Source organism: Puma concolor, unplaced genomic scaffold, assembly GCF_028749965.1.
Source record: "Puma concolor isolate L17-30 unplaced genomic scaffold, mPumCon1.1.hap2 unalloc_scaffold_101, whole genome shotgun sequence".
Classification (NCBI taxonomy): domain Eukaryota; kingdom Metazoa; phylum Chordata; class Mammalia; order Carnivora; family Felidae; genus Puma; species Puma concolor.
In genome coordinates, this window is record NW_028240127.1 from 9,079 (window position 1) to 64,956 (window position 55,878).

General features: G+C 38.0%; 2 protein-coding genes and 1 pseudogene across 2 annotated transcripts in view; 2 read left to right on the forward strand and 1 right to left on the reverse strand.

Annotated features, from left to right (window-relative positions):
* The window catches only part of LOC147571732 (EF-hand calcium-binding domain-containing protein 13-like), a 10,068-nt gene extending 8,348 nt beyond the window's left edge, over window positions 1-1,720 (forward strand). The window contains exon 3 of the mRNA XM_086696115.1: window positions 1,194-1,720. Coding sequence (XP_086552241.1) covers window positions 1,194-1,327 — 134 coding nt within the window. The 3' untranslated portion in view covers window positions 1,328-1,720. The remainder of the gene's footprint in view (window positions 1-1,193) is intronic.
* A 1,721-nt stretch (window positions 1,721-3,441) lies between these two features.
* Window positions 3,442-3,568, reverse strand: LOC147571733 (U4 spliceosomal RNA; annotated as a pseudogene).
* A 20,608-nt stretch (window positions 3,569-24,176) lies between these two features.
* Window positions 24,177-50,753, forward strand: LOC147571734 (uncharacterized). The gene is made up of 11 exons (XM_086696112.1): window positions 24,177-24,243; window positions 25,152-25,295; window positions 27,089-27,160; window positions 30,636-30,779; window positions 34,676-34,747; window positions 40,956-41,099; window positions 41,433-41,501; window positions 44,947-45,087; window positions 49,066-49,137; window positions 50,027-50,170; window positions 50,620-50,753. The coding sequence occupies exons 1-11, from the start codon at window positions 24,177-24,179 to the stop codon at window positions 50,745-50,747; spliced, it is 1,197 nt and encodes a 398-aa protein (XP_086552238.1). The 3' UTR covers window positions 50,748-50,753.
* The last annotated feature ends 5,125 nt before the right edge of the window (window positions 50,754-55,878 follow it).

Below are 55,878 nucleotides of genomic sequence, written 5' to 3' on the forward strand. Positions count from 1 at the left end.
GGAAGGGGGAAAAACGTTACGGAGAGGGAGTGAGGCAAACCATAAGGGACTCTTAAATACTGAGAACAAACTGAGGGTTGATGGGGGTGGGGGAGAGGGGAAAGTGGCTGATGGGCATTGAGGAGGGCACTTGTTGGGATGAGTACTGGGTGTTGTATGGAAACCAATTTGACAATAAACTATATTAAAAAAATAATAAAAATAAAAAGTAATTTTGTCCTTAAAACAATAATGTTCTTCAAATGGGAGGCGGGTTCAGTGGTTCAGCTAAAACATTTGTGTATCAAATAGACATTATCAAAAATAGGGAATCTATTGCTTTAGAAAGTTATATGTTCCTGTTAGTGGATGTAAATCTTCATTAACTCTAACATTCCCCTAGGATTTTTCAAAGTCTCATTTTTTTCAAGTCTTTAAATATTTGGTTAAGAATACAAAGTAATTTGGTGCTCCTTAAAGTAAACTTCTCAAAGATTCTTTATCTTGGAAATAGGCAATAGGCTGTGCCTTATCTTTTATAGATTAGAATTGGAATTTGATGTTTTTAGTGGGATAAACAAAGGAGTAGTGTTATCAAAAGCTCATCCTATTTATATAAAACCTGTATATGCGGCCTTAGAAAATTCTTAGACATCTTTATCCATTCTAATATTGGGATATTATATATAATCAAGGAAAGACATTTTCTAAGTATAGAATGACTATTAAAACGTTTAATAGTTTCAAAAGTATACTGGAATAAAGATAACAATGTGAATGGTAGCCTGAGGTGGGAGAAACCAGAGGTCAAGAAAACTCACTTCTAATCTCTGATCTCGTATTTCCTTTTGTGACCTGGGGAAAAAAAATCATGATATCATGTCTAAGTATTTTTTAAAATGTATAAAACAATACACTAATCCTTTACCGACATATCTTTGAGTTGTTGTCAGGCCAAGACAAGATAATGTAAGTTAAAATTACAAATGTTGTGCGCTTGTAACTAGAAGGATTTTGATTAACTTTCCTGGCATTTTTCAGTTTTACTTTCTCCTTGTGTGTTGAATTGCTTTTTCCTCTTAGAACCGTATATTTTGAGTGGTATTAGCTGATGGCTATAATCATGTTATCTCCCTATAATTTATTTTACATAATTCAATAGTTGTCATAATTAACATTTGAAGATATTGAAGAAAATATTCTTTTCTCCTTAGAAACGAAAAAAGTGAATTTTAAAGGTTTCATTGATACAATGATGACCAATACGGAACGCTTCTCTGAAAAATTATGTAAGAACATCACATTTTGTGCTTTCATTTACTTTTTCAAGTTTATTTATTTATTTTGAGAGACAGAGAAAGAGCAGGGGCAGGGCAGAGAGAGAGAAAGGGAGAGAGAGAGAATCCCAAGAAGACTCCACACTGTCAGTACAGAGCCCAGTGCACAGCTCGATCTCACAAACCATGAGATCGTGACCTGAGCGGAACTCAAGAGTTGGACACACTTACCCGACTGAGCCACCCACCCCAACATATGTTGTGCTTTTAGTGGACCAACTGGTGTGACAAACTTTAGAAGAGTGTAGTAGACTAAAAGAGGCAGTCATCCTGTAGGTCGTCAGCCAAACAGATGCCTGGCTTACTGCTGATGTTTGGTTTCAATCTTCTCTGTTCATGATTTCTAAATCTCGAGCACTTCCACGTGCAAATGAATTGAAAGTTTTTACGAGCTTACTGTTTATCCTCACACTTACTGTAAAGAGCTAGAACCGTGTATATAAAATTCCTTTTTGGAAGATGTAAAATGTCTTCCCAATTTGGGGAAGTGATGCCATCTAGTGACTAGCGCTGGGTACTCACATGCAAAATTTCCTCTTTCATTTGTTTATATATTTTTTTCCATCTTCCAATTTATTCAGTAATATTTACTGAGCCATTGTTATATATGCTTTCTGTTAAGCTGATGAGCTGTTAAGATGAGAAAGACAGTCTTGGCCACTCAGAAGCTCACTGTAAAGAAATATAAGGTCCTATATGTATATTTTAAATGGAGTGAAGTTAGTTTAGAAATTGAAGCTAAAAGTAGCATTTTGTTATTTTGTGCTTAGCTATTGGGTAATAGTGCATTTTAAGTAACAGTTATTTTACCTTACACTAGAAATCAATTTAATTTGCTTTCTATACAAGGTGGAACATAATAGATTAATTGGATGAAGAGATTATTTGCATGGTTAGTCACTTCATTTATCCTAGGAATTTTAGTTTCATGGAAATAAAAAGTTTTTGTTTTTGTTTTTAAACATTTTTATTATTTTTGAGAGACAGAGAGAGAGAGAGCACGAGCCGGGGAGGGGCAGAAAGAGACAGAAACACAGAATCTAAGCAGACTCTAGGCTCCGAGCTGTCAGCACAGAGCCCGACGTGGGGCTCGAACTCACAAACAGCGAGGTCATGACCCAAGCCGAAGTAGGATGCTTAACCAACTGATCCACCCAGGCACTCTGAGTTAAAAAGTTTTATTAGCACAGAGTTGTATAGTATATTATCTTACTCGTATCTAGAGTTAAATTTCCTTTCTTGTTGTTAAATATTGCACATTTATATTCACTGCTTTCCTTTTTTCTTCATCTGGCTGCTCATTTCTTCACCAGACAGCTTATTGGTTCTGTATACCTCATTGGGACCTTCCATCCATTTATCCCTCAACTTCGTCCTTACCCACCAGTCTCCCTGTTTTCACTTTTCTTCCTTATCCACTTGAAAATCTCTGGTCTGTGTACCTCGAATACCCTAAAGTCTTCAGTACCCTAAAGTGCCCTTTGGTTGCACCTGTCTGACAAAACTCCCAACCCTGGCTTCTCCTCGTGGCTGACATCATTTCTAGAGAAAATCATATAGCTCAGCAGATTGAACACTTTGAAATCTTGACCATCAGTGTCTGGTGGCCCTCAGCACTACCTAGGAATTATGTGATTCCCACCCTCTCCCAGTTAGTTTATTCTTTTACTCTCTGAAATAACTAATTAACAATCTCCATTCTCTCAAACTTCCATTCCTACTCCAACCTTAGCCCTTCTCACATTTAGCAGATAACTTAGCCTTTATAAGGAAAATAGAAGCCTGTCACTATTTTGAGGACGTTAAGGTATTTCCCAATATTTTCTCCTAAAAGTTCTTAAGTTTTTCTTTTTCATAGTTAAGTCTTTAATTCACCTGAAATTGATTTTTATGTTTAGAGTGAAATTGGGATCCAATTTAGTTTTTTTCCATAAAGATATTAGCTGGTGACCGTTTTATATTAATTCTTTGAGATTTACGTATTGTATAAATTGATTTGGAACCTGACACTCACACATGATGGCCTTGGGATTTAGGTTATCATTGGAGATTTTATTCCTTCTATCCATACCTCTGGCAGAGAACAGCCTTTCTTCTTGAATTCCTAAAAAGGTGACTAAAGTGTTTTTATTAATAATTTTCAGATGGAAAGATTTTCCGGGGCCCTGTCTTTTTTGGGAAAAGTTTTCAATTAGCAATAATCGCGCCTCGGATAAACCTCATTGGCTATGATACTGCCACTGTGCAAAGCTGGGCCCTGTCTTTTGTTTGTTTGTTTGTTTGTTTTGTATTAAGATTTTTTTTAATGTTTGTTTATTTTTGAGAGAGCAAGGGACAAAGTGCGAGCAGCGGATAGGCAGAGAGAGAGGGAGACACACAATCCGAAAGAGGCTCCAGGTTCTGAGCTGTCAGCACAGAGCCCAATGGGGGACTCGAACTCACAAACTGAGAGATCGTGACCTGAGTTGAAGTCGACGCTTAACTGACTGAGCCACCCAGGCCCTGGTTTTAAGTAGGCATCTCAATTATAATTCTAGACTTGTCTGTACCAAGTAATAACAATAATACTTATTATCTTACTCACATTTATTGAGGGTTTACTGTGTGCCAGTACTGTTTTAAATGTTTTATTTATTAACTCATTTAATTCTCACATCAACTCTATTATTTTTATTTTATGGATGGGAAAACCACGGCACAGAGGTTAAAGAAGTCACATAGCTAGTATGTGGTAGAATTAAGATTAGAACTCGGGTAGAGTGGTGCCTGGTTGGTTCAGTCAGTTGAGTGTCCGACTCTTGATTTTAGCTCAGGTCGTGACCGCAGCGTTGTGAGATGGAGCCCCACATCAGGCTCTGTGCTGGGCATGGATCCTGCTTAAGATTCTATCTTGAGAGGCCCTGTGTCAGCTTGGCAGAGTGGTGCCACCCCAGAACCGGGTGTGTGGAGTGGGATCCTTTAAGATGTTGGGGTTTGAATCCCAGCTGAGCGCCTGGGAGGTGCAGGAGACTGTGGAGCGGGACAAACTGACCAGCTCGTGCCTGTGCTGTGCTGTGAGGGCTGCCTGAACAGGGTGGTTTGGTCTAGGGAGGAGAAACTGCCATGATGCCATTTTCCTCCAATCACCAACATGGTGGGGCTTCAGGGAACAGGACAGCAGGCCCCCAGGGGAGGTTGGACTGCTTACACCAAACCCTGCCTCACCATGCCTGGCAGCTGCATATCTGCTGGAGGGAGAATTGCCACTTACCCAACCAGAGGGTCCCTCCTCCAGACCAGCACAACCGCTGGCTCCAGGGCACCTTCGGACAACGGTCCGGCAGTTTCTCATTTTCTGATTTGATTTTTGGTGATACCTATTTTCTTTTCTTGTCTTTTCTCCTCCTTCTTCTTCCTTCCCTTCTCTATTCTGGTTGTTAAGTTGTGTAAGCAGGCATTTTTAATCTATGCATTTTACACCTCTTCTGTATCTCTTCCTCTAGATTAAGCCGTATAGTTTCTCTGATTCTCTGTCCGCTCAATTTTTTTCCTCTTTCCCTGCCCCTGTCATTTCCCTCTTTCTATGGGATAAGGCTTCTTCCACCCCCTCCCCTTTTTAGTTTTTTCCAGGGTTACTTCAATGAACAAATCGAAGCACGCCTGGTGGAAGGTCCACACCACCAGTGCGAGTAGGGGTATAAAGCAACCAGAGTCACAACAACAGAGAGCATGCGACACACTCCAAAAACACCTCCTGAAGGGTCAGGCCCTGGATAGTATATGACCCCTTTTTAACACAGTAGTACTCACAGGGGCAGGACACATAACAAACTATTAAAACACGTAAAAGACAGAAAACTAGACAAAATGACTAGACAGAAGAATTCTCAAAAATTCTAGGAAGAAATGACAGCCAGAAAAATTGCTCAAAACAGATATAAACAATATATCTAAACAAGAATTTGGAATAATCGTCATAAGACTAGGAGCTGGGCTTGAAAAAAACTATAGAAGACAGCAGAGAATCTATTGCTGCAGAGATCAAGGACACAAGAGATAGTCATGATGAATTAAAAAATGCAGTAAATGAGATGCAAAATAAACTAGATGCAGAGACAGCAAGGATGAAGGAGCAGAGGGAAGAATAAGTGAAATAGAAGATAACATTATGGAAAATGATGAAGCTTAAAAAAGAGAGAGAGAGGAAAATATTAGACCATGAGGGGAGAATTAGAGACCTAAGTGATTCAATGAGATATAATAATATCTGTATCATAGGAGTTCCAGAAGGAGAAGAAAGAGAAAGGGGCAGAAGGTTTATTTCACCAAATTATAGTTGAGAGCTTCCCTAATCTGGGGAAGGAAGCAGACATCCAAGTCCAGGAGGCACAGAGAAATCCCTTCAGAATTAACAGAAACAGGTCAGCCCCAAGGCATATCATAGTGAAATTGGCAAAATACAAAGATAAAGAGAGAATTCTGAAAGCAGCTAGGGACAAATGGGCCTTAACCTACAAGGGCAGACACATAAGGGTAGTAGCAGACCTGTCCACTGAAACTTGGCAGGCCACAAGGGAGTAGCTGGAAATATTCAATGTGCTGAATAGGAAAAATATGCAGCCAGGAATCCTTTATCCATCAAGGCTGTCATTCAGAACGAAAGGAGAGATCAAGGCTTTTCCAGACAAACAAAAACTGAAGGAATTCATGACCACTAAACCAACCCTGCAGGCACTCTGTGAGTGGAATGCTGCAAAGACTACAAAGGCCCAGAGACATTGCCACAATCATGAAACCTACAGATAACACAATGACACTAAATCCATATCTTTCAGTCATAACTCTGAATGTAAATGGGCTAAATGCCTCACTCAAAAGGCATAGGGTATCAAAACGGATAAAAAACCAAGTTCCATCTATATGCTGTCTACAAGAGACTCATTTTAGACCTGAGGACACCTGAAAATTGGAAGTGAGGGGATGGAGAACCATATATCATGCTACTGGAAGTCAAAAGAGAGCTGGAATAGCCATACTTCTATCAGACAAACTAGATTTTAAAGTAAAGACGGTAGCAAATGATAAAGAAGGGCATTATTGTCATAATTAAGGGGTCTATCCATCAAGAAGAGATAACAATCGTAAATGTTTATGCCCCCAACTTGGTAGAACCCAAATTTATAAATTAATCACAAACATAAGCAATCTCACTGATAATAATACGGTAATTGTAGATGACTATTTTTTTTCAATATATGAAATTTATTGTCAACTTGGTTTCCATACAACACCCAGTGCTCATCCCAAAAGGTGCCCTCCTCAGTACCCATCACCCACCCTCCCCTCCCTCCCACCCCCCACCAACCCTCAGTTTGGTCTCAGTTTTTAAGAGTCTCTTAGGCTTTGGCTCTCTCCCACTCTAACCTCTTTTTTTTTTTTTTTTTTTTTTTTTTTCTCCTTCCCCTCCCCCATGGGTTTCTGTTAAGTTTCTTAGGATCCACGTAAGAGTGAAACCATATGGTATCTGTCTTTCTCTGTATGGCTTATTTCACTCAGCATCACACTCTCCAGTTCCATCCACGTTGCTACAAAAGGCCATATTTCATTTTTTCTCATTGTCACGTAGTATTCCATTGTGTATATAAACCACAATTTCTTTATCCATTCATCAGTTGATGGACATTTAGGCTCTTTCCATCATTTGGCTATTGTTGAGAGTGCTGCTATAAACATTGGGGTACAAGTGCCCCTATGCATCAGTACTCCTGTATCCCTTGGGTAAATTCCTAGCAGGTGCTATTGCTGGGTCATAGGGTAGGTCTATTTTTAATTTTTTGAGGAACATCCACACTGTTTTCCAGAGTGGCTGCACCAGTTTGCATTCCCACCAGCAGTGCAAGAGGGTTCCCGTTTCCCCACATCCTCTCCAGCATCTATAGTTTCCTGATTTGTTCATTTTGGCCACTCTGACTGGCGTGAGGTGATATCTGAGTGTGGTTTTGATTTGTATTTCCCTGATGAGGAGTGACGTTGAGCATCTTTGCATGTGCCTGTTGGCCACCCGGATGTCTTCTTTAGAGAAGTGTCTATTCATGTTTTCTGCCCATTTCTTCACTGGGTTATTTGTTTTTCGGGTGTGGAGTTTGGTGACCTCTTTATAGATTTTGGATACTAGCCCTTTGTCCAAATGATATGTCATTTGCAAATATATTTTCCCATTCCGTTGGTTGCCTTTTAGTTTTGTTGGTTGTTTCCTATGCTGTGCAGAAGCTTTTTGTCTTCATAAGGTCCCAGTAGTTCATTTTTGCTTTTAATTCCCTTGCCTTTGGGGATGTGTCGAGTAAGAGATTGCTACGACTGAGGTCAGAGAGGTCTTTTCCTGCTTTCTCCTCTAGGGTTTTGATGGTTTCCTGTCTCCCATTCAGGTCCTTTATCCATTTTGAGTTTATTTTTGTGAATGGTGTGAGAAAGTGGTCTAGTTTCATTCTTCTGCATGTTGCTGTCCAGTTCTCCCAGCACCATTTGTTAAAGAGACTGTCTTTTTTCCATTGGATGTTCTTTCCTGCTTTGTCAAAGATGAGTTGGCCATACGTTTGTGGGTCTAGTTCTGGGGTTTCTATTCTATTCCATTGGTCTATGTGTCTGTTTTTGTGCCAATACCATGCTGTCTTGATGATTATAGCTTTGTAGTAGAGGTTAAAGTCTGGGATTGTGATGCCTCCTGCTTTGGTCTTCTTCTTCAAAATTACTTTGGCTATTCGGGGCCTTTTGTGGTTCCATATGAATTTTAGGATTGCTTGTTCTAGTTTTGAGAAGAATGCTGGTGCAATTTTGATTGGGATTGCATTGAATGTGTAGATAGCTTTGGGTAGTATTGACATTTTGACAATATTTATTCTTCCAATCCATGAGCACGGGATGTTTTTCCATTTCTTTATATCTTCTTCAATTTCCTTCATAAGCTTTCTATAATTTTCAGCTTACAGATCTTTTACATCTTTAGTTAGATTTATCCCTAGGTATTTTATGCTTCTTGGTGCCATTGTGAATGGGATCAGTTTCTTTATTTGTCTTTCTGTTGCTTCATTATTAGTATATAAGAATGCAACTGATTTCTGTACATTGATTTTGTATCCTGCAACTTTGCTGAATTCATGTATCAGTTCTAGCAGACTTTTGGTGGAGTCTATCGGATTTTCCATGTATAATAACATGTCTTCTGCAAAAAGTAAAAGCTTAACTTCATCTTTGCCAATTTTGATGCCTTTGATTTCCTTTTGTTGTCTGATTGCTGATGCTAGAACTTCCAACACTGTGTTAAACAACAGCGGTGAGAGTGGGCATCCCTGTCGTGTTCCTGATCTCAGGGAAAAGGCTCTCAGTTTTTCCCCATTGAGGATGATGTTAGCTGTGGGCTTGTCATAAATAGCTTTGATGATGTTTAAGTATGTTCCTTCTATCCCAACTTTCTCGAGGGTTTTTATTAGGAAAGGATGCTGAATTTTGTCAAATGCCTTTTCTGCATCAATTGACAGGATCATATGGTTGTTATCTTTTCTTTTATTAATGTGATGTATCACATTGATTGATTTGCAAATGTTGAACCAGCCCTGCAGCCAGGAATGAATCCCACTTGATCATGGAGAATAATTCTTTGTAGAAGCTGTTGAATTCAATTTGCTAGTATCTTATTGAGAATTTTTGCATCCATATTCATCAGGGATATTGGCCTATAGTTCTCTTTTATTACTGGGTCTCTGTCTGGTTTAGGAATCAAAGTAATACTGGCTTCATAGAATGAGTCTGGAAGTTTTCCTTCCCTTTCTATTTTTTGGAATAGCTTGAGAAGGATAGGTATTATCTCTGCTTTAAACGTCTGGTAGAACTCCCCTGGGAAGCCATCTGGTCCTGGACTCTTATTTGTTGGGAGATTTTTGATAACTGATTCAATGTCGTCGCTGGTTATGGGTCTGTTCAAGCTTTCTATTTCCTCCTGATTGAGTTTTGGAAGTGTGTGGGTGTTTAGGAATTTGTCCATTTCTTCCAGGTTGTCCAGTTTGTTGGCATATAATTTTTCATAGTATTCCCTGATAATTGCTTGTATCTCTGAGGGATTGGTTGTAATAATTCCATTTTCATTCATGATTTTATCAGTTTGGGTCCTCTCCCTTTTCTTTTTGAGAAGCCTGGCTAGAAGTTTCTCAATTTTGTTTATTTTTTCAAAAAACCAACTCTTGGTTCATTGATCTGCTCTACAGTTTTTTAGATTCTGTATTGTTTATTTCTGCTCTGATCTTTATTATTTCTCTTCTTCTTCTGGGTTTAGGCTGTCATTGCTGTTCTGCTTCTATTTCCTTTAGGTGTGCTGTTAGATTTTGTATTTGGGATTTTTCTTAATTCTTGAGATAGGCCTGGATTCCAATGTATTTTCCTCTCAGGACTGCCTTCGCTGCGTCCCAAAGCGTTTGGATTGTTGTATTTTCATTTTCGCTTGTTTCCATATATTTTTTAATTTCTTCTCTAATTGCCTGGTTGACCCACACATTCTTTAGTAGGGTGTTCTTTAACCTCCATGCTTTTGGAGGTTTTCCAGACTTTTTCCTGTGGTTGATTTCAAGCTTCATAGCATTGTGGTCTGAAAGTATGCATGGTATGATCTCAATTCTTGTATACTTATGAAGGGCTGTTTTGTGACCCAGTATGTGATCTATCTTGGAGAATGTTCCATGTGCACTCGAGAAGAAAGTATATTCTGTTGCTTTGGGATGCAGAGCTCTAAATATATTGGTCAAGTCCATCTGATCCAATGTATCATTCAGGGCCCTTGTTTCTTTATTGACCGTGTGTCTAGATGATCTGTCCATTTCTGTAAGTGGGGTGTTAAAGTCCCCTGCAACTACCACATTCTTATCAATAAGGTTGCTTATGTTTGTGAGTAATTGTTGTATATATTTGGGGGTTCCCATATTTGGCGCATAGACATTTATAATTATTAGCTCTTCCTGATGGATAGACCCTGTAATTATTATATCATGCCCTTCTTCATCTCTTGTTACAGCCTTTATTTTTTTATTTATTTATTTTTTTTAATTTTTTTTTTTCAACGTTTATTTATTTTTGGGACAGAGAGAGACAGAGCATGAACGGGGGAGGAGCAGAGAGAGAGGGAGACACAGAATCGGAAACAGGCTCCAGGCTCTGAGCCGTCAGCCCAGAGCCCGACGCGGGGCTCGAACTCCCGGACCGCGAGATCGTGACCTGGCTGAAGTCGGACGCTTAACCGACTGCGCCACCCAGGCGCCCCTCTTGTTACAGCCTTTAATTTATTTTTTTTCTTTTTTTTTTTTGTTTTTTTTTTTTTTTAATTTTTTTTTTCAACGTTTTTTTTATTTATTTTTGGGACAGAGAGAGACAGAGCATGAACGGGGGAGGGGCAGAGAGAGAGGGAGACACAGAATCGGAAACAGGCTCCAGGCTCTGAGCCATCAGCCCAGAGCCCGACGCGGGGCTCGAACCCACGGACCGCGAGATCGTGACCTGGCTGAAGTCGGACGCTTAACCGACTGTGCCACCCAGGCGCCCCCAGCCTTTAATTTAAAGTCTAGTTTGTCTGATATAAGTATGGCTATTCCAGCTTTCTTTTGACTTCCAGTGGCATGATAAATACTTCTCCATCCCCTCACTCTCAATCTGAAGGTGTCCTCAGGTCTCAAATGAGTCTCTTGTAGAAAGCAAATAGATGGGTCTTGCTTTTTTATCCATTCTGATACCCTATGTCTTTTGGCGCATTTAGTCCATTTACATTCAGTCTTATTATAGAAAGATATGGGTTTAGAGTCATTGTGATGTCTGTAGGTTTCATGCTTGTAGCGATGTCTCTGGTACTTTGTCTCACAGGATCCCCCTTAGGATCTCTTGTAGGGGTGGTTTAGTGGTGACGAATTCCTTCAGTTTTTGTTTGTTTGGGAAGACCTTTATCTCTCCTTCTATTCTAAATGACAGACTTGCTGGATAAAGGATTCTCGGCTGCATATTTTTTCTGTTCATCACATTGAAGATCTCCTGCCATTCCTTTCTGGCCTGCCAAGTTTCAGAAGAGAGATCGGTCACGAGTCTTATAGGTCTCCCTCTATATGTTAGAGCACGTTTATCCCTCGCTGCTTTCAGAATTTTCTCTTTATCCTTGTATTTTGCCAGTTTCACGATGATATGTCATGTAGAAGATCGATTCAAGTTACGTCTGAAGGGACTTCTCTGTGCCTCTTGGATTTCAATGCCCTTTTCCTTCCCCAGATCAGGGAAGTTCTCAGCTATGATTTCTTCAAGTACACCTTCAGCACCTTTCCCTCTCTCTTCCTCCTCTGGAATACCAATTATGCGTAGATTATTTCTCTTTAGTGCATCACTTAGTTCTCTAGTTTTCTCCTCATACTCCTGGATTTTTTTTATCTTTTTCTCAGCTCTCTCTTTTTCCATAATTTTATCTTCTAGTGCACCTATTCTCTCCTCTGCCTCTTCAATCCGAGCCGTGGTTGTTTCCCTTTTATTTTGCAGCTTATTTATAGCATTTTTTAGCTCCTCCTGGCTGTTCCTTAGTCCCTTGATCTCTGTAGCAATAGATTCTCTGCTGTCCTCTATACTGTTTTCAAGCCCAGCAATTAATTTTATGACTATTATTGTATATTCACTTTCTGTTATATTGTTTAAATCCTTTTTGATCAGTTCATTAGCTGTTGTTATTTCCTGGAGATTCTTTTGAGGGGAATTCTTCCGTTTGGTCATTTTGGACAGTCCCTGGAGTGGTGCGGGACTGCAGGGCACTTCCCCTGTGCTGTCTCGAATAACTTGCGTTGGTGGGTGGGGCCGCAGTCAGACCTGATGTCTGCCCCCAGCCCACTGCTGGGGCCACAGTCAGACTGGTGTGTACCTTCTCTTCCCCTCTCCTAGGGGCAGGATTCACTGTGGGGTGGCGTGGCCCGTCTGGGCTACTTGCACACTGCCAGGCTTATGGTGCTGGGGATCTGGCGTATTAGCTGCGGTGGATCGGCAAGGTGCACAGGGGCAGGAGGGGCAGGCTTCGCTCGCTTATCCTTCTGTGATCAGCTTTGGGAGGGGCCCTGCGGCACCGGGAGGGAGTCAGATCCGCCTCCGGTGGGATGGATCTGCAGTAGCACAACGTTGGATGTTTGCGCAGTGCAAGCAAGTTCCCTGGCAGGAACTGGTTCCCTTTGGGATTTTGGCTGGGGGATGGGCAAGGGAGATGGCACTGGCGAGCGCCTTTGTTCCCCACCAAGCTGAGCTTTGTTGTCCGGGGCTCAACAACTCTCGCTCCCATTGTCCTCCAGCCTTCCCGCTCTCTGAGCAGAGCTGTTAACTTAACTTATAACCTTCCAGATGTTAAGTCCTGCTTGCCGTCCGAACACACTCCGTCCGGCCCCTCTGCTTTTGCAAGCCAGACTCGGGGCCTCTGCTTGGCCGACAGGCTGCCCCTCTGCCCCGACTCCCTCCCGCCAGTCTGTAGCATGCACCGCCTCTCCACCCTTCCTACCCTCTTCTGTGGTTCTCTCGTCTACGCTTGGCTCTGGAGAATCCGTTCTGCTAGTCTTCTGGCAGTTTTCTGGGTTATTTAGGCAGGTGTAGGTGGAATCTAAGTGATCAGCAGGATGCGGTGAGCCCAGCGTCCTCCTACGCCACCATCTTCCCTGTAGAGGACTTTCATACTCCACTTACAGTAATGGAGAGATGACCTAGGCAGAAAATTAATAAAGAAACAACGGTCTTGAATGATACACTGGACCAGATGGACTTGACAAATATATTCAGAACTTTTTATCCAAAGCAGCAGAATACACATTCTTCTCGAGTGCACATGGAACATTCTCCAAAATAGATCACATACTGGGTCACAAAGCAACCCTAAATAAATATAAAAGGATTGAGATCATACCATGCATATTTTCAGATCACAATGCTATGAAACTTGAAATCAACCACAAGACAAAATTTGGAAAGCCTCCTAATGCATGGAGGTTAAAGAACATCCTACTAAAGAATCAGTGGGTCAATTAGGCAGTTAAAGAAGAAATTTAAAAATATACGGAAGCAAATGAAAATGAAAATATAACATTCCCAACCCTTTGGGATGCAGCAAAGGCAGTCCTAAGAGGAAAATACACTGCAATCCAGGCCTATCTCAAGAAACAAGAAAAATCCCAAATACAGAATCTACCCTCACACCTAAAGGAACTAGAAGCAGAGCAGCAAAGAAACCCCAAAGCCAGCAGAAGAAGAGAAATAACAAAGATTAGAGCAGAACTAAACAATAGGGAATCCAAAAAAAAAACCCCAAAAAACAAAAAACACAGTAGAACAGATCAATTAATCTAAGAGGTGGCTTTTGGAAACAATACACAAAATTGATAAAACCCTAGCCAGACTTCTCAAAAAGAAAAGAGAGAGAACCCAAATAGATAAAATCACCGATGAAAGAGGAGAGATCACAACCAACACCACAGAAATACAATTATTAGAGAATACTGTGAAAAATTATATGCCAACAAACTGGACAATCTGTAAGAAATTGGACAAATTCCTAGACACCCACACACTACCAAAACTCAAACTGGAAGAAATAGAAAATTTGAACAGACCCACAACCAGTGAAGAAATTGAATCAGTTATCAAAAATATCCCAACAAATGAGTCCCAACAAATGGGCCAGATGGCTACCCAAGGGACTTCTACCAGACATTTAAAGCAGAGTTAGTACCTATTCTTCTCAAGCTGTTCCAAACAATAGAAATGGAAGGAAGGCTTCTGGACTAATTCTATGTAGCCAGCATTACCTTGATTCCCAAACCAGACAGAGACCCCACTAAAAAGGAGAATTACAGGCCAATATCCCCGATGAACATGGATGCAAAAATTCTCAACAAGATACTAGCAAATTGAATTCAACAGTATATTAAAAGAATTATTAACCATGATCAAGTGGGATTCATTCCTGGGCTGCAGGACTGGTTCAGTATTCGCAAATCAATCAATGTGGTATATCACATCGATAGAAGAAAGGATGAGAACAATATGATCCTGTCAGTAGGTGCAGAAAAAGCATCTGACAAAATACAGCATCATTGTGTAAAAACCCTCCAGAAAGTTGGGATAGAAGGAACATATCCTAACATCATCAAATCTACATATGAAAAGCCCAAGCTAATATCATCCTCAATGGGGAAAAACTGAGAGTTTACCCCCTGAGATCAGGAATACAACAGGGATGTCTACTCTCACCACTGTTGTTTAATATAGTGTGGGAAGTCCTAGCCTCAGCAATCAGACAAAAAAAGGAAATAAAAGGCATCCAAATTGGCAAAGAAGTCAAACTTTCATTTTTTGCAGATGACATGATACTCTACATGGAAAACTCAAAAGACTCCACCAAAAAACTTCTAGAACTGATACATGAATTCAGCAAAGTTGCAGGATATAAAACCTATGTACAGAAATTGGTTGCATTTCTATACAGCAAGAATGAAGCAATAGTAAGAGAAATCAAAGAATCGATCCCATTTACATTTGTATCAAGAACCATAAAATACCTAGGAATAAGTTTAACCAAAGAGGTAAAAGATCTGTATGCTAAAAACTGTAGAAAACTTATGAAAGAAATTGAAGAAGACACAAAGAATGGAAAGGCATTCCAGGCTCATGGATTGGAAGAAAAAATATTGTTAAAATGTGGATAGTACCCAAAGCAATCTACACATTCAGTGTAATCCCACTCAAAATTGCACCAGCATTCTTCTCAGAGCTAGAACAAACAATCTTTCAATTTGTAGGGAACCACACAAGACCCCGAATAGCCAAAGTAATGTTGAACAGGAAAACCAAAGTAGGAAGCATCACAATCCCAGACTTCAGCCTCTACTACAAAGCTGTAATCATCAAGACAGTATGGTATTGGCACAAAAATAGGCACATAGACCAGTGGAATAGAATACAGAACCCAGAACTGGACCCACAAATGTATGGCCAACTAATCTTTGATGAAGCAGGGAAGAGTATCCAAGGAAAAAAAGAAAGTCTCTTTAGCAAATGGTGCTGGAAGAACTGTACAGTAACATGCAGAAGAAGGAAACTGGACCACTCTCTCACACCATACACAAAAATAAACTCAAAGTGGACGAAGGGCCTAAATGTGAGACAGGAAACCATCAAAACCCTAGAGGGGAAAACAGTCAACAACCTCTTTGACCTCAGCCACAGCAACTTCTTACTTGATACGTCTCTGAAGGCAAGGGAGATAAAAGCAAAAATGAACTATTGGGACCTCATCAAGATAAAAAGTTTCTGCACAGCAAAGGAAACAATCAACAAAACTAAAAGGCAACTGATCGAATGGAAGAAGATATTTACAAATGACATGTCAGATAAAGGGCTAGTATCCAAAGTCTATAAAGAACTTACCAAGCTCAACACCCGACAAACAAACCAGTGAAGAAACGGACAGATGACGTGAGCAGACGCTTTTCCAAAGAAGACATCCAGATGGCCAGCAGACACATGAAAAGATGCTCAACATCGCTCATCATTAGGGAAATACAAATCAAAACCACACTGAGATACCACCTCACACAGGTCAGAGTGGCTAAAATTAACAACTCAGGAAACAACAGATGTTGGTGAGGATGTGGAGAAATGGGAGCCCTCTTGCACTTTTGGTGGGAGTGCAAACTGGTGCAGCCTCTCTGGAAAACAGTGTAGAGGTTCCTCAAGAAATTAAAAATAGGATTACCCTACAACCCAGCAATAGCACTACTAGGAATTTATCCAAAGGATACAGGAGTGCTGATTCATAGGGGCACATGTACCCCAATGTTTATAATAGCACTATCAACAATAGCCACATTATGGAAAGAGCCAATGTCCATCCACTGATGAATGGATAAAAAAGATGTGATACACACACACACACACACACACACACACACACACACACACACACAGACACATACCAGAATACTACCGGCAATGAGAAAGAATGAAATCTTGTCATTTGCAACAACATGGATGGAACTGGAGGGTATTATGTTAAGTGAAATAAGTCAGAGCAAGAGAGATATCATGTTTTCACTCATATGTAGAATTTGAGAAACTTAACCGAAGACCATGAGGGAAGGGAAGAGGAAAAAATAGTTTCAAACAAAGAGGGAGGAAGGCAAACCATAAGAGACTTCTGAATACAGAGAACAGACTGAGGATTGATGGGGAGACTGTGGGGGAGGGGAAAATGGGTGATGGGCATTGAGGAGGGTACTTGTTGGGATGAGTACTGGGTGTTGTATGTAAGCGATGAATCATGGGAATCTACTCTTAAAGCCAAGAGCACACTGTATGTTAGCTAACTTGACAATAAGTTATATTTTTAAAAAAAAGCATTCTGTCTCTCTCTCTCTCTCTCTGCCCCTCTCCCATATGCACACACTCTGTCTCTCAAAAAAAAAAAGGCAACTCATGGGGCGCCTCGGTGGCTCAGTCAGTTAAGCATCTGACTGTTGATCTCGGCTCAGGTCATGATTTCACAGTTTGTGAGCTCAAGCCCTGCATCAGGCTCCATGCAACGGTGAGAAGCCTGCTTGGGATTCCCTCTCTCTGCCCCTTCCACATGCTCTCTCTCTCTCTCTCTCACTCAAAATAAATGAATTAATTACAAAAAAAAAAAAAGCAACTCAGAGCTTATGTTCTCTACTTATGCGTTATACCATCTGACTGCCATGGCGTCAGCTCAGGCACACACACGATAATTCTTCCTCACTTCTGGCATCTGGTGATTTCCGTTTCTATTGAGCTTAGCATTCAGTTGTTTAGGCTGAAAAGTTAGGAGTCATTCTTGGTCTTTTTTTTTCCTTATGGCCCTAGCTCCACCACTTCCACTTCTCTGATTCAGTTCATCACCAAATATTATTTTTATTGATATTTTAACTCAGTATAGAGTGTGTTTTGCATTGGAAATTGAAGGGGAATCTGGCTATCGTCATTCTATATTGCCAGTTCTCTCCTTATAGGGGGCACCTGGGTGGCTCAGTCGGCTAAGCGTTCGACTTTGCCTCAGGTCATGATCATGCTGTTCATGAGCCCTGTGTCAGGCTCTGTGCTGTTTGAGCCGTTTGAGCCCTGTGTCAGGCTCTGTGCTGACAGCTCAGAGCCTGGAACCTGCTTCAGAGTCTGTGTCTCCCTCTTTCTCTCTGTCCCTCACCAGCTCATGCTCTGTCTCTCTCTCTCTCTCTCTCAAAAATAAACATTCAAAAATAAAAAATAAAAACACTCATTCATGGGGTGCTTTGGTGGCTCCGTTGGTTGAGCATCCAACTCTCGATTTTGGCTCGGGTCATGGTCTCACAGTTTTGTGGGTTCAAGCCCTATGTTGGCCTCTGTGCTGACTGACAGCATGGAGCCTGCTTGGGATTCTCTCTCTCTCACTGTCTCTCTGTCCCTTCCCTGCTCTCATTCTCTCTGTCTCTCTCAAAATAGAAATAAAATAAACTTAAAAAACCCCACTCATTCAGGTTTTTGACCTTGACATTCCACCTTAGCTTTTTACAAAAGTTAAATCTCACTTTGTTAACTCCATTTGCCAATTTTCTGTTTTCATCTTGTTTACCTCTAGTAGTTTTTTTTAACTCAAGTATAATTAACATACAGTATTACATTAGTTTCAGGTGTGCAGCATAATGATTCAACCATTATTATTTTTTTTTTATTAAAAAAATTTTTTTTCAACGTTTATTTATTTTTGGGACAGAGAGAGACAGAGCATGAACGGGGGAGGGGCAGAGAGAGAGGGAGACACAGAATCGGAAACAGGCTCCAGGCTCTGAGCCATCAGCCCAGAGCCCGACGCGGGGCTCGAACTCACGGACCGCGAGATCGTGACCTGGCTGAAGTCGGACGCTCAACCGACTGCGCCACCCAGGCGCCCCTACATGTTTATTTAAAAACCACATTAGGGGTGCCTGGGTGGCTCAGTCGGTTGAGCGTCCAACTTTGGCTCAGGTCATGATCTCGCGGTCTGTGAGTTCGAGCCCTGCGTCCGGGTCTGTGCTGACAGCTCAGAGCCTGGAGCCTGCTTCAGATTCTGGGTCTCCCTCTCTCTCTGCCCCTCCCCCACTCATGCTCTGTCTCTCTCTGTCTCAGAAATAAACATTAAAAAAAAAATTTTTTAAAAACCACATTAGTGGGTTTCAGGGACAGGCTAATCGTAATGTACACTGATCCTACTGTTTGTCTTGGAAATCCTTATGACTTTTTGAAGCAGCCCATTCCGTAATTTTTGGACAGCTGTAGAACGAGTCAATTGTTTCACATATTTGATGGAAATCCTGCCTTATAATTCCATTCCCAAACTTAACATTTGGACTCTTCCCCCTGTCAGTAGCCCTCCAGGGATGGGAGGAGAGCTCTTATATTTTCTTTCTTTTACGTTGAATCGTCTTTTCTCTGGACTCAGATTTCCCTTCAACCATTCCTCACATGGCCTATTTTTGAAACTTCTTACCAATGACTAATGACTAACTCATGGAACAACATAATATATTAAATTATACTTTCACATAAATTAGCTAATTTTAAAGGAATTTATTATATATTTCTCTTAATGAATTCTGAAAGATTATTTTTTTAGACATGTACTTTAGAAATGTGAAGAGGTTTTTGTTTGTTTGTTTGTTTTAAGGGGGGGGGGTGGTCAGTCATGGATTTCCTAGTTCAGATGTTTGATATTATCATGCTAAACATAATAGGCTTTGCTGATTCTCTAAATTGGGTAAAGTGAGCTGACAGGAGCAAGGGGTGTAGGGAAAGAAAGTAGAAAGGGAAGGATTGGAGTTTGGGAGCAGTTGTGACGAATGGAGGGTATTTTTTATGAAATGGTGAGCTCGTTAATAGAATGACTAGAGAAACTTTGGCATACTTTTTTGTTCATAAAGGAATAGCCCACGCAGAACCCGGAGTTTTAACAAAATAATCTTAAGAATAAAGATAAGGGACTATAGAAAACTATAGTGGAGAATGGATTGCTCTACCTTTTTAAATGGCCACATGTGGGTAGTGGCTGCCATTTTGGACAGTGCAAAACTGGAAGAATCCATCAGTTTTACTGTTATGTTCCAAAAATTTAGATCCGTGGACTGAATTACATGTTGCATGTATATTCTCTGTGTTTGTAGCATTGAATGACATCATCGGTACATTGGAATGTATGGAGGAAAGTGATCAGTCTGGCAAGGACAACTATGCAGATGTACTTGGAAACACCAATAGAATTTATTTCACTGATAATAGTTTTCAAGAAATGCTGGATGATTCCTTGCTCGACGGTGAGTTGATTGAGCAGATAACCAGTAACTTGTAATAAAAATTTCTTCTAAAATTTTATCCAAGGTTTTAAAATATTTTACCAAATACTTAATTAATTAAATCTTAATACTTAGTTCCTAAATCCTACTGTAAATGTATTGAAATGCAATTTACTACAGATCAGATTTAGAGATCTATCTTATATTCTATATTCACGGAGGTTTAGTTATTACAATATCAAATTCCTGGATGATCTCTTGGACTGCATTGTAAACTTGGTCTGAAAGTATTTATATATATTGTCATATGGCTTTAAAATGTTTCTTTCGGGGCGCCTGGGTGGCGCAGTCGGTTAAGCGTCCGACTTCAGCCAGGTCACGATCTCGCGGTCCGGGAGTTCGAGCCCCGCGTCGGGCTCTGGGCTGATGGCTCAGAGCCTGGAGCCTGTTTCCGATTCTGTGTCTCCCTCTCTCTCTGCCCCTCCCCCGTTCATGCTCTGTCTCTCTCTGTCCCAAAAATAAATAAACGTTGAAAAAAAAAATTAAAAAAAAAATAAATAAAATGTTTCTTTCTAGAGTAATTTTATTTCAAAGTTAATCCCTTTCCTTTTATGAATTTTAGAGAGGTCCTAATAGTTGTCTAGCTTTCTTTTTCTTTTAGGTGAAAGGCTCTTTGAAAAATACAAGTTATTGTTGAACAATTAAACCGTTGGTCTATATAACATTCTGTGTAAGTGTTGATCTGGCTATTTGCTCTATTTACAAAGAATTTACCTGATCCATCCATATTCTTATCTGGGATATACCCAGATGGATTTTATCAATACTTGGAAAGCCATCTCCTGCCTTTAAATTTAACTTCAGCTAAAAAATGAGATCAGATCTGTGTCTCAGGGAAAAACTGGCAATATGCAAAGACAGTTTAGATTGTCAAAACTGATGGGGGAGGAGTGCTGGGATCTGGTGAGTAGAGGTGAGGGATGCTGCTAACCACCCTATAATGTAGAGGACAGCACTCCCCCACATAATTAGCTGGCCCCAAATGTAATTTTGCTCAGGTTGAGAAATTCTGTTTTAGAGTTATCTTGTAAAATTGCCAAACCTACTATTTTGAAAGTACTTTTTAATAGGTTAGTTATATTTTTTTTAATCCTGCTTAGATCACATTTTAAAAACTAATGTAAATATAATGTATCTTGATTCTAACCCCCTTTTGCTTCAAGGTAATACCTGTACTAGTTGTGAGTTATTCTAAACTGCTCTCTAACTGCAATGTGGTCCATCTATGCAAATGGACATATTTTGTTTCTATCACTTGTCCCTCAAATAGATCTCTGTATCAATTTGCATTTTTGTAGAAAATGTATAGGATGAAGGGTATCACTGCACCTTGTCCTTAGGAAAAGCTCCAGAATTACATAGATAGATAGATAGATAGATAGATAGATAGATAGACAGACAGACAGACAGACAGACAGACAGGCAGGACTAAAGAAGGACAATTCAGACTAATAATTAAACATGTTATTGAATATATGAGCCTGGGGATTAAGCTGTTCTCTTAGGGATAAAGGAAGCATTTGTAACATTAGAATCTCAGCCACATTTAAGAAGCTTGGTGGAGCTTGACGAATCCATGGAGTCTAAGAAGTAAGAGGAAGATGAGTAGAGAACGTTATTCTGGAAGCTAGTGGAGGATTTTGAGAAGAAGGGAATGGTCAATGCTAAATGTTATTGAGAAATGAAGTATGTAATTTATCCATTGGTTTTCTTCCAAACTGGGTAAAATCATTATGCTGTTCCTTATGGCCTAATCTCTCTATTTAAATTTGCAGACTTTAGGAAAGAGGCTTTGTCTTCAAATCTGAAACTACCAACAGCAGATGGTAAGGACTTTATATATGTATACAAGAAAGCATTCCCTATGAAAGAGTTATTTTTTAGGATCATTGCCAGGTGCCAATGGATTCCTAGTCCATTCGTCCCACTCCAGCCAGAGTAATTGTTTTTTTTCAAAAAAGTAATCTGATTGTGTGATGTCCCCCTATTTTCAACTCTTTAAACATTTTCCATTGTTGTTAAAGATCAAAATCCTGCATGTCCTAGCTCTCTGGTATAATTTTGTACCATTACCCTTGCTTTCTGCATTTTCTTTCATTTCCTTCGAAATCCAACTACAAAGCTTTTGCGTATTTTGTTCCCTGGAATAGGTTTCCCTGACACTCTTTGCCTAGTTAATGTTTACTCATCTTTCAAATGAGTGATGGGGTGCCTGGGTGACTCAGTTGGTTAAGTGTCTCACTTTGGCTCAGGTCATGATGTCGTAGTCTGTGAGTTTGAGCTCTGTGCTGAGCTTCGTGCTGACAGCTCAGAGCATGGAGCCTGCTTCAGATTCTGTGTCTCCTTCTCTGTCTCAAAAATAGACATTAAAAAAAAAAATTGAATGAATGTCAATTTCCTCTAGGGAGCCTGTCATTATCTGGTAGTCGAGGTCAGCTTCTTTTATTATAAGCTTTCATTAAACTATGTCTTTTTCATAGCATTTACTTCATACTATAAATACCCATTAATATTTTTTTAAATGACACTAGAAATGCTCAATATATTTTAGCTTATAAAGTGACAAAAGTAGGAGCATCTGACTGGTTCAGTTGGTAGAACATGCAACTCTTGACCTCAGGGTCATGAGTTCAAGCCCCATGTTGGGTGTAGAGCTTACTTAGGAAAAAAAGTAGCAAAAATATTAGAGAACTTTGAATTATCTTAATTCATTAAGACCAAAATAATATAATTTCTCATTAAATTTTTTTATTTGAGTACGGTGGACACACAATGTTATATTCGTTTCAGGTGTAGTGATTATACATTTTGCTATGCTCACCACAAACATAGCCATTTGTCACCATACAACAATATTACAGTATCACTGACTATATTCCCTTTCCTGTGCCTTTTATTCCCATGACATAGTCATTACATTCCTGGAAACCCGTATCTCCTACTCCCCTTTACCCATTTTACCCATTATCCCCCCTTCTCTCTGGCCACCATCAGTTTGTTCCTGTATTTTTAGGTCTGATTTTGCTTTTCTTTTTTTTTTATTTGTTTTTTAGATTCCACCTATGAGTGCAATCATATGGTGTTTGTCTTTCTCAGTCTGACATATTTCACTTAGTATAATACCCTCTAGGTCCATCCATGTTGTTGCAAATGGCAAAAAAACAATCTCATTCTTTTCCATGGTTGTGTCAAATTCCATAATATACCACCTCTTTATTCATTCACCTATTGATAGATAGTTGAGATACTTCCATATCATGGCTATTGTAAATAATGCTGCAATAAACATATAGGGGTGCATATACCTTTTTGAATTAGTGTTTTTGTTCTCTTTGGGTAAATACCCAGTAGTGGAATTGTTGGGTCAAATAGTATTTCTGTTTTTACTTTTTGAGGAACCTCCATACTGTTTCCACATCAGCCGTACCAATTTACATTCCACCAACATTGCACAAGGGCTGCTTTTTCTCCACGTCCTCGCCAGCACTTGTTACTTCTTATGTTTTTGATTTTAGTCATTCTGACATGTGTAAGGTGATATCTCATTGTTGTTGTGATTTGCATTTCCCTGAGATTGGTGATGAATATCTTTTCGTGTGTCTGTTGGCCATCTGTATGTCTTCTTCAGAAAAAGGTCTATTTAGGTCTTCTGCCCATGTTAAAATCTGGTTGTTTTCTAGTCATATTTTTGATTATTTGGTTAATGATTCTTTTTCTTACGTGCCTGGAAGCATCATTGGGCCAAGAACCATGTTTCCATTTTGCCAGAAGTCCTAGCATTGTTTCTCCAGATCCTAGCACAATTTTGGCTTTCAGAAGCCCCTTATTAATAGCTAATTTAATAGCTAATATTATATGATATTTACTGTGCTAGGCATTGTTTCAAATCTTTTATATTATTGACTTATATAATTGTGAATATTTATGGAATTAAAGAATGACAATAAATCTGTCTTCTTATCTCATTAGCCTCATCTCTCATCACTTCTGCATTTGTATTTATTCTGTAGCCATATTACTTATTATAATTTAAATTGGTTCCATATCTTCCATGTGCTTTTGGTTCCATATATTTGCATGTGCTGTTTCCTTTCTGTATATTTTCTGTCAAACAAATTCACATTTTCCCCCCAAACTCAGCTCAAACATCACTCCTCAACCCATAAGACTTTTCAGAGTTATAGGTTAGGTGAACTGTCTCAGTGCTTTATATCTGAGTGCTCAGTGCTCATATCTGGCACACATTTTTCTCATAGTACCAACTATATAATGTATTATAATTTTATTTATAGACAAGACAAATTCTAAAGTCCCTGTCTTCAAGGAATTTAAAGGAAACTCTTTAAGAGGGCTGAAATTTTCATTGTTGGTTTTAGTAGCTATAAAATAAATGTTAGTAAAAATGAATATAGGTCTAAAATGGTATTATGGTATTCTTTCCAACTGAAGGTTTAGATCTGTTAGTATAATGCAACGATGTTCGGACTATGGAAACATACACGACAACTTCATTTTGGGGTTGAGAGAGAAATGGGGTGAGAAATGGTATTGACAAAAAATTGAAACTCCCAGTAATGATCATGTTTTATATTTTAAATTGGTGTGGTATCAACAGGACTACATTTGGTTGCATGGGTTGTGCTTGCACAGAGATGCCTGGTTGAAAGGGTACAAGTAGAGACTGAAATGCATTCTACATTCCACTGTGCTCTCCAGGCTGGGACCACCAATGCTAGATTGCAGCTACCTAGAGGAAGGTATGCCTCTTTGTAATTGATACATAGAGAGGGGTGCCTTTTTTCAATTCACACAAAAGCACAATATAGACTGGTAGTGGCCCTGGAGATCAAGAGCTTTAATCTCAAATTTTAGCTTTTTTTTTTTTTTTTTTTTTGGTTTATTTCATCAGTTGATAGAAGTCTTTAGATCTACATGTACAGGACGTTACTATTATTTAAGAAAGGGTCACAGCTTATTCAGTATTTAATGGATGAATGGATTCAGATAACCCATCAAATTCTGCATATAATTTTTTGGTTTAATTTTTCTTTTCTTAAATGTTTAGTTTTAAGAGAGAGAGAGAGAGAGAACAAGTGGAAGAGGGGCAGAGAGAGAGACACAGAATCTGAAGCAGGCTCTAGGCTCTGAGTTTTTAGCCCAGAGCCCAATGCGGGGCTTAAACCCAGGAACCATGCGATCATGACCTGAGCTGAAGTTGGATGGCTAACCGACTGAGCCACCTAGGCGCCCTTAATTTTTTTAAATGCTGCTTGAAATAAATAGGTTGTCAGTTACAAGTAGAAAATACTTTGCTTTTTTTCTGCAGAGATTTTAGTTAAATATATATACTTAAATTGAGAGTTCACCTATAGTGGACTCTGGACAAACTATTTTGCATTTTTTAAAATAATAGTATCTTATATATATTTATTTATCTTTGTAGCATTTAAAGAAGCTGCTTGTATCTTGACAAGTGTTGATAATGGCAAGATTGGCATACGTAACTTGGAGCATGCCCTGAAAAGTTTGAATGTTAATTTAGCTGCGGAGGACGGCAGTGAAGCCCTTAAATATTGTGACATCAGTGGTGAGCATTTTTTTGGCTTGAGATTCTGCTCATTTTTCCCTGTTTATAGGAACCAGTTTTAGAGTGTTTTATATGGAGGTAAAATGCTAAAGGCAGTCGCGATGAGGCTTAGGTTGATATAAATTAGAGCCAAAATAGTCTGCTAATTTATTTACTGACCATATCTATCTGTTCATACTCTACATATGCTAATTTAGATAATTAGCATTCATTTCTTGTAAGCATGGGTGGGAAAATACCATTATGTAATAAAACAAAGACATGACATCAGCAGCTTCATTTTGATCTGCAGTCTTTCTTCAGAGGAGACCCACTTTCACCTTTTATTTTGCTTGTCCCATTCTGCTTTTTTAACCAAAGGAAATACCCAAAGTTTCATTACATCTCAGAAGAATAATTATTTAGTCTTGATCATTGTTTCCAAGTGGTCACATATTTATCTTTGTTTTCCATCTTTGACTTCATGTATTGTGTACTTGATCTCCTTTCCTATTTACATCCACTCTTAAGTGTCAAATCGTGTGGGAATACTTCTAGAAGCTGGTGAGTTTTACCAGTTTTAGGTGGCTTTTTATTTGGGGTTTATCTTAACCAGCTTGTTTTTTCTATGGGAATCCCATGAGCATGTCTTAGGTTTAAGAGTACCTCCCCAGCATTGTTTGGTTATTGCTTTTGCCATAGATTATTATTGACCTCAATCAATTTTTATGTTTTGACCTGGGGTTTTTCATATCATGGGAGTGGTATAAATTTAGGCCCTAAGCCCACATGAGATGCAGGAGATTTTTCACAGGTGATCTTTTTTACCCACTGCCTCTCAAAATTGGGAAGATTTAGGTCACCTTGGTGTTTACATGGGCCAGTGAATATAATATTTTAATCTCCCTTTCACTGGATTGAAATTCTTTAAGCATCCCAGTTTCATTTGGTATCTAAATTCAAACTCTCTGTGTAGCAGGACCCAAGTTTTCTTTTATGAATATGCATGAACATTTAAATCAAGCACCTTGCTGCTTTTGGATCTAATATGTATCCCCAAATAGCTGTAGGCTTAGTATTCACTTGGTTTTCCCCTCTGGATCTCTGTGCCCACTTAACGTTTTATTATTTCCTTTTCATACAACTTGATAATGCATTTATAGAATAAAATATTTCATACAGCATCTTTAGGAATTTGTAATCGTTCCTGTGCTACCCAGCTTGCCATTTTGTTATAAGTTAAAGTCTTTTCAATGTAGTTATAGCCCTATATTTTCTGCTGTGGTTACATTACTGCATTTTATTTCCTGTGTGTGTGTGTGTGTGTGTGTGTGTGTGTGTGTGTGTGTCCCAATAGTTAACATTGTCACCTCTGGCCTTAGACTGCCTTAGTTCAAATACAGCCTCGAGCACTTTCTGGCTCTTGTGACCTAGACAAGTTATTTAATTTCTCTTTGCTTTCATCTTTTAAGGATAGGCATATCAAGCATGTTATAGAATTCTTGTGCATATTTTAGTTAATAAATGTGAAGCATCATAAAAGGATACTTAGTATATATACATAAGGAACTCAAAGTTATTTTAAGTTCTTACTTTTGAGTAAGAAGTCAAAAAAAGTGAACTATTAATATCATTAACTGATCAATGGGTGTGGTTCCTGAAAGTATGAAAAATTACATTGAAATAGTTTCAGCCATTTGAGAGAGAAATGAGGTAGAATGAGATTTTAGGTATTGTTAGTCAGAGCCTTTATTTTGTGTACCGATTGAGTATCAGGGTTTTAATGACAATATGCTTGATTTTGATATTTCCAGATGATAATGAGGTGAATTTAAAAGATTTCTTTGAAAGAATTAAAGGAAGTCCACCTTTCAAAGAGTCCATAGGTAAGTGAATACTTCCAGTTTAAAGAAGTGACTGTAAAATAAAGATAATGAAATCACATTTAAAAAAAATCACTAAATGGATTTCAAGTGTTTAATTTGTAGTGTCTATAGTTTCAAAAAGGATTTCAAGCAGCTTATGTGATATAAAAAAAAAACAAGTGAAAATGGGGCAAAGTTATAAAGGAGGGAAAAGAAATAAAACAGCGTTGAAGAAGATACACAGTAAATACCTTTGCTGTTAATATAAAGTCCTTCCTCAAGAGGAGATAAATTTTTCTTCACTCAAGGGGTTCTGGATCTATGAATTAAATCAGGTGTGGAAATTGGGTGAGGGACCACTACTACCCTCTGTGCTGTCTCAAGTCAGGCCTTTGGAGTTTTCAGGTTTACCCAAATGGACTGGCCACTGATTTCACTTATAGAAATCTTAGCTTCATCTAGCTAGTTTCTTTAAATGCTTGGGCCATTAATCCCTGTATCATTCTTACTACCATGTCATTTCTGTGGCCTAACCACATCGTTTTGCCCCTGCTGCATAAAGACAAGTGCTTGGTCTTTGTCCCCAAAGTTCCTCTCGTGCTCCTTGGAATTAGGGAAACCATTTCAACACCAGCATCTTTCCCTAAACCCCCATGTCTACAGAGAACACCTACCGAAGAACCCTCCACAAATGCAGACACCCCTGCCAACAATGGATTTCTAAATGCCTTGGGGAAACAAATGTCTTTTTTTCTTCACGTTTGAATATCTCTAAAATTAGAACACCTTTATAATCAATGGCATTATTTATCAAATGTACATTTTTACTGAGATATAAATCACATACCATAAAATCTCATCCTTTTAAGGTGTTCAATTCAGTGGTTTTTGGTATATCCACAAAGTTGTGCAACCTTCACACTCTAATTCTGGGACATTTTCATCACGTCAAAAAAAACCCCTGTACCCTGTAGTGCTTATTTCCCCGCTCTCCCCAGCCACTGACAACCACTAGTCTGCTTTCTATCTGTGTTGATGTTTGAACATCATATAACTAGAATCGTTATTCTAGTTATTCATATAACTAGAATACGTGGCTTTTTGTGTCTGGCTTCTTTCATTTGGCATACTGGTTTTTTTTTTGTTTTTTTTTTTAATTTTTAATGTTTATTTTTGAGAGAGAGAGAGAGCGGGGGAGGGACAGAGAGAGAGGGAGACACAGAATCCGAAGCAGGCTCCACGCTCTGAGCTGTCAGCACAATGTGGGGCTCGAACCCACGAAACCATGAGATCATGACCTGAGCTGAAGTCGGCCGCTCAACCGACTGAGCCACCCAGGCGCCCCAGCATACTGTTTTTAAGGTTCACCTGTATCATAACATAAATGAGTACTTTATTCCTTTTCGTGGTAGAATAATATTCTGTGGTTATACCACATTTTCTTTGGCCAGTTATCAGTTCATAGACATTCGGGTTGTTTCCCTTTTTTGGCCACTAAGAATAATGCTGCTATGAACATGTGTACATTTTTTTGAGTACAGGTTTTTGTGTGGATGTACATTTACATGTCTCTCAGGTACCTACCTGGGAATGGAACTGCTGGGTCACGTGGTAACTTTACATTCAACTTGAGGAGCTGCTGGAACCTTTTCCAAAGCAGCTGCCCCATTTTACATTCCCAACAGCATTGTACATTTCTTTAAATCCTTGTCAGTACTTGTTACATTGTCCGTCTTTTTTATTCTAGCCTAGTCTCACAAGTATCTCACCGTGGTTTTGTTTTGCATTTCCCTGATGGCTAATAACTTTGAACATCTTTACATGTGTTTACTGGCCATTTAGAGATATGTATCCTTTGCTTATCTTAAAATCGGGTTATTTGTCAAGTTGCTAGGGTTCTTATATCCTGGATACTGTAGCTTTATCAGATAGATGATTTGCAAATCTTTTCTCCAATTTTATGGGTCTTTTCTCTTTCTTGGTGGTGTCCTTTGAAGCACAAACGTTTTTAAATTGGGTGAAATCCAGTTTATATTTTCTTTTGTCACTTCTTTTGATATCATGTCTAAACATAATCCAAGATCATTAAGATTTATACTAATGTTTTCTTCTAAGAATTTTATAGTTTTAGCCTTTTAATTTCAATCTTTGATTCATTTTGAGTTAATGTCTGTATGTGGTGTGAGATGGGAGTCCACTCTAATTCTTTTGCATGCAGATAGCCAGTTACCCCAGCATCGTTTGTTGACAAGATCATTCTTTTCCCCCTTAAATAAATGGTTTTGCCATCCTTGTAAAAAATCAATTGATCAGAAATGTATGGATTTATTTCTAGACTTCCAGTTCCATTCCACTGATTTTTATTTATTCTTATGCCACATGGTCTTAATCACTATAGCTTTGTAGTAAAGTAATAACCTAAACAGTAATTTTCAACCAGAGCAGGGCATCAAATTTACCGATAAAGCTTGAGTTACCTGGTTCTACTTCTGACTATGATGGAGTAGCTTATGTGAAACCAACCCTCCTGCTGAGAACAACTAGTAAAATGTGGACTAAATTAAACAGCATCAACAACCACAACTGTTTGAAGGCATTGGAAAGTGACCAAGGCTGTCAACATTTGTGGGGCTATAAGATAAATATAAAGAGCACGACTTACAGAAACAGCACCTTCTTCTTCTTATTTTGTCTCTGTAACATAACTTTAAGTGAAATAAGGCAATAAAGTTTTGATGTAAACTTCTTTGTAATGCTTCACAATTATTTCAGGGTCCACATATGAAGTATTATGTAGCTGTAGGCATAATGGTTGACCAGTTACATATGTCTACCTGAAAGGCACAGTAGTTAAGAGCATGGGCTTTGGAAATATCGTGCCTGGATTTGAATCCTGGCCCTGTCACTTAATACCAGTATATTCTTCAGTAAATCACTTAATCTCACAAACCTCGGGGCGCCTGGGTGTCTCAGTCGGTTAAGCGCCCAACTTCAGCTCAGGTCATGATTTCGCGGTTAGTGAGTTTGAGCCCCACGTTGGAGTCTCTGCTGACAGCTCAGAACCCGGAGCCTGCTTCAGATTCTGCATCTTTGTCTCTCTCTGACCCTTCCCTGCTCATGGTCTGTCTGTCTGTCTCTCTGTCTGTCTGTCTGTCTGTCTCTCTCTCTCTCTCAAAAATAAATAAACATTAAAAAATTTTTTTAACTCTCACTAACCTCAATTCCTTCATCTGAAAAATGGGGATAATAATGCCTATCTTGGAATTATTACAGGTAATAATAGACTTAAATAGGTAAAGTAGAAGTACTCAGAAGAGTCTCCAGCACTTAGTGTTCAGTAACTGCTAGCTATTATAATACACAATGGTTTTTAAAACTACTAGTAATTTCATGTAAACTTCTTTTATGCAACTCAAGCCCATTAAGTGAAAGTGAACAGTGTACTCTTATTTCTGCTGTTGAAGCATGTTTTTGCTCTTTTTTTTTTTTTTCTCAGTTACACGGCTACTCTTCGTTACTGTTCAAATTCTCCAGAATGATCTGATTGATGTCTCTGACCTCAAGGCATTATTGATGAACAATGACTTTCATGCAGCTAATGTTTTACTTGATGAAGTATTAAGACATGGACCTGAACACGGTTAGTAGTCTGAATGCATCTAGTTGTAAAGGCCATCATCTACCAGTGGGGATGGGAGATGTATGGATGGGGTATACAGCAATGGAGGGCACCCTGGGGCGGGGGGGCTGCAGTGAGATGACTGGTGAGCACCGGTGCCACCATAGTGTGCCAAGCCTGAGCTCTGTGAGACTGAACAGATGGGGGAGTCTGGGCCTACTTTATCCCTGTGGGTGGTGGTACTTGGGAGATGAGGTCACTTTGCGAACTGACTGGCGCGGGCAGTATTCAGTCAGAATGCCATGCACAGAGTACAACAGAGTCCGTGAGGCCCTTTGCCACGTGTTAACCCTTTGGAAGGGAAACTATGGAAACTATGCTGATATCCAGGAATACCTCAGGGGGTGTTGCCTGTGGCATTGGCTCAGGGAAGCAGATGTTTATAAATGTAGAAAATAACTGCGTTATTTTAATGACTGGTATTGTTGAATATCATTTTTGCTACGTTTTCAAAAGAGTTGGGGAATATTCTTTACTTTCCTATTCTCTGTAAGAGATTTTTTTCTTCCTCAAATGTTAAGCAGAACTCACAGGTGAAGCCTTATGGGCCTAGAGTTTTATTTATGGAAAAATTCTGGATTATTGATTTAATTTCTTAAATTGTATGGTATTACCAAGAAAATATTCTATTTTCCTGTCAGTTTTGGCAGGCTGTGTCTTTATAGGAATTTGTCCATTTCATCTGACTTTTCAAATGTATTGGATAAAGTTGTCCTTGACATCTGCTTCTTATCTTTTTTGATTTCTGCTTCATCTGTAATGATACCTTCATTTTCATCCTCGATATTAGTGACTTAGAGCTTTTTTTTTCCCCCACTCCACCTCCACAGAGTTTTTCTTTTCCTTTTTGTAAAATTGAGATATAATGGGCATATGATAACATTATGTAAGTTTAGGGTGTCCAATGTGCTGATTTGATACATTTATATATTGCAATATAATTATCACTGTAATGTTATCTAACACCTCTATCACATCACGTAATTATCACGATTTCTTTTTTTGTGGTGAGAACATTTAAGATCTAGTTTCTTAGCAACTTTCAATTATGTAATACAGTATTAGATCAGCACAGCATTAGATTTCCAGAATTTATTCATTTTAACTGCAAATTTGTACTTTTTAACAGTATCTCCCCAATCACCCCACCCCCTAAGTCCCTGGTAACCACCATTCTACTCTCTTTCTATGAGATCGGCTTTTTTGGATTCCACATATTAGTGACATATACAACATTTGTCTTTGGCTTATCTCCTCTAAGCATAAGGACTTCAAGATCCTACCATGTTGTTGCAAATGGCAGGATTTCTCTCTTTCTCATGGCTGAAAAATATTCTGTTGTATATTTTCACACTACCTCTGTTTATTCATCTGTTGATGAGCACTTAGATTGTTTCCATATTTTAGCTATTGTGAATAATGCTGCAGTAGACACAGGAGTATGTCTTCGAGATCCTGTTTTCGTTTCCTTTGAATATACACTTATAAGGGGAATTGATGGTTCATATTGTAGTTCTATTTTTAATTTTGAGGGGAATCTCTATACTGTTGTCCATAGTGGCTGCACCAATTTACATTGCCACCAACAGTGTATGAGGGTTCCCTTTCTCCACATCATCACAAATCCGTATCTCCTGTCTTCTTGGTGATAGCCATTCTAACAGGTTTGAGCAATATCTCATTGTGGTTATGATTTGCATTTCCCTGATGGTTAGTGATGTTGAACACCTTTTCATGCACCTGTTGGTCGTTTGGATGTCTTCTTTGGGAAAATGCCTATTCTATTACTCTGCCCATTTTTAAAATAGTTCATTTGTTTGTTTGTTATTGAGCTGTGTGAATTCTTTGTTATATATTTTGGATAATAATCCTTTATCAGATATATGGTTTGCAAATATTTTCTCTCATTCTGTAGGTTGCCTTTTCATTTTGCCGATTGTTTCTTTTGCTGTACAAAAGTTTTTAAGTTGAAGGTAGTTCTGGGGTGCCTGGGTGGCTCCGTTGGTTAAGCGTCCGACTACAGCCAGTTAAGCATTCGACTTCAGGTCTCGATCTCATGATTCTTGAGTTCAAGCACCACGTCGGGCTCTGTGCTGACAGCTTGGAGCTTGCTTCAGTTTCTGTGTCTCCCTCTCTCTCTGCCCCTCCCCTGCTCATGCTCTGTGTCTTTCTCTCTCACAAACAAATAAACATTAAGAAAAAGAAAAATCTTCAATTGGATCTAGTTCTACTTGTTGATTTCTGCTTTTTGTTGTTTGTGCTTTTGGTGTCATGTCCAAAAAATCATTGCCAAGACCAATGTCTGAAAGCTGTTTCCTTATGTTTTCTTTACAGTATCAGATCTTACAATTAAATCTTTAATTTATTTTGAGGTGATTTTGGGGAGTATCCCAAGTGGTTATTCAGTTTCCCAACACCATTTGTTGAAGAGACCATCCTTTCTCCATTGAATGTTCTTGGCTGCCTTGTCAAATATTAGTTGAGCGTATGTGGGGTTTATTTCTGGGCTCTGTCACTTCTGCTGTAAACTTTTCTACTTTTTTTTTTTTTTTTTTTGCATGGTTTGTTTTTTTTCTTCCTTTTCTCTCTCCCCCTCCTTTTTTTTTTTTTTTTTTCCTTTTGGTTCTTTTCATGTCTATCCTTTATGTCCCTTACTATAGTTTGTCATATCCATTCCACCTTGTGTACCTTTACTTTACTTGAGTCTTTATTTTGGAGCTGACTTGGTCTTTCTACACAATCTATTTTCTGAGTTGTTGGCTCCCATCTCAAATCTTCCTTTGTCCATTTCTATCCTGATTTGTTGAAAGAGTTGAGGGTGTTGGGTGGCACATTCAGTTTGGAGCTCTGTCTTCAGTTTCTACTGAAGTAAATGAAGTCCGTTTACTTTAATGGCACCTTTGGGGCAGAGGGTGGGAAGTGGGGGTAGTGAGCCTTCTGACATTTTGATACTGTTTGGTAGGGACTTCATCTTTAACTGCTTCTTTCTTTTCCTTCACCACCAAATCCTATGCACTGAGTTCCACATCAAGATGCCATCTTTGGTCCTATGGATTTCTAAGCCTTTTTCTTAGATTTCTCCAGAGTAAATTTAGGTGGTTACCATTATCCTAAAAGTAGTGTTTCTTAACCTTTAAAAAAAAAAAAATCACTCCCCTAAGGAGACTTTTTAGACGTTTTTGTCGTTTTCACCATCCCACACGCTATGAATGTTTAATGCCAAAAATAAATACTTGCTTATGTACTGTGGCCACAAACCATTGTAATGGCTAAGATTTTTTCCCCTCCAAGAACCTGTTTTCCTTCCTGAAAGCCTATCACCCTCAGTGACAATGCATGTCCTAAAGGTATCTAGAACTTTAGTTTCTGCTTATACTGCTAAACCCTATTTTCTAGAATTTCACTTAGATGTTAACACATTTGTAAGGAATATTGGCCTATAGCCTCTTTGCCTACCCACCATGTGTTTGTTTTGTTTTGCTTTTGTAGTTTTTGGACAAGTAGGAGCTACTGAAGGGTTTTATTCAGAGGAGTAACCAGATTTTTTTTTTTTAAAGAGAAAGACCTCTCTTGCTGCATTGTTTAAAATAAATGGAGAGCAATGAGACTGATGCGATAGATTTTTAGCAATGCTATTGTAATAGCATAGGCATTAACTAATATAGTGATATACTCAAGAAGTATTTGGAAATAATTGAATAGAAATTGATAATCATATGTATGCAGAAGTTAAGGAAGAAGGAACAGTACAGGCTGACCCCCGGGCTTTTCACCTTTGTTATAACTTGACTATTAACTGCTGACAGATTAATTCAGAAGCAGTAATTCCTTCATCTACATTTTACTTTGCATTACAGAAAATGGCAAGATTACCTTTCAAGAATTTTTTATTAAGTTCTGTGATACATTGAACATGCCTAAAGCCTCAGGTGAGTTCCACTTAATATGTATCTACTGGCTCCGTGTGGAAGGACAGGCAGTGGTTTTCATGTTAAAACAACACAGGATTGGGGCGTCTGCGTCACTCAGTCGGTTGAGCAACTGACTCTTGACTTCGGCTCAGGTCATGATTCCAGGGTCATGGGCTCAACCTGCATCCATTCGCGCTGAGTATGAAGCCTGCTTAAGATTTCCTCTCTCCCTTCATCCTTCTCCCCAGCTTGTGCTCTCTCTCTCCCTAAAATAGTAAACAAACAAACAAAATCTTTTAAAAACCACACAGGATTAGATAAAGCACAGGTAAGTAAGAAACAATATAAAGATAAAACAATATAGGGGCACCTTGGTGGCTCAGTTGTTTAAGCGTCAGACTTCGGCTCAGGTCATGATCTTGTGGTCTGTGAGTTGGAGCCCCCCCATCAGGGTCTGTGCTGACAGCTCAGAGCCTGGAGCCTGCTTCGGATTCTGTGTCTCCCTCCCTCACTGCTCCTCCCCCACTCGTACTCGGTTTCCCTGTCTCTCTCTCTGTCAAAAATAAACAAACATTAATTTTTTTTAAAGATGAAACAATACAGTATTAGTTTATATAACTTGTGTTTGAATTATATGGCAAAGACTGCTAAGTTTACCCCAAACTCAAAGTTATGGGTAGTTTTACTTTGATAGTGCTAGAAAAATATTAGATTATATACTGTTCTCTGAGATTATTCACTAGGTATATCTGACCTGAATTTATCAGAATATTATAAACGATGAGAAAATAATTTTTAGAATGCAAATTGGTGCAGCCACTGTGGAAGACAATATGGAGTTTCCTCAAAAAGTTAAAAATAGAACTACCCTATGACCCAGCAATTTCACTACTAGGTATTTACACAAAAGGTACACAAATACTAATTTGAAGGGCCACGTGCACCCTGATGTTTATAGCAGCATTGTCAACAATTGCCAAATTATGGAAAAAACCCAAATGTCCATGGACTGATGAATGAATAAAGAAGTTACGGTGTATGTATATGTATATGTATATGTATATGTATATGTATATGTATATGTATATGTAATGGAATATTACTCAGCCATCAAAAGAATGAAATCTTGCCATTTGCAACAATGTGGATGGAACCAGGCTGGATTATGCTAAGCGAGATAAGTCAGGCAGAGAAAGACAAATACCATATGATTTCACACATGTGGAATTTAAGAAACAAAACGGATGAACGTAGGGGAAGGTGGGGGAAAGAGAGAGAAGCAAACCATATAAAGAGTCTTAACTATAGTGAACAAACTGAGGGTTGATGGAGGGAGGTGGCGGGGGATGGGCTAAAAGGATGATGGGTATTAAGGAGGGCATTTGTTACGTTGAACACTGGGTGTCACATGTAAGTGATGAATCACTAAATTCTACTGAAACCAAGAGTACACTATATGTTAACTAACTAGAATTTAAATAAAAATTTGAAAAATAAAAAGAAGACAACTTTAAAACTTTTGACCAACCTAGCAAAGTGGATTTTATACCTATCTTTTCTGTTTTTATGTATTCTCAACTACTCTCTTGACTATATTTTTGAGGAGCAAATTTATATTTATTGCAGTATAACTTGCATGTAGTAAAATTCACCTTTTTTTAGGTATATCGTTTTTTGAATCCTTAAAAATAATGTCATGTAACCATTACTAAACAGCACATAGACTGTATCACCACAGAAGTTTCTTTGTGTCCTTTTGTAGTCCATCCATTTCGCTAACCCTCATTCCTGGTGACCCCCGATCTATTCTTTGACTCTAAAGTTTTGCCTTTTCTAGGATGTCATGTAAATGGAATCAGAACATATGAAGCTCATTTGAGTCTGGCTTCTTTCACATAGCATATTATACTTTACATTCATCAACTTTTTGCATGCAGTGTGTTTATTTTTATTGATGAGTATTATTGCATTACATGAATGTAATGTTTGTGTATTTGCCAATTGATAAACTATTGAAATTTCCTGGGTTTTGGTGATTATGAGTGAAGCTTCTATAAATATTTATGTACAGGTATTTGTGTGGACATATATTTTCATTTCTCCTAGTTGAATACCTAGAAATGGGATTGCTGGGATATATATAATTAAATTGATAGAAACTGCCAAACATCAATTTATGATAGATAACATCCATTTATGATTAAAAACAAACCTCTCAACAAAGTGTGTACAGAAGGAACATACCTCAGCTTAATGAAGACCGTATACGAAAGGCCACATATATGCTCAATGGGGAAAAACTGAAAGCTTTTCTTCTAAGATCAGGAACAAGACAAGGATGCCTATTCTTGCCAGTTTTTTTGTTTTGTTTTGTTTACTAAAATATAGTTTACATAAAATGTTATATTAGTTTCAGGCATACAACATAGTGATTCAATAATTCTATGTATTGCTCACTTCTCACCATGATAAGTGTAGTTATCATCTGTCACAATAAAAGTGTCACAATACAGTGTTATTGACTATGTTCCCTATGCCGTAATTTTTCTCACTATTTTTACTCAACTTGTATTCACAGTATTGGAAGTCCTACTGAGAACAATTAGGCAAGAAAAGGGAACAAAAGTCATCCAAATTGGAAAGAAAGAAGTAAAACTGTTACTATTTGCAGATAACACAATCTTATATGTAGAAAACCCTAAAGGCCCTATTAAAAAAAACTGTTAGAACTAATAAACAAATTCAGTAAAGTTGCACCATATGAAATCCAATAGAAAAACCAGTTGCATTTCTATTTGCTAATAAACTATCAGAAAGAAATTAAGAAAACTATCCCATTACAATTGCATTGAAAAGAACAAAATCCCTAAGAATAAATTTAACCAAGGAGGTGAAAGACCTGTACACTGAAAACTATAAGACATTGAAGAAAGAAATTGAAGATGATGCAAATGAATGGAAAGATATTCCATGCTTGTGGAGTCAAAGAATTAATAACGTTAAAATGTCCATACTACCCAAAGCGATATACGGGCTCACTGCAATCCCTATCAACATTCCAATGGCATTTTTCACACCTAGAACAAACAATCCTAAAATTTGTGTGGAGCCATAGAAAACCCTGATAGCCAAAGCAATCTTGAGAAAGAGCAAAGCTGGAGCCATCATACTTTCTGATTCCAAACTTTATTACAAAAGTATAGTAATCAAAACTCTATGGTATTGGCATAAAAACAGACATCAGTGGAACAGAACGGAGAGCTCAGAAATAAACCCTTGCGTATACGGTCAATTCATTTATGACAAACGAGGCAAGAATATATGGTGCGGAAAGGACAGACTCTTCAATAAGCGGTGTTGGGAAAACTAGACAACCACATGCAAAAGAATGAAACTGGATTCCTATCTTAGACTATGATTAAATACTTGCACTTGTAAGACCTGAAACCATAAAACTCCTGGAAGAGGGGCGCCTGGATGACTCAGGTAATTGTCTGGCTTGGCTCAGGTCATGATCTCGCGGTCTGTGGGCGTCGGGCTCTGTGCTGACAGCTCGGAGCCTGGAGCCTGCTTCGGATTCTGTGTCTCCCTCTCTCTCCTCCCCTCCCCGGCTCATGCTCGCTCGCTCTCTCTCTCTCTCTCTATCTCTCTCTCTGTGTCACAAAAACAAATGAGAAATGTTGAAAAAAAATTTTTTTAACGTTTAAAAAAAATCTAGGAAAAAACATAGGCAGTAAGCTCTCTGACATCCATCTTGGAAAAAATTAAAAAAAAAACAATTTTGTCTATTAATACGATATCATAGGTAAAGTCAAAGAACAAATAACAATATGGTAGAAACTACAATGTATATCACAGAAGAAAAATAGAAAAATGGGCAAAAATCATGGATATATAAATCATAAAAAAGATCTTAAATGGCTTATGAACATATTAAGAGATGTTTGATTTTACTCATAATACGAAATATGCAAATTAAAATGGAGATACAATTTCTCACCCATTAGATTGGCAAAAATTGAAAACCTTCACAGCATACTCTGTTAGGTTGTAGAGAAAAAGACGTTTACCTATAGCTGGTGGGCATTTAACATGCTACCATTCTAATGGAGGGAATTTGGCAATGTCTAACAGAACCACATATGCCTTTACCTTTGGACCCAGCAATCCTGCTTCTAGGAATTTTCCCTGAAGATACCCTCCAACAATGTGAAAATATAGATACATAAGATTATTCATTACAGAATTATTTGAGATGGCAAAATATAATGAAAATACTTAATGTGTAAACATTGGAGGTTAGTTGAATAAACTTTAGTTTCTATGTACAGTAGAGTATTATACAACTATAAAAAAGAATTTTTTAAAAAGGAGTTTCAGGGGTGCCTGCATGACTTAGTCGGTTAGGCGTCCGACTTTGGCTCCGGTCATGATCTCACGGCTCGTGAGTTCAAGCCCCGTGCCAGCCTGGAGTCTGCCTTGGATTCTGTGTCTCCATCTCTCTCTGCCCCTCCCCTACTCATGCTCATGCTTTCTCTCTCTCTCTTTCCAAAATAAACATTAAGAAAAAAGAATTTCATACCTCTGCTTTTTGTACTACTGATTTTATACCTTTCCAGCATTTAAAACTACAAATTTCCCTCTGAGCACTTTCACAGCATCTCACAAAATTTTATATGTTGTGATTTGATAATCACTTATTTCAAATATTTTCTAATTTACCTTGTGATATCTCATTTGAAACATGAGTTATTTAGAAATGTACTATTTAGGGGCACCTGGGTGGCTCAGTTGGTTAAGTGTCCGACTTCGGCTCAGGTCATGATCTCATGGTTCCTGGGTTGGAGCCTCGTGTCGGGCTCTGTGCTGACGGCTCAGAGCCTGGAGCCTGCTTCGGATTCTGTGTCTCCCTCTCTGTCTGCCCCTCTCCCACCCACGCTCTGCCTCTCTCTGTCTCTCAAAAATAAATAAACATTACAAAAATTAAAGAACTATATTATTTAATTTCCAAATATTTGGACATGTGCTAGGGATCTTGTTACTGATTTCTAATTTAATACACCTTGGTCAGAGAATTTATTTCGTACAATTTAAATTCTTTTAAATACATTAAGATTTGGTTTAAAGACTAGCATGTGGTCTACCTAGGTGAATATTCCATGTGCACTTGAAAGAATGTATATTCTGTAGTTGTTGGGTAGTGTTCTATAAATATCATTAGGTTAGATTGTTTGCTAGTTTTGTTGGATATTCTAATTTCTGATTTTTTTTAAACATTAAAATTTTTTTTTGTTTTAATATTTATTTTTGAGAGAGAGAGGGGGAGAGAGAGAGAGAGAGAGAGAGAGAGAGAGAAAGAGAAAGAGAGTACGAGCAGGGGAAGGGCAGAGAGAGAGGGAAACACAGACTCCAAAGCAGGCTCCAGGCTCTGAGCTGTCAGCACAGAGCCCAACACAGGGCTCTAACTCATGAACTGTGAGATCGTGACCTAAGCCAAAGTCAGACACTTAACTGACTGAGCCACCCAGGCGCCCTTAATTCTTACTGATGTTTATTCTAGTTGTTCAATTAATTACTAAGTGCAAGATTTTCAAATCTGCAGTTCTGATTATGGGTTCATGCATTCCTCCCTTTAATTCTGCAAGCTTTTGCTATATTTGGAAGGCTCTTGTTAGATGCATACACATTTGATATTGTTGCAAAATTTAATGTATATGACCTTATGAAATGTACTTTGTCTGTTGCTCTCTTTTGTCTTATTTTTGCTGCTCTTCTGTTTCTTTCCCCCAGTTTCCTTACTTATATTTATACATTTATGTGTACCTATTGTCACCTATTTTAAATTATTTTAGGTACATAAATAAATACAAATACTGCCTTTTCTCTTAAGTATAATTTTATATCTTGGGAGATTTTTTCCCCCACTCTTTTTTAAATATAAAGGAGACGGGTGCCTGGGTGGCTCAGTCGGTTGAGCGTCTGACTTCAACTCAGGTCATGATCTCGCGGTCTGTGAGTTCGAGCCCCGTGTCAGGCTCTGTGCTGACAGCTCAGAGCCTGGAGCCTGCTTCAGATTCTGTGTCTCCCTCTGTCTCTGCCCCTCCCCAGATCATGCTCTGTCTTTCTCTCTCTCTCTGTCAAAAATAAATAAACATTAAAAAAAATTAAAGTATAAAGGAGAAACATGAAAATTCCTTTCTAAGTGAAGGTGATTATCTCTTCCCAGGAAATAAAAATCAATTTTACAACATCAACATTTACAAAAATGAACTTAAAGACATTCCTGTACTTCAGCAAAATTTAAATGCCATTGGAATCTATCTAACAGATGATAAAATAAAGGAGACTTTGGATAACACTCATCCTAACGGTGAGTAATTATTTCAATTTAAAATAACAAATTTTGCGTATTTCAGAAGTTTCACTCTAAATGCCAAAGGAAATATACTGCCATATATCTTTTAAAAGAGAAATTAAAAATTGTTTCTTGTCTATCAATTTATGGGTTTTTATCAGAGGAATTGATGTTCAAAGTGCATCTCTGACAGCTTTATTTTAGGTTGATTCTGCATATCACACGTGTCACAATAGGATTACCAGTCCTCTCCATTATTTTTGTGTTTATAGCTCTGGTGTTATAACATCAAGTGGTCCTTTTTACAATAATATCTAAATTCTTTCTTTTTTTCTTTTTTAAAAAAAGATGAAGTGGTGAGTTTTAAGGATTTCATCAGAGAATTGGACAACAGTGATGAATTTATCGAGTGCCACAGTAAGTATGAAATTCAAAATGCATATGAACAGGAACTTCATTTTTGGGGGTCGGTGTATGTATAGGTATGTGCGTATATAGACTTTATATATACTCTACCAAACCCCCCTTTTATGCATTTTCTCATTTAAACTCAGTTGATGTTGTAAACTCTAGGTTTTCACACATAGATACATATTTTTCATACTGTAATATTCTTGAATTATTTAAAAAAATTTCTGTTGTCTCTCTTTCTTCCTTGTCATGTGTTTTATTGCTATATTCTTTCTTTTGTCCTTCCTAATGCTGATGGGGTTATCCATCTTATAATCAAAGTAATCAAGTTTGGTTTTTTAAATCACATCTAATGACTTTTCCCCTCTGTATTCTTATCTTTCTTGTTTATTTCTTCATATATATATATTTTTACATTTGCTCTCTATCTCCTTGTGAAAAACATTGGCTAAATGCTTAACTTTTTTCGGTTTGTTTTGACATTTCAGCACAGTTCTATCATGAGGACACTAAAACAGCCTTGGACCACAGACATTGAGATTGAGAATTGTAGTCCTAAAACGGGGGTTTTAAAAGAAGTATTGAAATAAGTGGATTCTCTCTAAAGAATCTGTACTTGGGATGCAGTTCCACTCACTATCTCAGGATAAGTTTGGTGGGAACCTTGACAAATTAATTCTATATTCATTATAGAAGATTATAGATCTATGAATAGCTAAGACCCTTTTGGGAAAAAAAAAGATAAAGATCTTGCTTTGTCACATGTTAGTACATAGCATAATGCTGTTGTAATATAGACCTGTGAAAATAGACCAGTGCATCACAATACAGAACCCGGTAGAGACTTCTATTAATGGGAACTCGGAATGTGATAGAAATGACATCATCAGTTAGTGGGGAAAAGATGTATTATTTAGCTTCTGATTTGAGAAAATTGTCTTACAATGCAGAGAAAATGAAGTAGAATCCCTATGTCATACCATATACAAAAATAACCTTCAAAGAATCAAATGAATGTTAAAATGGATCTCAAAGATTAAACTATAAAGCTGATGGAAGAAAATGTAAGAAAAACTATTGTGCCTTGTGGTTATGGATACCTTCGTAAAGATGTTACTCCCCAAAAGCACAACCATGGGGTAAAAAAGGATTTGATTACATCAAAATTAAGGATTTCTGGTAAATCAAGGACTCTAAAACATGTAACAGACTGGAGAAGAAGATAATTACAAGATAACCAACAAAAAATTAATATCTCAAATATAAGGAAATTCTGCAAATCAACAGTAGAAAGAAAGAAATCAACTGGAAAAATAAGTAAGGATATAAGACTTAGTATACAGGAGGAGAAACCCACATAGCTAAATATGTGTATGAAGAGAGTTGGCAATACTCACAAATTGCTAGTGAGTAGGTAAAGTGGTACAGCATTCCAGATTGCAATCTAGCAGTACTTGTCAAATTCAGTATGCATATTTCTTATGATCCAATAATTCTATTCTCAGATAAATAGCCCAGAGAAGTTTCTTGTAGAGACATGTACAGGGATGCTCCCTGCAACATTATGGGAGGAAAGAAATGAAAACAATCTATGAGTCCACGATTGGGGAAATGGTTGAATAAAATACGGTCCATACATACACGTCATAACAGTAAACTAGATTTACATTTGCACCAGAGAGAGACCTCAGTAACAATACGGTTCCATGAAGAAAGGAAAAAATGGAATAAGTGTATAACAAAGAATGCTTTATATAGGTTGGGTTTCTACTAATGCCCATAAAACACAACCATATTTATATCTATTTCCAGGTAAACACTGAATTCTAAATAGAAAGATGAGATTGAAATAGACGGATTGAAAGAAATTGAGAAAGAGATTGAGATTGAAGTGACAGTATTAACAAAGTTGACTTCAGAAACAGATTAGAGTACTCTGTATCCTAAACACATACACATTCTTTTCAAATACTTATGGAATAGCCACAAAAATAGATGATGTATTTAAGCCACAAATAAAAATTTCAGTGAATTCTAAAAATCAGAAGTCATTCACACCACATAGTCTGACCATGATGTTGTGACATTAAAATTATTTGTGAAAGAAAGGAAAAGTGTTGCTTTTAAGATGAAAAACAAATTGCCTTGTAAGTAATTCCTTGGTTGAAGAATAAAAGAAACCTGAAAGATTTTAGAAATGATGACAGTGAAAGCACTATGTATCAAATCGTGTAGAGTGTGACCAAAACAATCTTACAGGATATTTTATAGCATTAAATGCTTTTATTAGAAAACAAGAAATATCAAAAATAATTTATCTTTTTTTGAGTTTATTTATTTTCGGAGAGAGAGTGCGTATGGGGGGGCGGGGGGGGGGAGAGCAGAGACAGAGAAGGAGAGACAGAATCCCAAGCAGGCTCCTTGCTGTCAGCGCAGCTGACATGATCGTGACCTGGGCCAAAATGAAGAGTGGGACGCTTAACCGACTGAGGCACCCAGGCGCCTCCAGAACAATGTATCTTAAACGTTCAGCTTACAGAGCTAACCAGCAGGATAAACAACAAAAGAGCAGTACAATCCCCCTGAAAAGTGCTAGTCAGGAGCTAACAAAGTGGAAAGTTGAAGTTAGTGAAATAGAACACACACACACGCACGCACGCACGCACGCACACACACACACACACGCACGCACACGCACTTATCCATATAACCAAAAGTTGGTTCTTTCAAAAGACTAATAAAGAACTCTTTAGGAAGTATGATGAAGGGGAAAAAATAGGGAGGACATAATAAAGAAGACAGTTGTAACTTGGATACAAGGGAGATTAAAAGATATAAATGAATAACACTTAAGTTAGTAAAGCAACAAATTATTGGCATGTCATCAACAACACTGTCATTCTTTCCAAATGTTTAGATAAAGACAGAAAGGGCTGCCTTTTTTTTAATGTTTGTTTATTTATTTTTGAGAGAGAGAGAGTGAGCGAGCATGAGTAGGGAAGGGGCAGAGAGAGAGAGTGCCAGATCTGAAGCTGGCTCTGCGCTGACAGCACAGCGCCTGATGTGGGGCTCGAGCTCACAAACCGTGAGATCAAGACCTGAGCCAAAGTCAGACACTTAACTGACTGAGCCACCCAAGTGCCCCCTTTTGTTTCCCCATCATGGCACTATTTTCTTAGAGATAATTTTGGTATTTTGTTGTTTTGTTTAGCTTCCTGCATTGAACTAGTAAGGTAAACTATTTCAGTGTGTCTTGTTTTCTGATATAAGCATTGTAAACCTATAAATGTTGTAGAGCTTTCAGTTTGGAGAATATTTCAGAGAGACAAAAATCTCTCAAGACTGGGTATTCTAGAAAATGAATACATTTCACCCAAATCAAGTTGTTATGTGCGTCTCTGGATAGACTGACCTACTAGATACCTTTGTATTTTGTCATGTCTCTGTTTAGGAATAGAAGATGCATGTAACATTGTTAATAGTGTCTTTGATAGGAAAGTTGAAGTTAAAGACCTTTTATCTGCATTGGAGGGCCTGGAGAAACCTTTAAATGAAGAAAAACCTGAGGGGTTACTGAACTCTGAAACAGATGGTGAGTTCTTGAGTTACCTCTCAGTTTTCCTGTTTAGACTATATGTGTTCATGCTGGCTCATTTTTTTTTTTTTTTTTTTTTAAGAATACTAATACCATAGGTTTAGGAAGATTGTTATGGGACTGCTATGTTTATAAATTGGTTACTGAGAATTGTTGTAACCCTTTTGGAAAGTGTGTGGATACTCTTCTTTATTTGGAGAAGACTAGTAGAAACAAGTACTGTTTTTATCCAGGTTTTAAAATCGGATACGTCTTGGGGCGCCTGGGTGGCTCAGTCAGTTAAGCGTCCAACTCTTCATTTTGGCTCAGGTCATGATCTCACGGTTTGAGATCACGATCTCACAGTGCTCTGCACTGACAGATGGAGCCTGCCTGGGATTCTCTCTCTCTCTTTGCTCTCTGCCCTTCCCCTGTTCTCTCCCTCTCTCTCTCCCTCTCAAACATAAATAAATAACCATTTAAAAAATGTTTAAAAAGATGTTTTCAAACATTTTAAAAAATAAATAAAATCAGATACTTCTTTTTTAAAGATTTTTAAAAATGTTTTTATTTATTTTTGAGGGAGAGAGAGTGGAGGAGGGTCAGAGAGAGGGAACACAGAGTCTGAAGCAGGCTCCAGGCTCTAAGGTGTCAGCACAGAGCCTGACGCGGGGCTCAAACTCATGGACCATGAGATTATGACCTGAGCCGAAGTCAGACGCTTGACGACTGAGCCACCCAGGCGCCCCATCTTTTTTCTTTTTAGGTCATTTATGCTAGTGGTTTGTCAATTTTAATAACTCTTAACTAATTCCTGGCTTTCTGATCCTCTCTATCGTGTGTGTTTATTGTTTCCTCGATTTATGTTTTCATCTGTATCATTTTCTTCTCTACCATTGATTTTGTGACATTTTGTATATATATTTCACATATAGAATGAAATGATCACAACGATAGATCTAGTTAACACGTCACCATGCATAGTTAAAAGAAGGGGTTTTTTTCTTATGTTGAGAAATTTTAAGATTTACTCTCTGAGCAACCTGCAAATATGCAATACAGTATATTTTTGGATATATATGTATTTTCTATTCTTTTAATTTCACTCTTTCTGTACTCTTCTAAAAAAAGATAAATTTGAAAACATGTAAGGGAAACTAAAATTTGAAAAGAAAGAAACAGGACATAAAGAAATTAAAAATATAATAAAATTAATTAGCAGACAACAATATTAGCAGATTAAACATGGGTGAAGAGAGAAATATGAAGTGCAAAGGAGTTTGAAGAAATTATACAGAATGCAGCATAGAAAGACAGAGTTGGAATATAGGAAAGAGGTTAGGGGCGCTGGGGTGGCTCAGTTGATTGAGCATCAGATTTCTGCTCAGGTCATGATCTTGTGGTTTGTGAGTTAGAGCCCTGCATTGGGCTCACTGCTGGAAGCATGGAGCCCTCTTCAGATCCTCTGTCTCCCTCTCTGCACATCTCCTACTCTCTCTCTCCCCCACATAAATAAACATTAAAAAAAAGAAGAAGAAGAAGAAGCTAAAAGGAAGGCAGAATGAAGAGGTCTACTTATTATGGCAATCAGTTTGAAATATATATGTGTATCTCTGATTACGTTATATATTAGTTACAACTAATATAATGTTCCATCTCAGTAAAGCTAGAAAAAGAAAGAATGAAAAGATGTGATATATATCCACACAGGAGAGAAGAGACAGAGTGGTTGCAGAGAAAATATTTGGAGAACTATAGCTGAGAATTTTCCAGAATGAGAAAGACCTAAACCTACCAATACAAGAATTCCAGTGAATCCCACATAGGATGAAAGGAAATCCATACGTAGGGTTATCATGATGAAACTGTGACATACCAAAGAGAAAGAAAAATCTTAAAGGTAGCTAGAGAGAAAAGTCAGATTATCTATAAAGGAGGAACTGTTTCTTATTCTTGATATTTTTTTCTGGGTCTTGAAATCTAGAGAAACATTTTTGTAAATTGAGGATAACCACCCCACGTTCCCCTCCACTTTGGGAGGAACTTAGGCTTTGTCTGAGCCTTTGAAAGTACAAACTAAAATTCATCCAATTTTGTTTTGTTTTAGTTTTGTGTTTGGCAAACACTCTTTGGGTAAAAACAGTCGCCGTGTTTCTGGATTACAGCCTTTCATCAGTTGTTTGGTCTGGGAATTTCTTACTTTCTTGGCAGCACATTGATGAATTCAAGATTTAAAAAAAATTTTTTTTTTTTAACATTTATTTTTGAGACAGAGAGAGACAGAGCATGAGTCGGGGAGGGTCAGAAAGAGAGAGGGAGACACAGAATCTGAAACAGGCTCCAGACTCCAAGCTATCGGCACAGAGCCCGACGCGGGGCTCGAACTCACGGACTGTGAGATCGTGACCTGTGCCGGAGTCGGACGCTTAACCGACTGAGCCACCCAGGCGCCCCAAGATTTTTTTTTATAGCAATAATTTTATTTAGAATTTTTAGTTGTTTTTAGTAGGAGGGCTGATCCAGATATCTAGCTACTAAATACCAGAAATTGAAATCATTTTTTTCTTTCAATTAAATTAAATCAGACCCTGGGGGCAGGGTGGTTGATTACTGGCACCCTCTCCCATTCCAAAGTCACACCATAATGTGGGAGACAGAGGTAAAACTTCCTTGCATTGTGTTTCTACTGACGCTTTGTTGTTGGAGCCTGTGGTAATCCTGCATCTGTGTGAAGGGAAGCTCCCACAGGGTAATTCTCACTCTTTCCCATCAAACCTCTAGTCTCTCAACCCCTCCCTGTCCCTCTCTTTCCTTCTGTCTCTGTCTCCAGACAAACTCTGCCTCTCTATTTAGGCATTTGGCATATTTTCTTCAATGACTCTAGGTTTTTGCAAACACAGTCCCTACAAAAACTCTCAGTCTACAAAAATCTCAGGAGTGAGGAAATATTTAAGGCCAAGCTAACTGCTTCGAATAGGAAAGATGGGTCAAATTATCCTGCCACTTCAAGAGGTATAGTGCCATAGCTCCAATATTTGCTATTTAGATAAATTACAATAGACTTCAATAGAGAAGGGTAACTTTTGAATCAGGCTCTGCAGAGTCCGCTAACTCAAATGCCTGCAGTAGCCAGGCACGTAATGCAAAATTAATAAAATGAGTTGGTTATAAGACAAAAGGAAGGGGTGTGGACTGTAAGGTAACTTGAGAGCATGTGTCCTAGATGAAGATAGTTAAATTCAAATGGAAAGAAAACCCCACCACTCCCTAGGACAATGAACATGACTGAATCTCAGCTATATTCAGTCTGTGGGCTACCAGCCTATGATCCCTGAAGCAGGCTTCTGTAGGAGTGGGAACACAATCTTTTCCTTCTACCCTTCTAGGTTCCCAGCTGGAGCCCTGTAACAAAAGACAGATCAACAAGAGAAAAGCATTCAAATTTAATATAAATTTTACATGAAAGGGGAATATTCATAAGGAGTTGTTAAACCTTGGTGTTTAATGTTTTGGTGTTAGCTTTGATGAAGCGTGGAAAGTGGTAGAAAACTGTGATGGGACAAAATGATATGAGCTGAGGGTGGTCAACCAGGGGAAACTTAGTAAGGTCTGTTCGTTCAGATTCCTCTTGGTGTCCCTCCAACCCTCAGTCTTCAGAGATAAGGATGCACCCTCCCTCTGGGTATAGCAAGGGCATCTCTCACATGAGTGTCTTATGACCTGCCTCGGGGCAGGGGATGGGGAGGTCTGAATCCTAACTGTACCTTGCAATTCCCAGATTGTGTTTCCTTGCATTCCCTGTTTGTGTGTGTGTGTGTGTGTGTGTGTGTGTGTGTGTGTGTGTGTACACGCACATGCTCATAATCTAAGTGTATTTCTTACCATGCATTATGGTCACAGAAGTTTGAAAGCTGAATGAAATTGAAACAATACCAGATCCCTGCTTTCATGAGCTTAAAATCTATTTAAATTCCATTTTGTTTCTTAACTTTGCAGAAAGTAAAAAGATCTTAAAAGATGTAACTGATGTTTTCACTAATTCACCTAAACCATCAACACCATTCAATAGTAAGTATAGTAAAAGAATGAAAATTAAAAGTAAATTTCTAAGATAATTCAATGGTATTCTTTTTCTAAAATATGGTTTGTTTTCCCCTGTATTTTTAATTCCTTAAGTTTTCTTTTTAATGTATCAAGATGTTATAATCTGCTTTCTTATTCCTTATCATATTTAATCTGTGCTTTGACTGTAATGAATTATTTAGAATTACATTCCTAGAATATGCTTTCTTAAAGCGAAATAGTTTGTCTCAGTATATGCTCCAGTATAAGGTACACATTTTCTCCCCTGGTGAATCTAATACAATTTTCTCTCACCTCCAATAATTTCCATATGCTTCTTTTTCTCACCTATAGTGAAATGTTAAAAAAAAGTACAAAAAAAAAAAAAAAAAGGATTTACTGCATGTAATACTAGTAGGTAGGCTAGCAAGAAAGAGAGGCTTTCTGATGCCTAGGATAGGGTGTGGCTGTTTTTCAGTGCATAACAGATTTATATTTTTCAGTTTTCCTTTTGCCAACTAGCTGGGTTCTATTTTTGATATTTGACTTCATTCCAAGAGCTATTTATTATCAAGCTGTTCTTGAAATGCTTTACAGTCTCTGAAAGACTGGAGCATGTAGTAGAAAAACCTTTGAGGAGAAATAGTTAATAAATAAAAGCAAACTTGTACAAAAATGTTGCAGAAACTCAACTTTTAGCTGGCTAGGGGTATGTTAAATTTTGCTTATTGTTTAAGTGACTTCTGAAAACAAAGCCCACTGACATGTTTTGAAAGCCCTCTAACTCAGAATTCCTTTTGTAATGCATCTACTCTGTGCAGGTTAGGGTGTTAAGTCTAAAAAAGGGCTTTGCCTCAACTTCCTCATCAGTTCTCTATTCTTGACATGTCTACAGATTTATTTAAAGAGATTACAACTCTTGATAAGATCAGAAATGATAAGATGCCTATAAATGAGCTGAGGTCCCAACTCCGGAAGGCTAGAATTCCATTAAGCAACAAGACGTTCCAGGAAATTCTGGGTCAAGCATCTATTGATGGTGAGTCCTTTTTAAAAGAACAATCTCTGTTGAAGTCCTAGTTTTACTGTGTGCTTGGGATATGTTTTATATATGTATGTTTTAGATAAACTAGGTCTTAGAAACATAATGAGAATGTAGGCATACTGAGAACAAATTAAAATTAATATTTTTTTACTCTTGGAAGTATTTTTAAGAGTCACCCTCTGTCTGACATCACATTTGTAAAATGTATACATCAATATTTAATTAAGACAAATAATACGGTTAGAATTTTTTCTTGTTTTAAGGGAATAGATTCGTGGTAAAATTATTTTAAATTGATTAGTTTTTATCTGGCTAATTTTCAGACATTAACAAAATTTGCCCCCCCCCCCCCACACACACCATTCCCTGTCATGGTTATTTTAATGATGATTATTCACATTGACACCTTTGCCATTTTGTAATCCTTATACTTTACTTTTTAGAAAATAGTGAAGTAAGTCTCAAACAAATGTTGGAGGCTTTGAACACAAATAAGCCAGCTCCTGAATTTGAAGGTGGGTCATATTTCCCATTGCCTTTTGTTATTATTAAACAGTATTGTGAGCTATAAATGATATTCAAAAGCTGTATATTTTTATAATTAAAAGTACACAGTTTGACATATGCACACACCTATAAACCTGTCATCACAATCAAGGTAATGAACACATCCCTGACCCGCAAAACTGCCTCATGCTCCTTTGTAATCTCTCCTGCCTTTTTCCCATCCTGTTCCTCATCCGTAGGCAACCACTGATCTGCTTTTTGCCAGTATAGATCCATTGGCATTTACCAGACTTTTATAAAATGGGTATATTCTTTTTTGCAAGATGCTTTCATTCAGCATAATTATTTTGAGATTCATCCACGTAGCATGTATCAGCAGTTCATTCTTATTTATTACTGGCATAGCACTCCATTTTACTGATACACTGGTTTATCTACTTACCTGGTGAGGCTCGTTAGGCTATTTCCAGTTTGGGGCTCTTATAAATAAAGCTGTTATGAACAGTTGTGTACAATTTATTGTATGAATGTATGCTTTTCCTTTCTCTTGAGTAGTTACCAAAGATTGGCTGGTTCACATGGTAGGTGTATGTTTAACGTTTTAAGAAACTGCAAACGGTTTCCAGAGTGGCCACACCATTTTACATTTCCACCAGCAGTGTATGAAGAGGTCCAATTCCTCCATATCCTCGGGAGTGCTTGGTGTAGTCAGTCTTTTTAATTTTAATCATTCTAATAAGTGTGTAGTAGTATCTCATTGTGGTTTTAATTTGTGTTTCCTCACTGATTAATGATGTTGAGCATCTTCTCCTGTGCTTATTTGTCATCTGTGTATCTTCTTTATAAAGTGTCTATGCAGAGCTTTTGCCCGCTTTTAAAGTTGGATGGGTTTTGGGGCACCTGGGTGGCTCAGTCGGTTAAGCCGCCGACTTCGGCTCAGGTCATGATCTCGCGGTTCGTGAGTTCAAGCCCCGAGTCGGGCTCTGTGCTGACAGCTCAGAACCTGGAGCGTGTTTCGGATTCTGTGTCTCCCCTTCTCTCTCTGACCCTCCCCCGTTCATGCTCTGTCTCTCTCTGTCTCAAAAATAAATAAACGTTAAAAAAAATAATACAAAAAAATAAAGTTGGATGGGTTTTTTTTGTATTTCTGTTTGTATTCTGGATACATGTCCTTTATGAGATATATACTTAGCAAATATTTTCTCCGAGTCTTCTACTGAGCACATTTTTCTCTGAGTGTCTTCATTTTCTTAAGTGTCTTTAGAAGAGCATTAGTTTTAATTTTGATGAAGTCCAGTTAGTTTTTTTTTTCTTTTACATATTGTGCTTTTGGTGTCACATGTATGAAAACTTTGCCTCACCCAAGGTTACAAATGTTTTATTATATGTTTTCTTCTAAAAGTTTTATGGGTTTTGGTTTTGCATTAAAAAATATTTTTTTAATATTTTTATTTATTTTTGAGAGAGAGAGAGAGAGAGAGAGAGAGAGAGAGAGAGAGAAAGCACAAGTGGGGGAGGGGCAGAGAGAGAGGGCGACAGAATCCAAAGCAAGACTCCAGGCTCTGAGCTATCAGCACAGAGCCTGAGGCGGGGCTCAAACTCACCGGGAGATCATGACCTGAGCTGAAGTTGGCTGCTTAACTGACTGAGCCACCCTGGCACCTCTGGTTTTGTATTTTAGCTCTGTGATCTATTTTGAGTTAATCTTTGTATGTGGAATAAAGTATGGATCAGAGTTCCTTTTTGTTTTGTTTTGTTTTTGCATATGGACCTTCATTTGTTCCAGCACCACTGTTGAAAAGATTGTATTTTCTCTATACTTTCTATACTGAAATTCCTTTGTAGTTTTGTAACAAATCATATAAATATACATATATATTTATTTCCTGGATTCTCTCTTCTGTTTTCAATATAAAGTAATACACCAGTAAAGAAAGTGGTGAAAATGAATAAGAGAATATGATAAAAATAATTTGTAATAACATTAGTCAATACTTTTATATATCTAGCACATCCAATTATCCTAGTTCTTTTTTCTCTGCATCCATTGTGCAAATTGACACTAGACACTTCAAACTAGATCCATACTTAGAGTCTGTGAAAACTTCGTACAGTGTTCATTAAAGAAGGATGTAAATACGACTGTCAAAACCACAGAAAGTTCAGAGCCATGTCGAGAAAGAAGTTGCTGCAGCTGAGGTTAAACAGGTTGTTTGTTGCCTGTTTTCTCCTCTATGGTTTTGATGGTTTCCTGGCTCACATTTAGGTCTTTCACCCGCTTTGAGTTTATTTTTGTGTATGGTGTGAGAGAGTGGTCCAGTTTCCTTCTTCTGCATGTTACTGTCCAGTTCTCCCAGCACCATTTGCTAAAGAGACTGTCTTTTTTCCATTGGATACTCTTTCCTGCTTCGTCAAAGATTAGTTGGCCATACATTTGGGGGCCCGATTCTAGGTTCTGTATTCTATTCCATTGGTCTATGTGTCTGTTTTTGTGCCAATACCATACTGTCTTGATGATTACAGCTTTGTAGTAGAGCCTGAAGTCTGGGATTGTGATGCCTCCTGCTTTGGTTTTCCTGTTCAACATTACTTTGGCTATTTGGGGTCTTGTGTGGTTCCCTACAAATCGAAACATTGTTTCCTCTAGCTCTGAGAAGAATGCTGGTGCAATTTTGATTGGGATTGCCTTGAATGTGTAGATTGCTTTGGGTAATATCGACATTTTAACAGTATTTGTTTTTCCAATCCATGAGCGTGGAATGTTTTTCCACTTCTTTGTGTCTTCTTCAAGTTCTTTCACAAGTTTTCTATAGTTTTCAGCATATAGATCTTTTACATCTTTGGTTAGGTTTATTACTAGGTATTTTATGGTTCTTGGTGCAATTGTAAATGGGATTGATTTCTTGTTTTCTCTTTCTGTTGTTTCATTGTTGGTGTATAGAAATGCAACCAATTTCTGTACATTGATTTTATATCCTGTGACTTTACTGAATTCATGTATCCGTTCTAGCAGCTTTTTGGTGGAGTTTTTTGTGTTTTCCATGTAGTGTATCATGTCATCTGCAAAAAGCCAAAGATTGACTTCTTCTTAGCCAATGTGGGTGCCTTTTATTTCATTTGCTGTCTGATTGCTTAAGCTAGGACTTCCAACACTCTGTTAAATAACAGTGATGAGAGTTCCAAAAGCAAGGGAAATAAAAGCAAAAATGAACTATTGGGACCTCATCAAAATAAAAAGCTTCTGTACAGCAAAGGAAACAATCAACAAAACTGAAAGGCAACTGATGGAATGGGAGGAAGATATTTGCAAATGACATATCGGATAAGGAGCTAGTATCCAAAATCTATAAAGAAGTTACCAAACTCAACACATGAAAAACAAATAATCCTGTGAAGAAACAGGCAGAAGACACAAACAGACACTTTTCCAAAGAAGACATCCAGATGGCCAACAGACACATGAAAAGATGCTTAACATCACTCATCATCAGGGAAATATAAATCAAAACCACACTGAGATACCACCTCACACAGGTCAGAGTGGCTAAAATTAACAACTCAGGAAACAACAGATGTGGGTGAGGATGTGGAGAAATGGGAACTCTCTTGCACTTGTTGGTGGGAATGAAAAGTGGTGCAGCCTCTCTGGAAAACAGTGTGGAGGTTCCTCAAAAAATTAAAAGCAGAATACCCTATGACCCAGCAATAGCACTACTAGGAATTTATCCAAAGGATACAGGAGTGCTGATTCATAGGGGCAAATGTACCCCAATGTTTATAGCAGCACTATCAACAATAACTAAATTATGCTGATTCATAGGGGTAAATGTACCCCAATGTTTATAGCAGCACTATCAACAATAACTAAATTATGGAAATAGCCCAAATGTCCATCAACGGATGAATGGATAAAGAAGATGTGGTTTATATATACAGTGGACTACTACTCGGTAACGAAAACGAATGAAATCTGGCCATTTGCAACAACGTGGATGGAACTGGAGGGTATTATGCTAAGTGGAATAAGTCAGTCAAGGAAAGAGAGATATATGTGTACACTCATGTGTGGAATTTGAGAAACTTAACAAGAGATCATAGGGGAAGGGAAAGGGAAAAAATAGTTTCAAACAGAGAGGGAGGCAAGCCATAAGAGACTCTTAAATACACAGAACAAACTAAGGATTTATGGGGGGGTGGGGATCAGGGGAAAGTGGGTGATGGGCATTGAGGAGGGTACTTATTGGGATGAGCACTGTATGTTGTTGTATGTAAGCGATGAATCATGGATTCTACTCCTGAAGCCAAGAGTACACTGTATACATTGAATGTTAGCTAACTTGACAATAAATTATATTAAAAGAAAAACACACACAGAGAAAGTTGTCCTCTCTCTTTTCTTACAGCTTCTTAAGTTATGAAGGTAAAACAAAATGCAATTAGAATAATCCACTAGGATCTTTATTTGCCACCTACCATTCTCTGAATGCCTGCTGATCAAAGTTTTTAACTGCAGATTTTCCTTGATAGACTGGAATGAGGAAAGTTTCTGTCTGCTGTCAATGCTCCAGCTGCCACAGGGGGATAAATGTAGAACCGGTCAAATTAAAATTTGGCAATATGGAAGTAAAAAAATGTATCTGATCTGTCCCAAAGAGTTGTTATTTGCATGGAAATAAAATCATCAGTTCATTTGAATTCACTGAATTCATTGAATCACATTCAATATATCGCACATTGAATTCATTGAACCACATTCAATATATCACACAAAAAGGAAATACTGTGTTTGAGGGCATGGAGTGGACACGGAGTTGAAGATGTGCAGTAGACAATGGTCTAGCCTAGAAATAGAAACTTGAGAGTCAGCAACATACAGTTTGTAGTGACAAGAGAATTCAGGAATGGTTTATAGAGTGCAACAAGAAGAGGGCCAAGGACACTGAAATGCTAACATTTAAGTAATGGTGGAGAAAGAATAGTTTATAAAGGACGTAACAGGAAGTAACTAGAACGAACGGTAGGAGAGAAACCAAAAGAAAGCTATAGCAACAAAACAAAGAGAAAAAAGAGTTTGAAGGAGGAAAGTATTAGATAAGACCAACAAATTAAGAAGTATTCATTAATTTGGGAATGAAAGAGGAAAGTATTAAATAAGACCCCAAAAAAGTATTCATTGATTTGGCAATAAATAGTTA

Excerpts from the sequence above, each read along its gene's own strand:
- LOC147571734 (XM_086696112.1), top strand. The coding sequence starts at position 24,177 with ATGCAACGATGTTCGGACTATGGAAACATACACGACAACTTCATTTTG. Across the intron at positions 30,780-34,675 it reads AAGACATGGACCTGAACACG|AAAATGGCAAGATTACCTTT; the intron begins GTTAGTAGTCTG and ends TTTGCATTACAG. Across the intron at positions 45,088-49,065 it reads ACTGAACTCTGAAACAGATG|AAAGTAAAAAGATCTTAAAA; the intron begins GTGAGTTCTTGA and ends TTAACTTTGCAG.